General features: G+C 34.8%; 3 protein-coding genes across 4 annotated transcripts; 2 read left to right on the top strand and 1 right to left on the bottom strand.

The window, feature by feature from the left end:
* Positions 1-52,386: 52,386 nt before the first annotated feature.
* Positions 52,387-53,415, bottom strand: LOC141691424 (uncharacterized). The gene has a single exon (XM_074496164.1). The coding sequence runs from the start codon at positions 53,413-53,415 to the stop codon at positions 52,387-52,389; it is 1,029 nt and encodes a 342-aa protein (XP_074352265.1).
* Positions 53,416-54,328: 913 nt separating this feature from the next.
* LOC141692401 (putative acyl-[acyl-carrier-protein]--UDP-N-acetylglucosamine O-acyltransferase, mitochondrial) lies at positions 54,329-60,669 on the top strand. Of its 2 annotated transcripts, none has more exons than XM_074497223.1 (10): positions 54,329-54,529; positions 54,643-54,731; positions 55,963-56,061; positions 56,168-56,276; positions 57,066-57,158; positions 57,272-57,388; positions 57,491-57,574; positions 59,189-59,293; positions 59,947-60,024; positions 60,194-60,669. In XM_074497223.1, exons 2-10 carry the CDS (start codon positions 54,715-54,717, stop codon positions 60,320-60,322), a joined length of 831 nt encoding a protein of 276 aa, XP_074353324.1. In that variant the 5' UTR covers positions 54,329-54,529; positions 54,643-54,714; the 3' UTR covers positions 60,323-60,669. The 2 variants fall into 2 exon arrangements, with proteins under 2 accessions (XP_074353324.1, XP_074353323.1); XM_074497222.1 differs by having other exon boundaries at positions 55,937-56,061.
* Positions 60,670-63,869: 3,200 nt separating this feature from the next.
* On the top strand, positions 63,870-65,571 carry LOC141692431 (transcription factor MYBS3-like). Its single transcript, XM_074497273.1, has 3 exons — positions 63,870-64,370; positions 64,680-64,876; positions 65,039-65,571. Exons 1-3 carry the CDS (start codon positions 64,034-64,036, stop codon positions 65,384-65,386), a joined length of 882 nt encoding a protein of 293 aa, XP_074353374.1. The 5' UTR covers positions 63,870-64,033; the 3' UTR covers positions 65,387-65,571.
* The last annotated feature ends 3,913 nt before the right edge of the window (positions 65,572-69,484 follow it).

The following is a 69,484-nucleotide window of genomic DNA, read 5'->3' as shown; positions in this document are numbered from 1 at the left end:
TTGAGCAAAAGACAAGAATCGAAGGGGAACAACCAGGCAAGCCAAAGACAAGTTGGAGAAAACAGATTTCAGAGACCGAAATGCAAGCATTGTGGAAGAAGGCACCCCGGAGTGTGTAATAAGCTGAGCATGACATGCTTTAGGTGCAACCAGAAGGGACATTTGGAAAACGAGTGTAAGATGCCGAAGCCAGGAGTTACATGTTACAAGTGTGGAAAGACTGGACACATAGCTAGGGAGTGCAAGACAACTGGACCAGTCAAAGCTCTAATGAATGTGGCAAGTACCAGTGCAAGCATGCCAGCCGAGGTATTGGAATTACCTCCACCACCTACAACAACTCCGCAAGCAACAGCAAGGACATTCGATTTGAAAATGAAGGACGCTGTTCAGAACTCTGAGGTGATAGCAGGTACACTTTTACTAAATAATGTCAAAGCTAAAGTATTGATTGATTCGGGAGCAACGAGATCTTTCATATCAGAAACTTTTGTTGATAAACTTCAATGTGATAAAATGGTTATGAACGAGGTAGTAAATGTGGTAATTGCGAACCAAGAGAAGATTCCTGTGAATCAATTCTGTCCGAAGTGTGAGATTGATATTTCGGGGTATAAGTTTTCAGCCGACTTGATACTCTTCAAGTTAGGAGAGTTCGATATAATTTTAGGTATGGATTGGTTAGGGAAGAATAATGCCCAGATTAATTGTAAGACCAAGAAAGTGTATTTAAAGACGAAAAGTGGAGAGATGGTAGTATTTAAAGGACAGAGGCAAGAACAACTGTTTCTTACAATCATTCAGGCTAAGAAGTTACTTAGAAAAGGTTGTGAGTCATTCCTAGCTTATGTAGTAGATTCAGAAAAGGGCAACCCCAGCATAGAAGATATTCTCGTAGTTAACGAATTCCCAGATGTGTTTCCAGACGAACTACCAGGCTTACCGCCAGATCGACAAATCGAGTTCGAGATCAACCTTGCTCCGGGCACAGAACCAGTTTCAAAGGCCCCATATATGATGGCACCAGCATAAATGAAAGAGTTGGCGAGCCAGCTACAAGAATTGTTGGATAAAGGAGTGATACGGCCAAGTACGTCATCATGGGGAGCACCTGTTCTGTTTGTAAAGAAGAAAGATGGAAGTATGCGGCTATGTATAGATTATCGAGAGTTGAATAAGGTAACGATTAAGAACCGCTACCCGCTACCAAGAATAGATGACCTATTTGATCAGCTGAAAGGAGCAAAATATTTTTCAAAGATTGACTTGAGATCAAGATACCATCAATTAAAGATCAAAGAAGAAGATATTCCCAAGACAGCATTGTTGGGAACCACGGACTTAGGGTGTTACTACGTTTTACAATAAAGATTACGAAAAGAGGATTACCTTGTTAATGGTTGATTCCACGCTCTTCTATTGTATTCCCAAATTCCCTTGAGCGAAGTGTGGCCTCCGTCTTCTCAAGTTATCCTATCTTCTTGCTCCTTGGTGGCTACAATATGTTTTCACAATGTTCCAAGCAAGAAGAGAATAAGAATATATATAGGCTACAATAGGGATCATGGATAATTAGGTTGGGCCTTCTAATTACATCTTGATCCTAGCCCAATGTAATTAAATAGTAATTCAATCCACTAAAGAATTAATATTTGCACTACCTTTCCTAATACCGTAATTTAATTAATTCGGTTCCAATATTATTTGCTTATTAAATTCCCCATGTTTAAAATATCATATGTCCATTAATTAAATAAATTACTGATAATTTATTTAATTAATATCTTTTATCCTTGATCATCCACTCAACCTTTATTTAATTATGCCAGAATAATTCCAGCTGCAGGGTTTCACATAATTAAATCTTTTTGAGCTTTCAAGGGGACATCATTAACCTGAATATTATCAGGACATGGATTCCTTCAATAAATAATATCCACCATGTATATAATTCCATCACCCAAAATATAATGATATAATTCAAAAGAATTATTTCATATATAAATCAAAGCATGTAAATAATATACACGTGTCAATTACTATTTCCGGATTAAGAACCTAAGCATTAATAATAACATAGAATCTTAGTTCTCCTTCTTAATCAGTATTAAGGGAACAATTCTAAATTTGATCTTCTTCAATATACACAAAGTATACTAGTATTATTTATTAGTCAATATAAACTAATCTAAATAATACTACAGCCATACGAGTGGATTGTCCAACACCACCTGTGCTGTGAACCTTATTATATTATATAACCGTATTTAACAATCTAATATTCTGTATCCCATTTGATACTAGATTTTTCACAATATATAATATTAGACAACATGTAAACATTCAAATGATTCTCAAATAAACTGGCCAGAAATAAATGTACATACTTCAAATAAATATTTTCAGTATACACTAACAATCTCCCACTTATACTCAAAATATTCTATGTGTACATCAGTGTTTATTTAATCCACTATTACATAAAAATCTATGTTTCCATCCATCTGACTCCTATCGCTTCCACATGCTTGTCAAAAACCTTGGTTGGCAAGCTCTTTGTGAAAGGATCTGCTCGGTTGTCTTCTGATGATATGTGAGCCACAACTATATCCCCTCGCTTTACGATTCCTCGTATGAGATGATACTTACGTTCAATATGTTTAGCTGCTTTGTGGTCTCGCGGTTCCTTTAAATTTGCCACAGCACCAGTGTTATCACAATACACCGTCAAGCTCCTAGGCAAATTAGGTACCACATCTAAGTCCAAAAGGAAGTTCCTGAACCATACAGCCTCCTTGGCAGCCTCAGAGGCCGCCACGTACTTGGCCTCCATGGTGGAGTCTGCAATGCATTTCTGCTTTACACTCCTCCATATAACGGCTCCACCTCCCAAAGTAAAAACATATCCCGAGGTTGATTTCCTCTTATCCCTATCTGATTGGAAATCTGAATCAGTATATCCCAAAGGAAATAGATCTGAGGCCTTGTAAATTAACATATACTCCTTAGTCCTTCTCAGGTACTTGAGTATAGTTTTTACTGCACTCCAATGTTCCTGACCTGGGTTCGACTGATATCTACTAACCATGCCTACAGCATAGCAGATGCCAGGCCTCGTACATAATATAGCATACATTAAGCTTCCACATGCTGAAGCATAAGGAACTGCTTTCATGCTCTCTATATCCTTAGGTGTCGAAGGACACTGCTTCTTAGATAGAGCAACTCCATGCTTAAAAGGTAAAAAAACCTTTCTTGGAGTTCTGCATGTTAAAACGAGATAATACTTCATCAATGTAGGGCTCTTGAGATAAAGCCAATATCCTTTTCTTGCGATCCCTTATAACTTTGATCCCAAGGATGTATGCCGCTTCACCTAAGTCCTTCATGTCAAATTGTTTGAACAACCATGCCTTTACTGATGACAACATCTCAACATTGTTTCCAATGAGTAAAATATCATCTACATATAGTACTAGAAAAACCACTGCATTACCTTCACTTCTCTTATACACGCACGATTCGCTTGGACTTTGATCAAATCCATATGACTGGACTACCTGACCAAAACAAATATTCCAGTCTCTAGAAGCTTGTTTAAGTCCATAAATAGACCTCTTAAGCTTACATACCAGATGCTCTTGGCCTTCCTTAATGAATCCTTTTGGTTACTGCATATAGATGGTTTCTTCAAGACTTCCATTAAGAAAAGCTGTCTTGACATCCATTTGCCAAATCTCATAATCGAGATGAGCTGCTATAGATAAAAGAATACGGATTGACTTAAGCATGACTACCGGTGAAAAGGTTTCCTCATTATCGATACCTTCTTTCTGAGTATACCCTTTCGTAACAAGTCTTACTTTCCAGGCTTTCACCTTTTTATCTAATCCCCTCTTTTTCTTGTAGATCCACTTACATCTAATAGGTTTTATACCTTTGGGTGATTCCACGAGCTCCCAGACCTGATTAGAATACATTGATTCTATCTCAGATTCCATCGCCTTTTGCCAAAGATCTACATCTTTGTCTTGTACTGCCTCTTCGTATGTACGGGGATCATCATCATGTTCACTAGGGACCAAGTCTGAAGACTCTCCCAAAAACATGAATCTATCAGGCTATTGAACAACCCTCCCACTACGACAAGGCACTGGTGCGGTATTAGTGACAGGTTGTACATTATGTTGTGGTTGTTCTACTTGTACTACATCTTCATGGGTATTATTTGTCCCTCCCACTAGTTCCTCTAAAACGACACTACTCATGGGTTTGTGATTCATTATATAGTCCTCCTCCAAGAATCTTGCATTGGTGCTAACAATGACATCCCGATTCTTCGGACTATAAAATAAATATCCTTTCGTTCCCATGGGGTAGCCTACAAATAACTTTACTTCTGTACGAGATTCTAACTTAGTCGCGTTCTTGTTCAGCACATGTGCTGGACAACCCCATATTTGAATATGTCTTAGACTCGGTTTATCCCCGGTCCACAATTCTAAGGGGGTTTTAGGAACCGGCTTAGAAGGTACTAAGTTCAGAAGATAAGCTGCTGTCTCTAAGGCATGTCCCCAAAACGACTTGGGTAAATCCGAATAACTCATCATCGATCTAACACTCTTTAAAAGAGTCTGGTTCCTTCTCTCTGCTACACCGTTCTGCTGGGGTGTGCCTGGTGCAGTTAACTGGGATTCTATCCCATTTTCTGATAAATATTCCCTAAATTCTCCAAGCAAGTATTCGCCACCACGATCTGATCGTAGTGACTTGATACTTTTATTAAGTCGCTTCTCCATTTTAGCTTTGTACTCTTTGAACTTATCAAAGCACTCAGACTTACGGCGCAACAAATAAACGTACCCATATCTAGAATAATCATCAATGAAAGTGACGAAATATTCATAACCACCTCTTGCTTGGATATTCATGGGTCCACATAAATCAGAGTGAACCAATTCTAATACTTGTTTGGCTCTATTCCCCTTTGCCTTGAAAGGCTTATTAGTCATTTTACCTTCCAAGCAGGATTCACAAACTGGAAATGGCTCCACTGCCAATGAGCTTAAAGGCCCGTCTACTACCAGTCTTTGAATCCTCCTCAAGTTAATATGACCTAATCTCAAGTGCCAAAGATATGTTTAGTTCAAACTAGAAGGTTCCTTTCTTTTAGTAGAGTTAGAAGATGTGTTGTTCAATTCCCTAAATTACAGTTGCAGTGCAGGTTGACTAGGATTAATTATATACAAATTGTCTTGCAATGTACCAGAACATATAATTCGTTTATTCATCATAATAGAAACATTACGATCCAAACAAATATTATAACCATCCAAAGCAAGTTTAGAAACCGAAATTAAATTCCTTCTAAAAGAAGGTACATAAAGACAATTGTTCAAAACCAAAATCCTATCAGAACCAAAAGATAAATGAATAACTCCTACTGCAACTACTGCTACTTTCGTAGCATCTCCCATGAACACGTATATCTCACCATCTCTAAGCATTCTGGATAGCTGGAACCCCTGCATAGAATTACAAACATGATCAGTGGCTCCTGTATCTACACACCAAGTGCTCGTAGATATAGCCACTATAAATGTTTCTGTAACTAGAGAAAGAGACATACCAGTATTGTTTGTCTTCTTAGGAAGAGGACAATCCTATTTCCAGTGACCTGACTGTTTGCATCTGAAGCACTTTCCCTTAGGCTTTTTCACACCACCCTGAACTCCCACTGCCTTCACAGCTTTCTGTGTCTGAGCCTTTTTCTTCTTCTTAATACCTTTCGGCTTAGAGGAAGAACCTTTCTCAGCCACATACACTTGAACACTCTGCCGAAATAATCCTTCAGCTGCCTGAAGTTCTGTCAGCAGTTCCGCGAGACTATACTGCCTCTTGTTCATGTTGTAATTCAAGCAGAACTGCTCAAAACTCTTGGACAAGCTCATAAGGATAATGTCAATCTGGGTTTCCCCGTCAAGTTCAGCACCAAGGATCTCTATCTCATTCAGATGCGACATCATCTTGAGAACATGATCCCTTACAGGTGTGCCTTCAGCCATCTGAGTGTTCATTAAAGCCTTCATGGCTACTTGCCTAGCAGCCCTATTCTGATCTCTAAAAAGTTCCTTAAGATTAAAGAGCATATCCGAAGTAGTGGCCATAGACTGATGCTGATGCTGCAAAACACCCGACATTGCTGCCAGAATGTAACATTGCGACATCTCATCAGCCTTAATCCACTGTTTATAATACTCTGTCTCATCTTCAGGAGCATCAGCAGCAGGCTGTTCAGGCTTGGGTTCATAAGTGCAAAACTTGTACTCCTCAGCAGTCAACACAATGTCCAAATTTCATTTCCATTCAATATAGTTAGGTCCGGTGAGTTTGTTATCCTTAAGTATGGTGAATAGTGGATTAAAACCCATTTTATCATGAGAATCATGCATAAAAACATCACATAAATAAGGGTGCATTAATTATTAAGATCTAAATTATTAAAATTTAATGCACTAACATCTAAACACCATAAGCTTCTGGTACGTCACGATGTGTGACATGTATACCACCTAATTTTGTTTAAATGTTACTTCGGTCCTATTACTAAACAATATGCCACGTTGGGGTGGACTATATTATTTTTCATAGCTAAGTGTATACCATCATCAAATCTTAAATTATTCGAAATCTATGGAATTTGGTACGCCACGATGGGTGGCGTGTATACCTTCCAATATTCGTAATTTTGCCTTGAATAGAATACTTCAATTCAATATTCATCAATGGTTTGATTTCCAGGTAGTGGAGGAGTCACATCAGTCTCGCTTAAAACCCACAGCCTTACAAGTTCGATGAACCCATTTTTGACAAAATCGCCCCAAATCAGAAATAAAGAAAATCCGTATTTATTCCTTTCAAAATTTATTAATTTAAGAAGTTTGTTCTAGTAATTTCTATAACATTCTAGACACCATAAATTACATGCCACGATGGGTGACGTATATATAATTTATATTCGTCTTTATGTTAAATTACCTACAACCAATAATGGAGACCATGGGATTTAATTTCATATTAATTCCCTCTCCCACTTAAATTTTTTTTTATTAAAATTGAGGAATTTTAAAATTAAATGGGGCGCTATGTTGTTATAATTATGTTTAATCATGCATTCAAAATACACACATAATTTTAGCAACATATAACATTTAATTAAAGCAATAAATAAATTTTATGTCCATGTCGTCCTAATTAAGTTAAACATGCAATTTTAAAAGAATTACACACATAATTAACGACACACATAATCAATAAATTAAAGCAATAATTAAAATTTAATGGAAAAAATTAAAATAAATTTTCCACTATTATGGCCCTTGAAAAAAAATCCAGCTCTCAAAAAAAATCTGCCCCAAGCGCGCCCCGACGCCCCCAGCAGCCCCGACGCCCCAGCAGCCCCCGCAGTCCCAGCAGCCCCAGCAGCCCCAGCAGTCCCAGCTGCCAGCTGCCGCAGCGGCCGCAACGCGCGCGCCTGTTGCTTTTCTGTGAGTTTTGTTTTGATTTTGTTCGATCCAAACATCAACAGCAGCCCCTTGTAATCGCACAGCGGAACAAAAAACTACCGGAATTGATTTCCGATCGCACATAACTTGTTACAAAATATCCGGAACAATTACAAAAAAAATAGATCTAATACAAAACTAATTTTGTAAAATCTATTCTAACACGATCAACCCTCGTGTAAATTACAACCACGATTAAACCACGTGGAAACCAAAACAAAAATTAAACACGATTAAACCACGTGGGATCCAAACACATAATTAAAATATACATGGCCATAATAGTGGATTAACAACTTGCATCAAAAATAATACAAGCAAAACACTATATACACGCATATATAATTACGACATGGACATTATATCATAAAATGTAGAACCCATTACCAGGCTCTGATACCAATTGTTGGGAACCACGGACTTAGGGTGTTACTATGTTTTACGATAAAGATTACGAAAAGAGGATTACCTTGTTAATGGTTGATTCCACGCTCTTCTATTGTATTCCCAAATTCCCTTGAGCGAAGTGTGGCCTCCGTCTTCTCAAGTTATCCTCTCTTCTTGCTCCTTGGTGGCTACAATATGTTTTCACATCGTTCCAAGCAAGAAGAGAATAAGAATATATATAGGCTACAATAGGGACCATGGATAATTAGGTTGCGCCTTCTAATTACATCTTGAGCCTAGCCCAATGTAATTAAATATTAATTTAATCCACTAAAGAATTAATATTTGCACTACCTTTCCTAATACCGTAATTTAATTAATTCGGTTCCAATATTATTTGCTTATTAAATTCCCCATGTTTAAAATATCATATGTCCATTAATTAAATAAATTACTGATAATTTATTTAATTAATATCTTTTATCCTTGATCATCCACTCAACCTTTATTTAATTATGCCAGAATAAATTCCACCTGCAGGGTTTCACATAATTAATCTTTTTGAGCTTTCAAGGGGACATCATTAACCCGAATATTATCAGGATATGGATTCCTTCAATAAATAATATCCACCATGTATATAATTCCATCACCCAAAATATAATGATATAATTCAAAAGAATTATTTCATATATAAATCAAAGCATGTAAATAATATACACGTGTCAATTACTATTTCCGGATTAAGAACCTAAGCATTAATAATAACATAGAATCTTAGTTCTCCTTCTTAATCAGTATTAAGGGAACAATTCTAAATTTGATCTTGTTCAATATACACAAAGTATACTAGTATTATTTATTAGTCAATATAAACTAATCTAAATAATACTACAGCCATACCCGTGGATTGTCCAACACCACCTGTGCTGTGAACCTTATTATATTATATAACTGTATTTAACAATCTAATATTCTGTATCCCATTTGATACTAGATTGTTCACAATATATAATATTAGACAACATGTAAACATTCAAATGATTCTCAAATAAACTGGCCAGAAATAAATGTACATACTTCAAATAAATATTTTCAGTATACACTAACAAACATTCAGGACCAAATACGGACATTATGAATTCTTAGTAATGCCTTTTGGATTGACTAATGCCCCGACATCATTTATGGATCTGATGAATCGGGTATTTAAAAAGTATTTGGACAAGTTCCTAATGGTATTCATTGATGACATCCTTATTTATTCAAAATCGGAAGAAGAACATAAGCATCATCTATGGATAGCATTGGAGATACTCCGACAAGATAAGTTGTATGCCAAAATTTCTAAATGTGAGTTTTGGTTAAAGGAAGTTCAATTCTTGGGACACGTCATTGGAGATGGAGTTAAAGTAGATCCGTCAAAGATTGAGGCAATTATGAGTTGGGAGAGGCCAAAGACTCCTAAAAAAGTGCGAAGTTTTCTAGGATTGGCAAGGTATTATATAAGGTTTGTCAAGGATTTTTCAAAAATCGCCACGCCATTGACTAAGTTAACCAGGAAGAATCAGAAGTTCGAATGAAATGCAGAATGTGAGGATAGCTTTCAAGAGTTGAAACAGAGATTGGTAACAGCTCCGGTGTTAGTACTACCAGACGACCAAGGAAACTTTGTGATTTTCAGCGATGCTTAACATAAAGGATTGGGCTGTGTGCTAATGCAACATAGTAAGGTGATCGCGTATGCGTCAAGACAGTTAAAACTGCATGAGTTGAAGTACCCGACGCATGACTTGGAACTAGCCGCCATAGTGTTTGCACTTAAGATTTGGAGACATTACCTCTACGGGGAAAAGTGTGAAATCTACATGGATCACAAGAGTTTAAAGTACATTTTCACTCAGAAGAAGCTCAATATGAGGCAAAGGAGATGGTTGGAATTGATTAAGGACTATGATTGATCGATAAATTATCATCCTGGAAAGGCGAACGTTGTAGCCAATGCTTTGAGTAGGAAGGAAATATTGAATATGATAGCAACACCAAAAGAATTATCTGAAGAGATTAAGAAATTTGGATTGGAACTTTGTGATTGTGGAATAGTTGAAGAAGTTTGTCGTGCAATGACTTTTCAGCCAACACTGGTGGAAAAGATAAGGAAATGTCAGGAAGAAGTAATGGAGAAAGAGAAGAATCAGCTAACTGGAGAAGAGATTGGTACTCAAAGGGATGAGCAAGGTATACTAAGGTTTTCCTCAAGAATTTGGATTCCTCATGTACCTGAATTGAAGAATGAGATTTTGCAAGAAGCCCACAATTCAAGATTTTCAATCCATCCGGGAAGCACCAAGATGTATCGAGACTTGAAGCAGAACTTTTGGTGGCCAAACATGAAGCGATAGGTGACAGAATGGGTTGCAAAGTGTTATAGTTGTCAGAAAGTGAAGGCAAAACATCAACAACCAAGCGGATTAATTCAGCCCCTAAAGATTCCAGAATGGAAATGGGAAAATATTGATATGGACTTTATAGTGGGACTACCGCGAACGAAATCCAGACATGACGCTATATGGGTTATAGTTGATCGCCTTATGAAGTCGGCGCATTTCCTTCCAATTAATGAGAAGTCGTCATTGGACAAGTTGGTTCATCTGTATGTGCATGAAATCGTACTAAGGCATGGAGTACCCGTATCGATAGTTTCAGACAGAGATCCCCGATTTAACTCGAGATTCTGGAAGCAATTTCAAGAGAGTCTTGGCACAAAGTTGAACATGAGTACGGCATATCATCCACAGACTGATGGTCAGAGCGAAAGGATAATTCAAACAATCGAAGACATGTTGCGCCGTTGTGCAATCGATTTTACAGGAAGTTGGGATGACCACTTGCCATTAGTAGAATTCTCTTATAACAATAGCTATCACTCCAGTATTGGCATGCCACCATACGAAGCTTTGTACGGACGGAAATGTAGATCACCGACAAGTTGGGATGAAGTAGGAGAAGGAAAGATTCTAGGCTTGGAATTGGTACAACAGTTGCATGAGACAGTCAAGTTAATTCAGAAAAGGTTGCTTGCTGCTCAAGATAGACAGAGAAAGTATGCGGATCCAGCGCGTAAGGATGTTAGATTCAAAGTAGGCGAAGCCGTTTTGCTGAAGGTGTCACCAAGGAAAGGGTTGTCTAGATTTGGCAAGAAAGGGAAGTTAGCACCTAGATATATAGGTCCTTTTGAAATTTTGAGTCAAGTGGGGAAGGTGGCCTACGAGTTAGCCTTACCACCTCAGTATCAGCATGTACATAATGTGTTCCATGTGTTATTGCTTAAGAAGTACAATCATGATGCCAACCATGTGATAGAATATGAACCTGTAGAAATTCAGGCAGACCTGTCATTTGTGGAGCAACCTGACAAATTACTCGACTGGCAAGTAAAGAGTCTTAGGAATAAGTCGGTAAAGTTAGTGAAAGTACTTTGGAGGAACCCCAAGGTTAAAGAATCAACTTGGGAGTTAGAGTCTGATATGCGTTCCCGGTATCCTCATCTGTTCTCTTAGATTCTGGGGACAAAATCCCTTAAGGGGGAGAGGATGTTACGACCGGCATTTTATGTAATATTATTTGTGGACTTGGTATAATAATAGATCCGAATGTAAATATACTTAATGATTGTACGTTGTGTGAATGAAAATTTCTGCATTATAAATTGCTTTATGTAGAATATAATTTTTTTCAAAGCAAAAGTTTATTTATTTCCCTTATTTTTGATTTATAAGGAATATTCTAAACCTTGGAGAAATTTTCTTTTAAAAGTTATTTCGTTCATAAATTTCAAAAGTGATTTTATAAAATTTCTAAAAATCCAAGTTATTTAATGGTATAAATTTTATAATTTTTGAACTTGTATTTTATTTTATAAAAATAAATCTTTAAAAATTTTATTTGTTATAATTAGCAAATTACATGGAAGCTCTTGCATGCAAATCACTCTTCTATTCTCTTAAAGGGCAAAGGAGACCTTTCCAACCCCACTAACTCATTTGTTGATTACCAAATTAACACACTAACCTTGCATGCAAAATGGCCTAACTTTAGTTAGAGGTCATTTTTGTACATTCTCAATTTCACTCATTCTTTTTGCCAATAAAACCAAAAACAAAGTGGGAGAAGTCATTTTTCACTCACTCCACACTCCAACACACCTCATTTTTCTCTCCTCCCCTCCCTCCCTTTTGCTCTCGGCCGAAGCCCCCATTCCCCCACTCTCTTCCATTTTCCATTCCATTTCTCATCTTCCCTAGTGTAAATCTTCCACCTAAATTTATTTTATATACTTCCCAAGAGTTTTGTGACTTGGAAGATGAAGTTTCATGGTTGCATGTGTAGTTCTTGTGTGATCTCCAAAGAGAAACTCTTGATTCTTGTGAATTCAAGAGCTCTCTATGAGATACATTTTATATATGTGTTAACTAAGTGTTTTATGGAGAAACCATGCTTTAAAATCCTTTTCATGCTACTGAAATTTCATTATATATTCATGTTTAGCCATGCATGCTAGTTTTAAGATGTTAATATGATGATCAACCATGTTGTGTATGCTACTCTTCTCGAAATCATGTTTTCATGTTTAAAAATCTATATATTCGAATTATTTGTGCTTGAAATAGATTGTTTTCATGATATATTTCTTAATAATAGTTAAGAGAAGATATATTTCATGATTATTAAGATTTAGTAATAGGTACAAGTCGAATTTACAAGAATTTAAACTCTATGTTTTAGCTGAAATCTTGTTAAGTGTTTTCCATAAGTTGCATGTTATATTTTTATTTGCATGTTGGTGTTCTAGGGTATGGATGATCTCCACTCCTGTTGAGGAACTATTTTAGGATGTTGATGCACTAAGTTTGCTTTGGTAAAGGTTGGATGTTTGGTTAATAAGTGGGAGTCAAGGTGGAAAGGGATTAGTTAGTATTTGCATTTTTCCAGATTTGATGCACTAGTTATGAGGAAGTTTTGAGTGAGCACTTGTTGTACACTTTGAGGCCCAAGCCACCAGAAGCTAGCAATAGGAGTATATAAAAGGTTTTAGGTGTTTTTGGAGGTTTGTAAGTCATTTGGTTAGGTGCACGAGTGAAATAACAAAATCTGTCCAGCAGGGGACAATTTTGTTGCAACCTAGAAATAGGAAGTTTTGACCATGTCATGGGTAGGCCCTCATTAGGCCCTGTTGAGCCTTCGTTAAAGGTAGTGTCAGAGGAGTTTTTCCAGCCATATTTCATAGGATTTGAGTTAGAATCATGTGTCACAAGTTAGTTCATGTCAGGGCATTTTCTGCCCAGAAAAATAGGGGAACCATGGACTTTAAGCTTAGGCCCAAGGAGGCCCAAGCTAGGCCCTTGATCCACATCAAGTTTGGGAGATGCCTTATGATCAGAAGAGTCTATTGTAGAAGTTTTGGAGGTAAACTTGTAGTGTAAGAGTGTCTAATGTACTAAAGAAACCATAGATGTCATTCTGAAATTTACCTTAGTAAGCACTTTCACTTACCACATAGTTTTAGAGCACTTATGAGTGGGACATAGGTTGACCATTATAGTTACAAGATAGCATAAATCCATTAGAGTGAAAGGCCCAAGTGAGGGTCAATAGGTTTTGGATAGTTTAGTAAAGGCACATCGAGTTAGGAGACCAAAGTTGAAGACTTTGTCTAGTTTAGCGATCAAGTGACTTAGTTGGGGATCAAGATCATCCAAGCCTAGTGTTGCATTATGGTGTGTGTGATATTATTTGGTATTAAAATATGATATGTGAGTATATGTGGCTATGTATACTATTGTATTTATAAGGTGATTATAAATTGCGTGCATATAGGCCTAAGTGCCATTTGTGTTTAATTTTGGGTTGTAAATAGGTTGCATTGGTGAGAATATAATGAGGTTATTATTAATTGTGTAGGATCTCGAGACGAGGGTAAACTTTCCATAAAGGTCGAGTAAAGCTTACAATTGCTCCTACTTTCCAGTCCAGTCCAGCCTTTCTCAAGGCAAGTGATTCAACCTGTTTTTTTTTTCGTTTACACTGCAAATGTGTGATAACTAGTTCCTATATAAATATGATGCGATTATCCTGAGTTATCTTGTTATACTTGAACCAAGTGATTCTCAAATCTATCTTTGTATTATATAGAAATTCGATGAACCCTCAAGTACATATTGCAAGTAGATCAAAAGTCATACCATGCTAGTATACCAAAGTAATGGTGATGCCATGATAAAATAGAGATTTGTTATAATACTTTATTGATCCTTTTGATTATCATGCTATTGATTCCTGAGAAATCTTGATATTGCACCCTGATGCTTTGATTCAACTCTTGTAATAACCTCGATAGAAACTTTATCTTGATACCTAAAAGCCAATCATTTCTTAAAGTCATTCATGATTGTTTGATAACCCTATCCTTACCCTAAATCTTGATACGGTGTTATACCTTGAGCTGATGATCACTTTCTTTGTATTTTAACACCTCTATCATACTTGGAACCAGTAATGCTTATCTTCTTGATGTTCTAATACCTATACCTTATCTAAAATTATTGCTTTAAGCCTAGTTTGGCATTACTCTTTCATATTATACAATAGCCTTGCTAAATCTCCTTGTCAAAGTTCTTGTAAATGGAAACCTTTCAATTACCCTGAAAGAGTAAAGTCTAGTGGATCATGGCCCTGAGATTTTGTGACATATTTCCAGTATTTCAAAGTTGATTTATAATCCCTTGTTAAAGATGTTTACTGTTTAAGAAATTTATTATCAATCGACATCAATTTTTGAAATGATTAAAATGTGGATTTTCAGTCCCAAAGGGGGATAAATGCTTTCTTTGAATAGTGGATCTGGACTGAGACGCGAGTCCTTTCCACACTTATATTGTAGGCTTAAAAGTTGCCTAGGGATCCCATTAATATTTTAGAACCCAGCGAGGTTCGGGATTACTTCGCGGCTGATCACCGGCTGTAATCCGTAGCGTCATAAAATGATTTTTATTAAGATATGATTTTGAAAATGTTTTGATTCAAGCAAATGATGCCATCACCCAAAATTTCATCTCTTGTTATTATTAGTTATATCTTCGCATTGTCATTCTTCAATATATATACCTCGATTTATGTTTTGTATCGTATTGTTTAGCACTTGTTGAGCATTTGGCTCACTCCTTGCTTTAACCCTGATATTACAGCTAGCAGCTATGGTTAGATTCAAGCAGACAGCGTGTAAGACTTGTGACGCCGATGCGTATGTCCGAGCTCAGGTAGAATAAGGGATAGTTTTGTGTGAGGATACGGTGCTAAAACTAGTTGTAATAGTTAGTAGTGTTGGGCTATTCCATACCCTAAACTATAAGATCTTGGATTCAGATGTATTTACTTTCCTTTAAATATTGTAATAGTTATATATTATGTTTTGTTTAGTTGGGGGTGTAACAGTTCCTCCCAGGAACATTGCTGTCACCTGGTATAGAAATGTGTACTTTTCAACAGCATTGTATATTTCCAGTTACAGAGTATTCGACATGATTGTATATTCTATTTAATTTCTTTGAAGGTCTCAACTCGCATAACCCCACAGTACATGGACATATTGAAATAACTATCCAGCCTTGCCACATGTACAAATATAGTTATGGAGTGATAAAATTCGTTTTATATTTTTTTGTAGTTGTAGTTTTGCTATTATCCTGACTTTATCAAAATTGGTAACATAAAATAAGGTTCGTGCAATGTCTGTGTAAGATATAGCTACTGAATTCAATGGAATTACTAATTTCTAGAGGCATATCGACTACATCACTGTTTATGCAACTGGTAGTGCATGGAAGCTGCGGGTGAGGCATCGAAGGGGCAAGTGTCAGCGGACAGCGATTAAGGATGGGTGGATCCAGTTTAGAGATGATCTGGGCTTGGTGGAAGGCGGTGTGCTTGTCCTAGAGTGTTCAAACAGCTCTCTAGAACATTTTTGTGTTCAAGTCATCAAGAATCATGGTGAATAGACCCCAATTATGCCTTACTTCCCCCTGATTTAGTCTATGATGCCTAGTTCTTATCTTCTGCAATTATAGTCTCTATCTTAGTTACTGGTTATGTTGTTATTTTGGATATAATCTATAGTACTTCTAAGCTATCTGTTGAATCTCCTAATATGGTGTTGGTTCTATTTTGGAGATATTGTTTAGTTCATTCTATTGGTTACTAATTTCGGTGAGTCATTAGTGGACAACATGTTGGATTAAATGTAGGGAGCAAAAATAAAATAAGCAGTCTTGATTTGAAGAAAAGTTAATAGGTTCATGGGACAAATATTGGCATACACACATAATTAACATTACATGCCTCATTAAGGTCTTCAGCGGGGAGAATTCTTGACTTGAATAACATAAAAAATGGTTCTGGAACTCTGTATTTAAGTCATCAATATGTTATCCAGATGCACACTGGTGCCGGAACTCTGTTGATACATAAAATTGAAATTAGTCTCAATGAATCACTCCAATACCATAGATATGTTTGAATTATGATAGGTCTAATGATATGTATATTATATTTGTGGGACTGAAGCCTCTGTTGGTTGCTGGACAGAACATGTAGGCACCCTGATAGTAGTATGCATCTCAAATCCTCTGTACATGTCACTTCCAATATAAACTTCCTCCTTTTCTTTGATATTAAATTCTCTTATCTCAAGCTTAATTGTGTAGTCACCTTGTTCCATAGTCTTCAATACCGCGGGGAACTTACCCTTCTCCTTCATACAGAAACATATAGTGTATTGATTCCGAGAAGTATTTTAAAATAATTTAATTCTCTGTGTATTTTTAAATACCTCTTCCTCCATGTCAAAAACAGTCTTTCCAAAGAGTTTACGAACTGGTCGGTCCATCAATAGGATATCAATCTCCCCAGTTATGTTTGTGTCCACGATTTGGATTCCCAACCTGTAGTACGTATAGTTGTTACATACTTGGTAAGTTGTTTAGAAAATACAAAGTCATTGGAATAAAGACTCACTTCTTATCAGGATAGGGTACTTTTCTGTTGCATTTCTTGCATAGAAACTTGCCTTCTACTTCATCAATTTTCTTCTAACATGTTGTACATTGCAAATAGAACCAAAGGTGTGATTCGTGAACAGTGTTAATACGAACCTGACATATAACTTCTTCCTGCGAAATTTGGATTAATATAATTTTTAATTAATATGTTTGTAGATTTAAATGTTTATATGCGCACAAAAAAGTGGTTAAAGAACAACATTACTACCTCGATATAATCTTCCCCCAACTGCTTGATTTCCTGGATGGTCATCAACTTGGGTTCCTTTTTCGTCTGTGTAATTCTTATGTGTTCTTTCTTAAACTGTGGTTCACCACTCCTATAAATCATAAATAGTTTCTTAGGTTCTAAAATAATATATGATTCTTACATACTCTGTAGATATTATATCTTATATTTAACATATCTTACATTTTGCGTAACTGGGCAACACTGTGGTGGTTATAGTTGATGTAGTAAGCTGTGGGTGAGAAGTTGCACAGATCATATTCATCTAGAGCAAAGTCATATATAGATAAGCATAGACAGGATTGTGCACAATACAAATTTCTAATACATGGTACATTATCAGTGATGTATACCTTGAAATACACCAACTTTCCCAGATACGATAATGACAATCGGAAGTTCTTCAAATTTAGTCAAACAAACCTCCTGATGGAAACACTCAGCAAACTCTCCCCATAGAGTGACATTTAAATAATTGCTATAATATAAAAGTGCATGGTTTTTATTAATCCTTCAGATATTAGTTATTGACACCAATAGTTTAAATCTTACCTTCCATCCGTGATTGTCATTCTTATTTGATGTTTGTCTACTCTCTGTTTGGTGTGAATCAACTTCAAATCATCTCTTCTAGTTACACCTCCGACAACATCTAAAATATGGAAAAAAATAAATGGACACCGTAAATAGAGAAATACCATGGACTTTAAAATTTATGTTTACATACCAGCAAGATAAGTAGTTTGGTTTGCGAAGGTCTTCATATCTCCAAGGTCGCAGAACTCGAAACAGTTTGCTGGAATGAAATATTCCTTGTCGTCCATCTCCTTTCCACGTGTTTGGTTTGTAAACTGGATTTGTTTGTCAATGGTCACACATCTTCATTTGTCCAATTCAGTGTAGCTCTTCACTTGAAAATTTGTGATTGTATACATCTTGCCAACAATAAACATTTTCTGAAGCTTTTCCATGAGGAAAAGCGGTACAAATGCTTGCATCCTAACATTCTATGGTTGGTGAACAGAGGGATGTTAACACTGTACTGAGTTAGAATAAATGTATGTAGTTTCTTAAAGAAACAAGAGTATACCTTCGCATCAAGTAGTAGGAAATTGTAACCCTTATACGGTTCTCCACGTATAGTTTTCCCTCTCCACTCTCTAATAACTCAGACCTTCACCCTCCAGTCAGTTCTTCCGCTATGAACATTAGTGAGATATTCGTAGTTCATTTTTTCCCTAACAAATGTTATGTTGCTGCAATTTTCAAATGCTTTGTAATTTCACTCGTTCTCATGTATATGATGATTTTAGTGATGTTGTGATTTGATTTATAATCATATCATTCAATACACTTACATACTTGTACAACTGAAATTAGTTGGCCACTATTAATTCAGATGGATAAAAGCTTAAAATGCATATTTTAGAAATGTACTACAATAAAGGGTTTAGTAACACTTCCTAGTGTTAACAAAAGAGTTGATAACAGTCTAAAATTCAAATGTAGCTAGGCCAATATTGTACAACACAGTCAATTGCTGAAAAAGCTAGCTGGTGGGAGGATTACAGAGATTCAGCCAATTTGTCCACATGTCACATCCGGTCAAACAAAAAAAAATCAACACATATAAAATGATCAAGCAAGGGAAATAAGTATAAAATATATGTTGTAGACATACTTTCTCCAATTTTGGATTCCTCAACTTTGGCTTTGGAGTATTCTGTGCTACATCATAGCCAACTACAACAGTAACCTTCCCAGCTCTTGCCTTGTTACTTGACTGTCTGATTGGAGGTGTATTCGTTTCCACCATTGTGGTCTGATGTCATACAGAATTAATGGTTAATACATTAAGCAACCAAATGTATATGATTTATTCTTTATTGAGATTTATAACTTACGTGCGATATCTCAGTTGGTTTAATTGGAAGAGAAATGTTCTCCTCTGGAGGGGTATTAGTTTTGTCCGTTGGGGTCCCCTGAAAAACAAAATTAATGATTAATACATTAAGCTACAAAACGGATAGAGTATACTCTTTAGTGAAATTTAGAACTTACTTGAGAGTTATCAGTTGGTTTAATTGCAAGACAAATATTTCCCTCTGGATCATGGGTGGCTGATATTTCCTCGGGATGGGACACTTTTTCAGCTGTGTAGACATTTGAACCTTCAAGCACATTTTCCTTACTTACAGGAACCGTAAAAGTATAACATTTCTTCTCAAATTGTTGCAGTATTGGTGGGAATTTATCCCCATCACCAACCTGATGAAACATGTCTTATTAAGTTGTTGGACTACAATGGACTGCAGTACATTATTTATGTAATGTAATGGTGTCGTAATACCTGACTTTCATCACCAAGAATATCATATACTGACTTCCCAGTAAAACGGGTCAATTCATCATCAGTCCACATAATTGGAATAGTCCCAGTTTCATCAGAGCACAACATAGAAAACTCATACCTGTAATTAATCACACTTATGAAACCAGCAATGTGATTAATATTATGTAATCTCTCTATAAATTTGACCATGGTTAATACCTTCGATCAGGATAAAGGTTCATCCTACCACATTTCGGACATTTGAATATATTGTTTTCCAGCTTTAGATCAACATTACAAGGTATATAATAATTACAATACCAGCTCATTGTCTTGTCAATCTTTTTCACATATAATTAACACAGCCGGTTCTCTGCTTTATAAAATCATAACAAATTAAATCATATACTGTTGTAACAATATAAAAAGGAAAGAATAACATTTTAGGTGATAATTGCTTAATAAGATGACCTGAATATAATTAGCCTTAAAACCAAACAACTGTTTGACAGTTACTTTTTGAACCTCCTTTTCAATTTCTTCAATCTCGGTGCTTACATAAAAAGTGGATTCCGCAATAATGTACAAATTTATTTAAAATTTAAGCAGAACTTCACAATGACAATTGTGAAAGGTGGTAAAACTCATACCTTCGGCGTATAGTGTTTACACTATAGTGTGTGTAGTTTAGGTAGAATTATGTTGCTGGGTAATTAGTCAAATTCACTTCGTCTACAGAAGAATTTAACAGATTTGAACAAATCAAATATCATAGATGACCAAATTTGTTTCGGTGCAAAAAATTTTAATCAGTTACCATTCCATTGATCGATATTTGAACTTGCTATTATGATTATGACAGGCTCTTTTAATTTTAGTTTTAGTGTTTAAGAAGAGAATCTTCAAATTCGTTAAAGAAAGTAACATTAACATAAGAGCTACCATCAGTTAGAGTAAACTTGACATTGAACTTGTCCACACCATCCATCTTATACTCGGACTTTGTTGGTTTTCCATCAATCACTCCTACAACATCTATAGAAGAAAAAAAAAGTACTTAATCATAATTTAATATTCTCAAACATATATAATTAGGCTTACAATCAATGAACTCACCAATTAGGAAGCGATTGTCATTCTTTAAAATTTCCAAATCATCAAAACAATGCAAATCCAAACTTAGAGGCTAAATTTTAAGACCAGTGTCAACCTATTTTATGCAGACAGTGTCATTGTTAAAGTACATATGTTTGGTACTCCTAATTGCTCGATATGTTTCATCCCCATTGTAAACTTTTACAGAAAAATTAGATATTTCGTAAATTTCGCCTTCCACCAGGTCTGTCTTAAACTTGTCACACACTGTAGCAGCAATAAAAGCATGGATCCTATGGTTCCAAAGGTCCAAATATATATGTTAATAATATGGAATAAATTAGCAGTACACCGCTATAAATATATATTTGAAAGGAGTGTACTGTAACTTACAACATCATCAATGAAGATGATATTGAGACCGCAGAAGACTTTGGTTTGCACATTAATTCCTTGCCAAATAGCTTGTGCCCTAACACAAATTGTCCAATTGTATCTTGATTCATTGAGATCAGACAGAGCAGAGAACCGAAAGAAAGTCATGATGTCTGTGAAAGATTCCTGTAAATGAGAAAATGAATGGCATTAACTTCAACTGTATCTGTTAGAAATAATAAATACAAACTGTAATATGTATCCCTATACCTTGATAATTTGTAAAGATGTTTGCAGCTGGGAGGCTTTATGAGAACCACACAGAGTGAAGATAAGGTTGCAAGAAGGCAATACAAAATATAGGTACCTGGCAGGGTAGGTATATTTTATAACATATTTTTTAAAGATAATATATGCACAAAGCCTACTCTACAGTTGTAAAGCATGAACTATTGAAAATAAGAATACATATATCAAGTAAGTGACATTGATACCACATATATTTATACATATCTGAAATTAACAATCATGTTCATTTGTCTAACTTGAATATGAGTCAATCCAGTGTTTAATTTCAGATTAATATAATTGTAGTGAATAATATGATTGGTCATGACATTTAGTCCATTTTGTTTTATGGCCCCTATGTCAAAAAAACACAACCACGTTAGAAAATATGGGGATAAACCTTGACATGAAAAGTAATAAAAGCATAATACTGATCATTTGAATTAGCAAAAGGGAACCACACTGTCATCAGGTTGTGGATCATACATAAATACATTACAAAATATGAATACAAGACAACCTAAATGCAGGGTAAATTGTTGAATACTTCTTTGTATACTACATTCTGAGTAATATTGGTAGTGAGACCCATCTCTGATTTAATATATATTCTAAGGCCTTTGGGATAAGTCATACGGCTTATGGCAACGTACAGCTGCCCATGAGTGAATACGGGTTTAGGTAAATACAAACCAACATTTTTAAGGGATTATTCTTGCAATTTATTGATGTTAGGTCACACACATTGTAGAAGGGGGGTTGAATACAGTGTATAATACAATCAAATCGAATTAAGAACACAAGTATGAAACACAAAATAATCTTATTAATAAAACAGTATTGCAATGGAACCGTTCTCTCTCAGTGATGAACAAATATCACGAGAGCTGCTAGGGTTACAATGAATAATATTCTCGATTAAGATAACACATATTGTGTAAACCCTATGTTGTGTTCATATAGACACACAGTTACAAGATAATCTTCTAACTGATATCGAATATGATTTTGTATCCTAAAATATATCAATTAGTTATCTTTTCCTCCAAGTATCCTATTCTTCATAGAATTCATCTACATACATATCTCTTCTTATTTTAGTCTTAATCTTCTTTCCTTTCAATCAGTCGCCTTCCTTATCTGAATGTCTTCTTAAGTCCCGATATTATCTTCTGATAAATATCTTCTGATATCTTAAGTTTTGATAACTTAAGTTCTGATATCTTAAGCTCTGACTTCAGTATAAGTACTGATTTCCAGTTAAGTCCTGATTTGTCCTGTTAGTCAAGATCTGAAAACTAAACACAAATCATTATTAGACATGACATCACAAATATATCTAACAATCTCCCCCAACTTGTAAATTAGCATAATATACAAGTTCAATAGATATTTGATGATGTCAAAAACATTAAGTACAAATGCATATAAGAATTTGACTAGATAACTACAACTCACAGTCCTTGTAGCTTTTACCATCCTTAAAGTCTGATATCAGCTTTAGCCTGTATATCCTTCAGAATTTAACAGTTGTAGTTCTTGACTTGGCTTCAGTATGTGATCTCTTTAATGTCAGGAGTTGTTCTGAGATAGTTCTTCAACAGAGTTCTCTCAGCATATTCAAGTTCATTCTGCATCCTCCTTTTTGCATCTTTAAGTTCAACTATATCTTCTCCTGTATGAAAGATAGCAGCCCTGAGATCATTTATTTTTGCTTTCCTTATCTCCTGATACAGTCTGATGACATAGGCTTTATCAGACTCTAGATTGAATTCGAGACCCTAATACCAAGAAATGTAGTGAATTTGGCGGTATTAGGCTTCATCTCAACTATATCACCATTGTGAGCTCTGTACTTAGGATAGTATGGCATGTCAGACTTTACAGAGTATAATTTCTTCTGTCTTTCAATATTAGACCTTATGTATCTGGCAGCACCATATGTTGATATGTTCTTCACTTGAAGTAGAAATAGCAAATGTTGCAATTCTTCAAAGTACTTCAAACGAATAGCATTCTTTCTAATATGGAATACCCTCCCATCTGTCATGAAATATAGCATGATATCTTCTTTCAATACAGAGTGGTAGACCATTTGTACAGACTTCAGTTGATTCAATCTTTCAGGAGTTGTTCCCACTCCTGGTTCACTCAAAGAGGTTGGATCAGAGATAGTATTATTTACTCTCTTTTCTTCAGAACTACCCAATCCTAATTTGTCTCTAGCTTCCTTCTCTCGAATAACTCTTGCTTCAAAACCACTTGATGTAGTCTTCAAAGGTTGAGTAGATTATTGAGCTTTAGTAAACCCAGGTAGTAGAATTTTTGAAGGTTTAACATGAGCAATGTCAAAGGATTCCTTTTCTTTATCTTCTGATATCAAGACAACTTGAGCTCTGTCAGAGGTTGCTTGCTTCCTTTGAGTATCAGAAGTTACGAAGTCCTGATCTTGAACAATATGAGCTCTGTCAGAGGTTGTTTGAATATTCTTCTTCTTCTTCATAATCAGACCAGTATCTTCATCAGAATTTACTTGTTCATCCATGGTTGGCAGATAGATTTTTACAGAATCATCAACTTTTGCTTTGCCCTTGAACCTTGGATCTACCTCTATTTATGATTTGGCTTTGGATTCAAATTTGGTTGCCTCGGAGTTTGTCTTCTCTTTAATCACAATGCCCTTAGGCTTTGGAGGTTTTTTTGCAGTAATAGAAGCTTTAGACTTGAATTTGTCATTTTCTGCTTTAAGTCTGGCTTCTTCTTTCTTCATACTTTTAAAGTTCATTCCTGGATTATCTTTGAGAAATAGTCTTTCTGAAATTTCTTCATCCAGCTTCTGTAACTTGGGGTCTTGATAGTAGACTGTTGTTTCCTTCCCCTTAAGCTTCAGTGTCTGCATAAACTTCTGTGATTCTTAACTCTCACCCTGTATCAGAACATCAGGCTTAGTCAGAACTTGCTTATCAGAACTTTTTCTTCTATCAGCATCAGAGCTTGATCTCTGTGTAGAAGTTCCTACTTTCTTAGATGAAGAGCCTTTGCCTTGACCATGACCTCTACCCTTTTCAGAGTTTCCCTGGTCATCATTTCCATCATCCTTACCCTTCAGTGGTTGATCAGTTTTGTATTTGGACTTAATCACTTTCTCCCCCTTTTTGGCATCATCTGGTAGAAGGAGAGAGACAAGCAATTCCACGGAGTTTTGGATTTCATTGAGTTGAACTTGTTGAGCAGCTTGATTCTTTAAAATATCAGATATTTGAGCTTGCTGCTTTTATTGAGTCTTTTCTATATACCCAATGCGGTCAAAGGCTGGCTTAAAAACCTGTTCTTTTCCAATTTGACATTCATGTCTTGCTGAATCGGTGTTTCTTGAATTTTGTTCACCTTGGCTTGAGTTATTGAGTGTTGACCTTGAAGGTTACTTGTACTCAATGCAGTAACTCTGAGATGTGCTTTGAAGTCATCATTCACCAGCATCTCAACAGCTTTAGCCAGGTACTCAGCAAGAATATTTGCAGTAGGAACAAAATCAACTATGTTCCACTCCTTGATCCATTCTTTTCCTCTTGGAGTTTCACTTCAAGGTACTGGTGCATCCTCTATAACAAAGTTCTTGATTAGATCAGCTTTTCCTAGAACTTGTTGAGGTGCATGTCCTGAAGGACCAGCTGTATCAGCATATAGATTTGTAGCAGCTTCACCAGTATTGTCAATATTTGCAGCATCAGAACTTACAGAGCCTGCAGAATCAGCTTCTTCTGATAAAATGATAGTGTGTGAGGCTATAGAGGTTTCAAAATCATCCTCTAAGTTCTGATCAACATCCAAATTCTGATGCTCACCTAATATCTAATCTTCATCATCTAGATTCAGAAGAGGTGTTGTTGGAATTTCTGCATTGAAATCAACATCTAAAATTGGTGTTGTTGGTGGAGTATGTTAAAGAATGGTTGGAGCTTCCAAATACAGAACCTTAGGCACAACCAAGTTGTGAATATCTATTTCAGCACTTGTACCTGGGTCTTCAGCATGTACTTGTTCAATGATAGGAGACAGGGGAGGTGTAGGCACTCTGTCTTGAGCAGTTTCTTCAACTTAAATTGGCGATAGTGGAGGTATAGATGCAGTGGCTTCAGCAAATTCTTGTTGTGTAGATGGAAGTGATTCAATCACAATTGGCTCATTTGGGATCAGAGATTCCTGACCCCCTTCCTTAGCTGCTGCTTCCACATCCTCTAAATCTGACTCAGCTATGTCCTTGTTAGCTCCTTTTTTTCAATCTCTTCAAGGGTGGAGAGACTTTGGGAGCTTTGTCATCATAATTTATCTTTCTAAGCCTTTTGAGGGGCTTAGAACTCCCAGTTTCCTTTGTTTTCTGAGGAGACACTTCCTCAGCTGCTTTAACAACAGGTTCTGATGGTTGAACCTGTGCCTCATCATCAGATTCATCTCTCAGAATCATCTTCCTTCTCTTTTGTTGTGTCTGAGGTACAGTCTTTGTCCTCTTTGCTCTAGAAGAAGAAGGCTTCACAGGAGTATATGATGATGGTTGATTGGCATGTTCTGATGTGAGTGGTTGTTGAGTGACAGGAGTAGGTGCTGATGGTTGTTGTGTGTTGGTGGGTTGGACATCGGGATATAAAGTTTTATAGGTTTCTGGATCAGCATTACCAAGACTTGTTTAACTGATTGAGGGATTTGTAAAGGTCTCAAAACTCTCTTCTTGATATCAGAGTTTAACAGGTCATTAAAGGCCTTTTTTACAAGCTTAAAAGGTGAAATTGAGTCACTGGCTAGTTGGGGTTCATCAACACAACATAAACTATATATAAGCTGAAAGAATCTAGAAAAATATACTATATTCCTATCTTCTGTCATCCTATCCCCTATAAAACCTAGCACAACACTTGCATAATCAAAATGAGTTTGATTTATAAGAGCATACCCGATTTGCTGACTCAGAATGGGAATAACATCAAAGTTGGAGCATTTATTTGTGAATGCCTCGGTGATGCAGTCAAAGAAATAACCCCATTCCTTTCTGTTATGTGATCTTTTCAATTGACCCAGCTTTCCCAAGCTTTGCTCATAGCCCAAATTGGCCATAAGCTGCTGTAAAACAGGCTCCTCCACTGTTGAGAATGTACAGTCTTCAGGTATATGGAGAGCTTTACAAATAGTCGATTTAGTAACAACATACTCGACATCTCCTGATGTGAAAATTATGCTTGGAGAACCAGCAACACCACCATAATCATATAACCCAGTTCGCCAGAACGTCAACACTTGTTTGCCAGAAATAGATTGAGGTTGAGTCAGAGCATACCTAATCTCACTATGAGTTAAGAAATCTTGTACAAAATGAAGTTTTGAAGGAGCTTCACTCTTAGTGAGAATGGCAACATAGTTGTTGGGGACGAACTTTGCTCCATTAAAGATTATATCCTTGGGTGCCATTGAAAAATAAGTGAGAAAGAAGAGTGCCTGAAAAGTGTTGGATAAAATGTCTGTATAGAAAACCGTCAGAGAGAGATTAAGAGAAAAGAGAGAGAGGATAAAGAAATGTAAATAAAAGATTTTAAATTCTTTTATCTTTTTTACTTATACACTCCACTTGACAGCAGTTATTGAGAAGTGGAACAGACGTTACACCTGTTAGCCATGCAGCAGTTAAGATAAAAGTTAATGGGCACGGGAAATAAGTAATGATTACTATGCACATGCAGTTTTTCAAAAAAAAACTGTTCCCACTAAACAAATGATTATTACTGTCTTTATCTCGCTTAAACCAATATTCTGATAAAATATAACCGTTGTAGTAGTGACCAAAAATAAATCAAGGAAATAAATACTGCCACGTAAGCATCAGAACTTGATTATTATCAGAATTTAAAGGTCATCAGAATATGGCTCCTTAACTCAAAAAGTGAATATTTATTTCTGTAATTCTTCACACAAATACTGATATGGTTTCCTCAGAACTTAATCATCAGAACTTGTCCTCAGAATTTATGCAACTGACACTTAAACTGTTCATCTAAAATAACATTGATCACCGCAATAATTTTCATCATTCATATGGAGTGTAAGTGTGTGCTTTAAGCTAAATATCAGACAAAGAGTAAAGTCTGATTCACTTCAGTACATCTTAGAAATAAGGCATAACTAAGAACTTTACTTAAAATCTATCATTAGCCTGAAGTCTACTATAGAATGAGTTTATGCATGAGTCCACCTCAACTATTTTGTGCTCATTTTATGCATCTTTTGAAATTCCTTTTTACAGTGGCTTCTCAGTGTAAGTGAGTCACGACTGCTTATCAGAATTTATGCTGTTATCAGAGTATTTCTCCAGTAATCAGAGAATGTGAAAAGTCACCAAGAAAATTTTATTTTGCTTTTCTAATGCATATTACTTAATACCAGGATTACACTTGGGTCTTCCCTTCCACATATATATTTCTCTATATCTGAAAGGAGTACCTGATATTTATTTCTTTTTCTTTTCTTTTTCTTTTGATAAATGAGGCTTATCAGCACTTAGTACATCCATAAGATTTACCAAGATCAGAACTTAACAGATAAGAAGCACTATTCTAGTTTTTGACTTAGTAATAAGATACACAAAGTAAACCTAACCAAGCTCAATATCAGAATTTGCTTGTGTTAAAAGATTTCCACATAAACAATTACTTCAAACATGGGATCTTTAGTATATTAAAGACTACTAGGTCAGCATCTAGCACAGTTATCCTCATTGGATTGAATAGTCACAAAAACATTCATATCACTATCAGAGTTTAGAAATTCACATCAGACAACAATCAGCACTTAAGTAAATTTTAATTTAAGCACATATTACATAAAGATAGTAATACCTGTAAATACTGATCATAAAGTCTGATGTATCAGAACATAAACTAAGCAGATTTAGAGAAAGAACCTGAAACCATTCCAAGTTCATTTACCAATTTTATAAAAGTAGCTTCACATAGTGGTTTTGTGAAGATATCTGCTAGTTGTAGATCTGTTGGAACAAAATGCAATTCCACTGTACCTTCCATCACATGTTCCCTTATGAAGTGGTACCTAATGCTGATGTGCTTTGTTATTGAGTGTTGAACTGGATTACCTGTCATAGCAATAGCACTTTGATTATCACAATAAATAGGGATTATAGAATATTATAACCCATAATCCAGTAACTAATTCTTCATCCAAAGAATCTGTGCACAACAGCTTCCTGCAGCAATGTACTCTGCCTCTGCAGTTGATGTGGAAATTGACTTTTGTTTCTTGCTAAACCAAGAAACTAATCTGCCTCCAAGAAATTGGCAGCTTCCACTTGTGTTTTTCCTATAAATTTTGCACCCTGCAAAATCTGCATCTGAGTAACCTATTAGCTTAAAGACTAATTCCCCAGGATACCACAATCCCAGATCAGCTGTACCCTTAAGGTACTTAAAAATTCTTTTCACGGCTGTTAAGTGAGGCTCTCTTGGATCTGCTTGAAATCTTGCACAAAGACCGGTAGCATACATGATATCAGGTCTACTTGCAGTTAGATAGAGTAGTGAGCCAATCATACCTCTGTAATCAGTAATATCTACTGATGTACCAGTATCCTTATCCAATTTTGTTGCAGTGGCCATAGGAGTGGATGCACTTGAACAGTCTTGTATTCCAAATTTCTTCAACAACTTTCTGGTGTACTTAGATTGACAAATAAAAGTTCCTTCTTCATTCTGCTTGACTTGAAGGCCCAGAAAATAACTAAGTTCTCCCATCATACTCATTTGATATCTTAACTGCATTAGCTTGGCAAACCTTTTACAAAGTCTGTCATTTATGAAACCAAAAATGATATCATCAACATATATCTGCACCAAAAGTAAGTCCTTTCCATGGTTGAGATAGAATAAAATTTTGTCAATTGTCCATCTGTTAAATCCACTTTCTAGAAGAAACTGAGCTAATGTCTCATACCATGCTCTTGGAGCTTTCTTAAGGCCATAAAATGCTTTATCAAGTCTGTAGACATGATTATGAAATTTTAAATCTACAAAACTTGGAGGTTGTTCAACATACACTTCTTCTTCCAATTCTCCATTAAGAAAAGCACTTTTTACATCCATTTGAAAGACTGTAAACTTTTTGTGAGCAGCATAAGCCAGAAATATCCTTATGGATTCCAATCTAGCAGCTGGTGCACATATTTCATCATAATCAATTCCCTCATGTTGAGAATATCCTTTAGCAACCAGCCTTGCTTTATTCCTTGTAAATATGCCATCACTGTCAGTTTTGTTTCTGAACACCCATTTTGTACCAACAACTGATCTGTTCTTTGGTCTTGGCACTAGGGTCCAGACTTTATTTCTTTCAAATTCATTTAACTCTTCTTGCATTGCTTGCACCCAATCAACATCTTGAAGAGCTTCTTCCACTTTCTTTGGTTCAGCCTGAGAAAGAAAAGAATGATAGACACATTCATTTGATGTTGTTGTTCTAGTTCTAATACATGCTTCAGGATCTCCAATAATCAAGTCAGGTGTATGTGCTTTAGTCCACTTCCTTACAGATGGAAGGTTATCTCTAGAACTGGATGCTCCCCTATGATTCATGATGTCTCTATCAACATTTTCTGATACTCTCCCTGAATTTATGCTCTCTGAGTTAGATCCTTCAGAATTTGAGTTTCCAGAATTATCAGAACTTGGCCCATCAGAACTTGATAAATCAGAATTTGAGTTTTCAGAATTATCAGAACTTGGCCCATCAGAACTTGACGAATCAGAACTTGAAGAGCCTGTCTAGGTTCTGATGCTTCTTGAGATGTAGTTGGATCTTTAGTATGTTCCCCCTGCACAGGTGCATTTTCCTTTGGCGTAGTCACCACAGTTTCAATAACATCAGAGTTTAACCCATCAGAATTGGCAGTATCAGGATTTAGACTATCATAATTTACAGAATCAGAATTTAAAACTTCATTCTCAAATCTCAGCTGATCATGATCATTGAAATCTTCAAGTCCAGTAATCTTCTTATCATCAAAAGAGACATTGATAGATTCCATGACAACCATTGTTCTTAAATTGTAGACTCTGAAGGCTTTTGTGGAAAGTGGATATCCAACAAAAATTCCTTCATCAGCTTTTAGATCAAACTAGCTCTATAGCCCGTGCAAAGCACGGGCATGTTTTATATTTATAGTGTGTGAATTGATGTTATTTTGATTGTAGTTATCGACGATATATTCATGTTGTTTCATGATGGATCGATTAACTAAATATCTCTCTTTATGAAATTGAGATCGATGTCTTACTTAACGTATTTTTTCTCAAAATGAATTGAATATGTGGAAATGAAATCGAAATATATGATCAAAATATAATACAAAGCCTCAAATCGCGTGTTTGATTCGTCAAATTTTGACCGGAAAATTGCCGATTTTGATCAAAAATGGCAAAAATGTTGTATGCTCCGATTTTGCTCAATTGATTGTTTGGTTGTCTTGTAGCAATTTATCGATGAAATTTTTGATTTCATACCACTGCAGTAATCTTATAACTCTTTTACTTATACCTCTAAAAAACTTTAAATTGGTTAATGTAAGAAAAATGATTCACCTTACTATTGTAAAATATTAATGTAACTGTAATGAACTTGATATTTTAATATTTTATTATATATATTCAAAATCTTCAAACCAGTCTTAGTTTATATTCGATTTGGTCATATAATAAGAATCTCAACTTTATTATAAACTCCCCTCAAAACCCACTTTTTTATTCATATACAAAGAGAATATCTATTATATTTCTTGAATTTAATACTTGATACACTAATATTGTCATTTTCAGATTAGCTAACATATATAATTTATTTGCTGAAAATAAATTTATTATATATAAAGTCTTCAAAAAAAATTAGAATTTAGTATATATACAGGCAAATATTATTAAATTTTAGATATCTAATTATAGGTTGTTAATATTCAATGATAAATGGTAACATATGTAAAATTATTAATACTAATGAGTTAGGTGTAATTAATATATATTATTAAATATGACAATTATTTATATTTATTAATAAGGAGTAATAATGACTTAAGTGTAATTAATACATGTTAGTAAATTTGACAATTATTTGTATTTATTATTGAGGGGTAAATTAGTAATTTAGAATAAATTGTTTCACCCAACCCCCTATTTGCTCTATTATATATATAATAGATTTGGATAGCTGTTCAGGATGAGTTTTAAGAACAAAACACTTGCATCCAAATACATGAAAGTACTTCAGATTTGGCTTCTTTTTCTTCACCATCTCATATGGTGTCTTTTCATGCTTGTTGGTAAGTGTTGCATTCTGAGTAAAACAAGCAGTCTGCACAACTTCAGCCCAAAAGTAGGTTGGTAACTTTGCTTCATCAAGCATACTTCGTGCAACTTCAATAAGAGTTCTATTCTTTCTTTCAACAACTCCATTTTGCTGTGGAGTTCCAGGAGCAGAGAATTCCTGCTTTATTCCATGGTCTTTGATATTCTTGAACTCAGTGCCATTATCACTTCTTATAATTTTCACAGAATCTTTGACCAACTTATCCAGTTGTTTGACATGATCAATCAAGATAGATGCAGTTTCATTTTTTGTGTGCAAGAAATACACCCACGTGTATCTGGTAAACTCATATACTATGACCATAGCATATTTCTTCTTTGCAATATACATGACATTCACTGGACCAAATAGATCAACATGTAGTAGGTGATAAGGCTCAAGAATTGAAGATTCAGTCTTGCTCTTGAATGAAGATTTTCTTTGTTTTGCCTTTTGACATGAATCACAAAGGCCATCAGGGGCAAATATTGATTTTGGCAGTCCTCTCACAAGATCTTTCTTGACTAGTTCGTTTATATTGTTGAAATTTAAATGAGAGAGTTTCTTGTGCCAATCCCAGCTTTCTTCAATTGATGCTCTGCTTAACAGACAGATTGCAGAACCATTAGAACTTGTTGAAAACTTGGCTTCATAAATGTTACCATGCATGTATCCCTTCAGAACAACTTTGAATGTAGATTTGCTTACAACTTCACAGTGTTCTTCAAAGAAATCCACATGATAACCTCTGTCACAGATTTGACTAACACTCGGTAGATTGTGTTTAAGTCCTGAGACTAGAGCTACTTTTTCAATGATGACATTCCCAAGATTGATATTGCCATATCCCAGAGTTTTTCCCATGTTGCCATCTCCATAAGAAACTCCTGGGCCAGCTTTCTCCATAAAGTCTGATAGCAGGGCTTTATTTCCAGTCATATGTCCTGAACATCCACTGTCCAAAACTAGGATGTTTTTCCTGTTGCCCTACAGTCACAAAGACCACTAATGATTAGTTTTAAGGACCCAGACTTGCTTGAATCATTTGGCCTTATTAAGTTTGTTAACATTTGCAGCGGATTTAACATCAGAGTTTATGTTAACATTTTTCTTATCAGAATTTACAGTATCAGACTTTACATCAGAACTTACACTAGAAAGAACAATGCTAACTTTCTTTAAAGAAGTTTTTATTTGATAATAATCATAGTACAAACTATGACATTCCTTACAAGTATAAATGGAATGTCATACACTACCACAATAAAAATAAAGATTTTGTGGCTTAAACCTAACAGACTGACTCTTAACTCCTGACTTAGAAGGTAAGGAGTTTATATTTTTATTCTTCCTGCAAAAAGAAGCCAGATGGTTATAATTTCCACAGTTATAGCATTTCTTTCTAGGAGTATTAGGAACAGGCATATAATTATTGCTTTTATTCACACTTTCCTTTCCATTCCTATTTTTCCTAGGCGGCTTTACCTTGTTTACATTCTTAATCTCTTTCAGCTTATACTTAAGCTGCTTCTTTGTCATTAAGCCTATGTTAACTTCAATTGGCTTATCCCGTTTCAATTTATCAGAAGTTGACTCTGCCTTAACTTTTGTCTCAATATCTTTCATCTTTTCAGAATCAGACTTTACAGTTTTAGCTACAAACTTAACAGGATTTACCTTTGGCTTATTAGTCTGTTTAACAATAATTGGCTTAATTTGTTCAGTTCCTGTTTCACTTTTATCATCTCTATAACCTAAGTCCTCTTTCCTGTTTCCACTACTTAGTAAATTCTGAGTTGTTCTTCCAGAGTTAGTCCAAGTCCTGATAATCTCTCTTTCCTTTTCTAACTCGGTTTTTAAATATTGATTTAATTTTAACACTTCATCTCTAACATAAAAAGCATCATCTCTTTCTTTCTGAGTTTGATGGAACAATACTAACTCCTTTTCTAAATAGTCATTCCTTTTCTTAAAAGCCAGATTTTCAGAAGTTAACCTATCACAAGTTAAATTCTGATCTCTACAGCTAATGAATATGGTTTTTAGATAAGATCTCAACTCAGTAATATCATCAGTATGAAAAGCATAAGTTGTTTGAGATACTTTTAACTCAGCAGCTTCAGAACTGCTATCAACATTTGCCATCAAGGCATAGTTCACCTCATTTTCAGAATCTGAAGTGTATGTCCAGCTTTTCTTCTCTGTGACAAGTGCCTTGCCTTTGTCACTTTTTCCTTTCTTGCACTCAGGAGATATGTGGCCTTTCTCACCACAGTTGTAGCATTTGACATTTGAGTAATCTCCTTTGTCAGAATTTCCTCCTTTGCCTTCAGATTTTCTGAATCCCTTCTTATCAAAACTTCCACTTTTCCTGGAAAACTTCTTCCCCCGTCTGAATTTCCCGTAGGCTATCTTTGTGATACCCTTAACCATAAGAGCACCCAATCTCATCATCTCTTCATCAGCATCCATCTCAGATAGACTTTCAGTTTCTGAATCCTCATCATTATCAAAACTTGATGACTCAGTATCAGACTTTGTGATGAGAGCCATTCCTTTTCCTTTCTTTGAGACAACCACTTTGGGGGATTCCTCCTCAGCCTTAAGAGCAATTGTTCTTGACTTTCTCCCATGCCTCTTGCTTCTTTGATCCATCTCAAGTTCATGAGTTTTGAGCATACCATAAATTTCATCAAGAGTAGTTTCATCAAGAGCATAGTTGTCTCTTATTGTAGTTGCCTTCAAATCCCAACTTCCAGGAAGAGTTAAAAGGAATTTAAGATTAATATCTTCAAGATCATATTCCTTATCCACCAGTGACAGATCATTCAAGAGTTTGACAAATCTGTCATATAAACCGGTAAATGACTCATCAGGTTTTGAGTCAAAGTACTCATACTCTTGAGTGAGTATAGTCCTCCTGTTCTTTTTAATTGCATCAGTTCCCTGACATCTTGTCTCCAAGGCATCCCATATCTCCTTTGCAGTCTTGCAGTTAATTACCATATTTGACATTACATTATCAATGACACTATGCAGCAAATGTCTTACATTTGCATCCTTTGAAATGGATGAGATATCTTCAGCTGTATACTCACTTTTCTCCTGTGGTACAGTTTTTGCTGGCTGATCTGCAACTACAACAGAGAGCTTGGTTGGCTTATATTGTCCTTCTTTAATTATGTCAAGGTATTCTGGATCTGTAGCTTCCAAAAACATAGTCATCCTCACTTTCCATATGGGATACTCAGAAGGTCTCAATATGGGAACCCTAATAGTCTCATGTCGATTATGGATTTGAGTCTTTGGATTTTTTTCAGTTTTGGTGGGCTTGGTTGGAGTTTGTTCTTCTTCAGACATGATTATTTTGGATCTTTACCGTATATGTGTTAACAGATTAGCTTTGATACCACTTGTTAGGTCACACACACACTGTAGAAGGGGGTTAAATAGAGTGTATACTACAATCAAATCGAATTAAGAACACAAGTATGAAACACAGAATAATCTTATTAATAAAACAGTATTGCAATGGAACCATTCTCTCTCAGTGATGAACAAATATCACGAGAGCTGCTAGGGTTACAATGAATAATATTCTCGATTAAGATAACACATATAGTGTAAACCATATGATGTGTTCATATAGACACATAGTTACAAGATAATCTTCTAATTGATATCGAATATGATTATGTATCCTAAAATATATCAACTAGTTATCTTTTCCTCCAAGTATTCTATTTTTCATAGAATTCTTCTCCATGCATATCTCTTCTTGTTTTAGTCTTGATCTTCTTTCCTTTCAATCAGCTGCCTTCCTTATCTGAATGTCTTCTTAAGTCCTGATATTATCTTCTGATAAATATCTTCTGATATCTTAAGTTCTGATAACTTAAGTTCTGATATCTTAAGCTCTGACTTCAGTATAAGCACTGATTTCCAGTTAAGTCATGATTTATCCTATTAGTCAAGATCTGAAAACTAAACACAAATCATTATTAGACATGACATCACAAATATATCTAACAATTGATTTTCATGGCGTAGCAGATTTGCAAAGGCATTTGCTTCCTCATCAACTTGTATGGTAGCTTCAAATTTGTCGGAAAAAGTTCCATTCGAGGAATAAAATGCCTAGTGCCAACAAAATTTCCAGAGATTACTTCGCACTCGACACAGTTGGGAAGTAACTTAGTCACCATCATCCTTGTTCCATTGCATAAGCCCAACGTCTGGTTTAAGTTATGCATTAGCATAACAACGACCCCTATCTTCAGTTTAAGTTCGTGGCTAGGCATTCCGGGAACACTGAAGGAGTCAAATATTCTGGGGGAAACTATTGTTCAACTCAGTCTCAGTTCCAGGATAATCCTCCGCATGATCAACGCTGTAATAAGATGTGATTCCCCAGGGATTCTTTCCACAATTAAGGCATTTACATGAGCTACTGTGTTGTTGGTGGGAGTTAATATAGCTCTTTCACTCAAGTAAGTTGGCTCACTGAAATGCTGTGCAAATTCAGGGAATGTGTTATCTATCATATCATCGATGCAGTTTTCATTGCCTACATTGCAAAATTCAGCGGGGGTGCATATATCGTCCTCAAAGGCTCCATCAGCAGCTCTTTCAATCTCACCATCCCCTATATCAAGAACCCATTGTGCAAACTTCTTCATACGTTCTTGATCGGCTGGATTTGTACCTCTATTGATACGCATGTTTTATACCAAGGTATGGAGCTCAACACTATTCCACAACTTTGATCGAATAACGGAAGCTGACACAACTTCACTCCGAGATGATCCAGGTATGACTGGTAAGATCTGGTGAAAATCACCAGCGAGAACTACGTTTATTCCACCAAAAGGGATATGAAACTGTCTCGGCTCAACAGACTTCATAATATCACACAGAGAGCGATCAAGACACTCAAATGCATATCGATGCTGCATAGGTGCCTCATCCCATATTATAAGACTGGTCTTTTGTAGATGCTGTAAAATATCAGACTGCTGTGCTATATTACATATAGAACAATCAACCAAAATAATAGGTATTTTAAACCTCGAATGAGCTGTCCGGCCACCTGGCAAGAGGGTGGCAACAATACTGGATGAGGCCACAGGAAGAACTATCATACTCTTAGATCTCGATTTTGATATCAACGTCTTCCACAGGAAAGTCTTCCCACAACCACCGCTACCGTAAATAAAAAAAACCACCATCGGTCATCTACAGTGATTTCATTATTGAGTTGTATACTCGTAATTGTTCTTCATTTAGTTCAGAGATGAGAGCTCTGTGTTGTTTTTCCATCTCTTGGATATCATAACTTGTTTCTTAGATAATGAGATTATTCAAACCACAATCCAAATAAATGCTGGGTGGTTGAGGCATCTAATTGAAATCCTTCAATGATTTACCAATGGACTTGAGCAACTTATGAATTTATGTGAATAAAAAGGGTGATCTCAGTTAAAATATAAAACCTATTATAATTAGACATATATACATAAATTCTATAAAGGAAGATGTTAAATTCATACCTGCAAGAGCATAATACTCTAACTGTTTATCATTAAGCACCAAATATGGATTCCCACTAAGCTTCCTACGAATTAACAATATATCATCCATCATATATGCACAATGATCATTCTACAATTTCTTCAAATTAGTCACGCGGCAGTTGACCATTATGTGTACGAACAATTGACGTATTTGTGTTGCCGATCCACTCATCGAACACTGATGCATAACTTGGTGCCATTCATTATCATCATCAAAGAGGCCATATTCTCTGCATACATCCTGAAATGATAGACAGACTTTACCATTCACTGTGCATAAGTGTTTAGATGAAGTAGGCCCTCGGACCTTGGTGAGAAGGAGACACAAGTACCATAGCTCTCTGGTACTATGATGAGTGTAAAACAATCTTCCAATCTGTAGACCTCGCTTCCTTACATTCCAAACCATATCAAGCTCCCATACATAATGTCTAGGTATCTCATCATAAGTGAATTTCCGAGCTTCAGGATCGGTAGAATTTAGTTGGAAAAAAAAGCTTCTAGCTGACTTAACTTGTTCCTCTCTCTGGCAACTACTTTTGGTAATGGTTCAGTCTCCTTAAATGTGCAATTTCTTTCCCCTGGGAGATGAAAAGATAAACGCTAAACAGAGTGTGTCCGGTAGTGTATATTAAACCCAAAGATTCTCCATGCTGCCTCACATGCACATATATATCTACCATTAAAATATAGCTTAATCTCATCTACAAGGAGATCATTGCTCGAAGATGATTGGTCTTTCTTACGGCTTTTAATCTCAACAGTAGCTCGATCATGACCCTTCGGACAATACTTAAAGAGATATTTATACTTCTTGCGTGACAACATATTTCCACATTTATATGACATTGGTATTTCACCAATAAGTCCCGGTTATATGGAAAAACCCACTTATTGTCCATCTATTTTTCTTTTCCACTTGCAGCTTTAGGCAACTCTTTCTTTCGACGTCTATATATTGGAAATCCAGAATTATCAAATGTGGTGGTTGCAGAATATCTAATTCAAAAACAATTATATATGGTCAATGAACTGTGGAACTGAATATTTCAATCAAATTTAAAATGCTCAATACATCACAAATGAATTTAAAGTGCTTACTTTTTGGGATAGTGCCTAATACACTTGAAGTCTTTCATTCATGGGGATTTTGGATTTTCAGAACCACATGGCCCATGAATCATGAAGGACTGAACAACAACATACCCAGCAGGATCTTCGTTTGGATCAGGAACTTCTGCGTATACAAACTTGTCTACGTTTGATTGTAGATTTTTCTTTGCATCAGGACTTAACCATATCAACATATGCACGTGAGGCAGCCCTCACTTCTGGAATTTGACAATATACATCACTGCAAATTTAATATACATCAGACCATATGATAAGCAATCAGAATGTCATCAGTAAGGACATGAAGCACAAATTTTATTATACATAACAAATTTAAGGTACCTCCAACACATTTGCCAAAAAATGATTTATTATTTATGTCATCAACTAACTGGTCGAGTTTAAGTTTAAAAACTCGTGCAATGATATTTGGAGAATTCTGAGAAAGACAGTGAGGTAGTAATTTCATCATCTCGTTAATCTCATCCCAAAGTGGGTTCGTTGTCATTGTCAAAAAAATATCTGGGTGGCCAATATAACGACACACGGTAAGAGCATCTTGAAAGTTTTGCTGCATGTACATTCTAGAACCAATGAAACCAGTAGGAAGGATGATACCTTTGCCAATAGTTGATGTATCTGTATTTCCACTGCGTAAAGAATCATATATCTGTCTATAAAGATCATTACGTAATTTGGTCTAATGAGTACGAATGTACCATAACCGAGCTTGTTCAATGATAGTGAACGCATCAACTACGTACTGCTGAAATAGATGGCCACCCAACCGTGGTGTCATGCCTGCACATGTAGTAGGAACTGGTGTTAAACTATTTAGATTATTACATGAATTAAACAAATGACACATGGATCAGTAAAGCCTGGAAAAATGAAAACATGATGTTGTTGATTAGTCTACCTTCATTCAGACGGACTTGCAACTCGTATGAGTAGTACTCCTTTTGCGTAAGTAATACTCTTTTCCTTCTTTTCTTATTATCACCGCTACCATACGGCAGATGAATGTGAAAACCATCATCACCATGAGGAAATAATAGAGGATATTGGAGCGCCATGATTTTAGGATGAATGTCAGTTACTCTCTGTACATGATCTTCTTTTGAATGAATTATAATGTCACGATATTGAGAATTGTCATCAAGGTCCCCGGCCATTATTCTAGCAACATCATTTGTGGGAATTATGTGGTTTTCCCTTCCACTTTCAGCTCGAGACACCTTGAGTGTTATTTCTAGATCAACAACTTTGTCTTGTTCAAAATGATCATGGTGTCATCTGAATTTCCTTACCAGCTCATTGGTTTCATCCAGCATTCTAATTAAACCCTCAATAATTTCAGCGTGAATAACCTGACCATCATTCAACTAATCCATTTCATCATGTTTGCAACTTCATTGCTGGTATCGTAAATATAGAGCTGGCAAAATTTAGGATCATTACCATCATCAGGAATCAGTGAACCAAACATATGACGGTTTTGACCATTTAATCTATAAATATAAGGGGCTCCACCACAGTTTATGGAATGGTCAACCCTTTCACCAGTAGAGGTAAAAGAAAACATGTTGTTATATATACGGATGTCGTCTTTAAATTTAGGACCTTTCTGCTTATCATTGTATAACTGCCATAAATAAGAGGGGGTAGGCTTTTTCTTTGGAAGTCGTATCTCACCGTTGGCACAACATAATGAAAATTTATGGGTTCCTTTCATTACGTTCTTGTTAGTACACTCCTCTTTCCACATCATTGCATGACATTTACTACACTGGACATTAGGAGGTCCTAGGCTTGAATACTCAGTTGGAACTACAAAAACTTAAGCACATGGCCAACATTTCAAATCGAAACCAAATGAAATCTGTACTATTAAAAATTTAACACATACCCCCTTGTAACTTGTATTTGTACTACAAAAAATTTAAGGAGTAGTTCACAGAGAATCAATACGACTCACCTTTCCCAGCTCTTTCCAATCTGTCTTTAGATCAAGACTCGGTCCCATCCAAAAACTCTACAAAAAGGAAATTAACATCTGGTCATAAAATATTAGCTCAACTGGAAATATAGGCTAGAGTATAAAAGCACCCAGTAATACACTACTGTCAACCAAGCACAGACAACAAAACTATCTTACTATCATGTTCATACAGATCAGAAGGGTCATCTACGTGGTCATGTGTTCGCGAAAACTCTGTAATTTTAAACATGGCCAATTTATTGCATCAATTCTACATCCATAAGCTTAAAGATATAGAAAAAATCATGCACGTACCAGCTTCATCCATAGTATGTGGATTCTCCTCATTGCTGGAACCTATGTCAAAGTTTAAAGTTTGAGGGGTACTTTCAAAACATTTCTTATTCACTGTTTTTTGCACAAAGGTTGATGACCCACCACTGGAATTCATTAAAAGGAGAAGATGCAAAATATTATGACAGTCGTGTGACAAAGGCAAAATATAAATATGGGAGAAACAAATGGTTCACATTTCCTCTGCATAGTTTACTTACAAATATCACACATAATTGATCTGGAAGTATTCTCTGAAAAACAATCCACATCTACCTTCTTCAATCGACGGTTTAGCAACTCTGGTCATGGAAAAAAAGATATAATAAGTTATATCTTGGAATCCTTTCAATAGAAATTGGAAGACTGATTGTTTTAGAGAATTCTGACCATTGTGAGCAATAGAATTTTGAGACGGCGACACGGATGTAAACTTCCTCTTTCCATGCTCCAAAAACTCTGAATGATGAACATGTTGCATATGAACATTCTCTTTGAGTTATGAGGTTTTGTTTTGCCGTAACCTTGCACGTGTGGCTTCTTCATGCCAATACTGTTATTCGAAACCTCATGTAATACATTTCCTTTTAATAATATGAAGACTACAAAGTTATAATATATATTCAGAGTATGCACAAAACAAAGATGGGTGATAGATGACAATTACCATTTAAAATTAACAACGCGCTCCATTTTTTTGAAAAATTCATTGCTCTGTTCGAACATCCTGTTGTACAACCCGATTTCATTTCTACAAAATGTTTCGGATTATGCTTCTCTTTATTTTCCAACAAAACTGAAACATGATAATGGACTAATCAATAAGCAAACAACTATTAAATAAAATGGATAGTGTCAACTTAATATTAACAGCAGTAATTAAAGTACTTACTGTTTGGGGTGAGGGAAGCTTGGTTTTCCTTGTCAGTGTGATCATACTCCTTCATCATTGTAGTCTCATAGTTAACTAATTTTGAGAAAATGTACAAATCACTACCAACATAGATAATGTCATGTTTTCACATACACTACTGTTTTGAAAAAAGTTTAATACTCACAAACATCAAATAAAAATGGAGGCCTCATTTTAGATCTCAGAAGGTCCTCGACTGCTTTCTTCTTCTTGAAATGCAAGTCTGTCATTTCGTCTAAAGTGGAAAAATGAAATAAATATATGTATGGACAGTCTATAAACATTTTGACTATCTAAAAATATTATAAGCAAATCAAAACTCACAAACATTATGGCATCGAGGAGGAGACTCCCTATGACTCTTTCCAACATTGTTATCTTCATTACTCTCAGTAGACGGACCTAAACACAATCCCAACACATTGTATTACTTGAGAAAATAACCTCAATATCTCAAATAACATACATCAAAAAACCCCCAAAATCTCACATTACATATATGAAAACAACCTCAATATCTAACATTACATACATCAAAAAACAATTTTTAGATTTCATATTAACAACCAGATTTCATCTCTATAAAATATTTCGGATCATGCTTCTCTTTGTTTTCCAACAAAACTGAAACATGATAATGGACTAATTAATAAGCAAACAACTATTAAATAAAATGGAAAGTGTCAACTTGTTAGGTCCCGAATTATCGTAGAAGGGGGGGTTGAATACGATAATCACTAAATTAAAAATTCTTTCGAATCTTTAGCGGATAAAATATTTAGTGCTCAGTTAGTGGTTTCGTGTTCTTGACAGGAATAGTGTTTTGAACGATAAAAATGAGGAACACAAGATATTCGGGAAAATATATATTCGTATATAAATCCTCGAGGATGTTGCTACACTCCGGTAAATAAATTAACCGGCTACAATCTAAGAACAATAAAGTTCCTAGCTACTACAATGATTTACAAATCAAATCCTATACAATAATCTAGCTTTTGTTTGTACAAGGTTTTAATTACCGGGTAACGATTATAATGCCCCTAAGAATATACAAGAATTAAATCGGGCATTATAACGTTACTCCGTTGAGAAGTTAAACGGATATTCAAGTAGCTTGAACTCCTCTGTAAATCTCCGCTTCTTGTTTTATCAGCTCTCTTTTTGTTGGAGAAGAAGATAAACAGTACTATTTCTAGATCTGCTGCAAAGTGTAGACTTTATACACAATAAAATTGTGTGGCTGAGAATTCTTTGGAGACCAGCTTTTTGTAGCGACAAGGAGTGCAAGAGGTGATTTGTGTGGCGACAGGGTGTGTGTGGCGACTGGTGAGGGGGAGCCTGTGGCGACAGGTTTTGTTCAAGTACATGTAAATGTACTTAACAATCAAAACAACTAAAATCAACATGTACATTCATGTACACATTTTTTGTTATTAGTTTTTTCTTTTTCTTTTATTTTTTCTTTTCTTTTTATTTTTCTTTTTCTTTTCTTTTTGTTTTCTATTTTTCTTTTCTTTTTCTTTTTAAGTTTAAATTGTAATTAAATTAATTTATAAAATAAACTTAAATATAACTTATATAAATAAACTAATTTAGATTTATAAAATAAACTTATTTAAAGTTTATAAGATAAATCAATTTAAGTTTATTAAATAAATTATATTAAAGTCCATTAAATAATTTATTTAATTTAACAATTAAACTTTGAGCTTCGCCAATCCCCTGAGCTGTTTAGTTGTATACCCTGCGCACCTCTTCTCGTACTTTAACAGATAACTTTCAATCCAAATACGTTCCTCAACTTAACAATTCTTCTATAAATAATAACCAGATTCCTTTCACGAGTTGTTGACGCCTAGTGCAACTGGTCTGGTTCACAGATGACTAACCCCGATTCAGGTCTTCGTATTATAGCCTTGATTACATTGTTAAGCTTGCCTCAACTTTATTGATTTGAACACTGACTGTCAATAAACAACTGTACTTTTACTGGAATCCTTTCCGGTACTTTAGACAACATCTTCATTAACCTATGTCTATACCCTGTCTTCAATTCTTCAGATTCCTATGCTTCGAACACTGTCTATCTTCAATCAATCCCAATACACTGAAATCTTCCAGTAGCACTTGTATATTGAATCTTCAACATTTCTGAAACCCTGAGAGTCTTTAACCTTTGTTCTTCACTGAGGCATGATCATATTAATGAACTTATTTCAGTGACCTGTAGGCAGAATTTAGGCTTTCTTCTAATCTTCTGATTCTTTGTATTTGCCTTGTCTTCATTCTTCCTGATTTCTTGTGTAGATGTAGTATTATTAACCTGTCATGTTCTAGCTAGTGTTGTTATTATGTTGAGTTATCACGTAACTGTTCATACAGCTACGCAGTCTCACCAACAATCTCCCCCGATTTGATTGTTAAACCTAACAAACAAATTAAATAGAGAGGATAACTCAACTAACAACTAGAAAAAGTAATGTACCAGGACTTGTAAATAATGCTACTGGTTTTCTGGATCAAATATTGCATTTCCGGATTTTTTGAGTAACTGAAATGAAAGATGCTTGTTCCTCTAGCACTGAACTGATCTTCAAGTAGTTTCATCTTCATTTCCTTGGTTCTTCAAATCTCTGCCAGATAATACTTCTCAGTCTTGAAATAATTATCAACAGCTTCTTTTATACAACCACATTTCCTGTTGAGAAGCGCATATCTCTCTTGCTTCTCCCCTTATGAGAATCAACTGCTTAAAGGAGATCACCTTCGTTTACCACCTCTCCCGTACAATAGGATCCGCAGATAAGAATTGATGGTACTTCCCTTTTGGAAAACATCTTCTCCTCTTATAAAAAATAGTGATGAACCAAACCACTTCTTCTGATTACTAGGAAATTACCTTGTGTTTTACCACCTCTCCCGTACAATAGGATCCGTAGTTACAAACAACAATTAACAGCAGTAATTAAAGTAATGTCATGTTTTCACATATACTACTGTTATAAAAAATTTTAATACTCACAAACATCAAATAAAAATGGAGGCCTCATTTTAGATCTCAGAAGGTCCTCGACGGCTTTCTTCTTCTTGAAATGCAAGTCTGTCATTTCGTTCAAAGTGGAAAAATAAAATAAATATATGTATGGACAGTCTATAAACATTTTGAATAAATAAAAATATTATAAGCAAATCAACACTCACAAACATTATGGCATCGAGGAGGAGACTCCCTATGACTCTTTCCCGCATTGTTATCTTCATTACTCTCAGTAGACGGACCTAAACACAATCCCATCACATTGTATTAATTGACAAACCAACCTTAATTTCTCACATTAAATACATTAAAAAACAACTTTCAGATTTCATATTATTATTTGAACTGTGTTCAATTGAAAAAACAATTAAAAAAATGCACGTCATCCAAATGCAATTAATTTTTCTGAGAATACATTAAAGAGGGGGATACACATTAAACACTTACAGACATTAAACATCAATGATTCCTTCGACCAAAATTAATTTGTCTGAGAATACATTAAAGAGGGGGAGACACATTAAACACTTACAGACATTAAACATCAATGATTCCTTCGACCGAGATTCCCTACGAACACAGTGCTGCAGAGAGAAATAAAAGCAACCTCATTAAAAATGAAAACAACGAAAGTAGGTGAAACAACGAAAGTAGCTAGAAATGATATACATAAATATAGAGGAATAGGGTGAGAGAGATTGAAAAATATGAATCACCTTCTCCATGGATGAAAAGTAAATGGCAGAGAGGAAGAAGCTGCGCATAGCTTCGCTTTGTCGAGCAAGCCCTAATTTTTTTTTGAAATTAAAGGAAGTGTGTTGTGTTTTTGTTCTGTAATGGAAAGAGTTAAGCATGCTGAAGAGGATGTGGTGTGGAGTGAATCACGTGTAGTTGAATGGCCGTATAGTGTAATAAGAAAAATTGTAGATGGACAAAGCGATCATTTTAATATGAAATAGGCAACAAGATTTATATAATAGAGAGAAGTTTGGTCGATCTCTTTTGGTTTATTACCAGGTTAGGTATCAGATGAGCAAAAATCAGTTTTCCAAAAATTGCCAGGCGTCCCAGGGCGTTGAGGCTACCTTCGAGAGATTAATCGGCAAGTCGAAGATTAATCAGACCAATTAATCGGAATAATATAAATATTATTTTTAATTTTTATAATTATATAATGATCAATATGTCAAATTTTTGTTTGACAAAAGAAATTAGAATGATATTAAACAATATCTACACATTTGACATTCGTTATGTACTAATAATTGAGTTTACAATATTAACTATATTTTAATTCACAATTCTAAACTAATTACAATATGTCATTTTTATCTTTTAAGTGAGAAAATAAATATATTAGATTACTTGTTACTTCTTACCGGTACTATAAATTAGAAATCAGTATGATATTGTGTGAAATTATGAAATTAATGAATTAAAATCATAAAAATGTAAAAGAATATTTTTTTAATTATTTTCTGCCTAGACCACCTAGGACCAATTTTTGACCGCCTAGGACCGATTTTGACCCGATTTTTAAAAAAAAGTCTAAATTACCGCCTAGGTCCGAGTTGGGGTGTTTTACCACCGCTTAGAGCCTAGGGACCGCCTAAACCGATTTTTAGAACACCAGCAAAAATACATGTTCACTATCAAACTGAAAATTTTGAAAACTTGGCCATTCAGGTATGAAAATGTACAATTTAATCCTAAATCAGGTTCAAATATTTGAACCAACTCCTACTTCCAGCTCATGCACATTTATTTAGTAATCATTAATCAATCATAAAATCGGGTTAACCTCGGGAACATAATTCTTAATTATTTTTTTGACAAATATAATTTATAGTCTTACAAATCAATATTTATTCTCATAAATTTTCGGGATGAGCGAGAATCGAATCCAGAACTTGGGACAAAAGAAGATAAACTCTTAGTCACTTGATTTATCCAAACTTACTCTAATTCTTAATTATTTAGTGACTTTAGACCAAGTCCAACAGTTTTCTTAAATAAGCTCTTATGTTCAATTATAAGGAATTTGGGATAAAATAACACTCCGACAATGTTTTTTTACAAAAGAGTAGAAATTTTATTCATCAACTAACTCCGACAAAATACAATCTCTTAACTCGATAGGAACATCACTCCTATCAAAGATACAATATGAGAATTTATATGCAGACAACACACAAACCGATGAACTACAATTTTTGCAGACCGTTTGATAAAATACAAACAGACTTTGTTTAAACCCCTAATCTCTCTACAACATGTCTAATCTAATGTGATCAAAATATGATAACATTGCAACTTTATTTCGAACCGCCTGCCCAACAACTAAGCAATCAAATTTTAGCTCCATTCGTAGCCCGTTTTTCTGGTTGATCCAAGACAAAACCTTCTTTATAGCCATCGTCTCTACAAATTCAGCTGTAACAACCCTCGAGCAACACTTCGTTCTAGTTTCAATCAACTATCATGTCGAGTTCCTAACAACTAGACTGAAAACATATTCTGTTCTTTCTGAGAATAATCTTGCATCTATTGTTACCTTTATAGTATTTTTTACGATTTAACCCATTTTAAAACTCCAACAGTATCTTAGGATTCCTTAAGTCACTAATCAATGACCTTTATTTCATTATATCACTTTCATCAATAAAAAAATTATGTATTTCTATTATTTTTACTTTTTGCTCTTCCTTCTCACTTTTTGTTTGTATTTTTTTAAATTTATTAATATAATACTTATAAGTTACGAGAATAGAGATACAAAATCATATTTTAAATTAGTAAAAGTTAATATTTTATACTTCCTCTGTCCCTTTCAATTGTTTACATTTTTTAGAGAGTGTTCAATACGCATTTTAAGGTGCATATAAAGTATAGTTCTGTAATTTTTTTTTTACAATTTTGTTTTTCTAAATAAAAATTAGAACATTCAACTTTTATTCAGAAAAAGAAAATTGTAAAAATAAATTATATAACTATACTTTTTATGCACCTTAAAATGCATGCCAGACACTTCCTCAGAAATGTAAACTATTCAAAGGGACTGTACTATTTATAAGAAAATGACTAACACATTGTTGTATTTGCTCTTATTTGATACTTTTTAAGGGCTCAAGGTTAAGGTTAAGGTTAAGGTTTTTAATGTTAAAAAATTAAATTACTTTTCATATAAAATCAAGAATGTGTAAATGCACTGACTTAATTTTATTAAACAAAATTGTTATTGAATTCTTAAATACAAAATTTTAATCATTTTAGATGATTTGTCAAATTTAATTTTATGAACCTGTTTTCTTTATATAATTCAATTTTTTGGTAAATCATTATAATAATATTTTATGAGTTAAATATAAAGTTGTTCTTAATTTTTCTAATGAAGTAATGAATGATCAGATTAAATAAATGATTAAGTTTGACTTGTTTTTGAAATAAATTATTTACAAAATAATTCGCTTTATAATATTTGTATGTTTGGTCCTAAAATATGGTGTTTGTTATAAACCTTGACTGGAAATATTAGTTATGTTTAATGTAGAGGAAGTATAGAAGAATAGAAGATGGAGAGAAAGTTGTGTTGTATTTCATTAGCTAAATGAGCTATTTATAGTAGTTGGTTTACAAGGCTTACTAAGTAAGCTATTCAAATCTTCTTCATTAAGTATTACAAAACTTCCTCGATAAGCTTTACAAGTCTTCCTCGATAAGTTTTACAAGTCTTCCTTGGTAAGATTTGAGAGACTTCCTCGATACCCTTTGATAATCACTTTATTTTGTATTTAAATATTTTAACACTCCCCCTTGATTGTCAAATGCGAGTTATTGCAAAGATTGACTGCCTCGTTAAAACCTTGCAAGGAAAAACCCAGTGGGATAAAAACCTTGACGAAGGAAAAAGAGTACAGCCTCCCCCTGAATAAAATGTCTCACATTTTGACATTTTGATGTAGCAAACTTTTTAACCTCCGCATACCCATATTATTTCTTAGCTTCTCAAATGTTGATGTAGGTAGTGACTTTGTAAGTATATCCGCTAGATTATCGCATGAGCGAACTTGTTGAATATCAATATCACCATTTTCTTGAAGTTCATGAGTGTAGAAGAATTTTGGCAATATGTGTTTTATTCGATCCCCTTTAATATATCCTTCCTTAAGTTGTTTGATGCAGGCCGAGTTATCCTCGAATAAAACTGTAGGACTGTCTGAAATACTTGATAATCCACATGATTCTCGAATATGTTGAATGACCGACCTTAGCCAAATACATTCTCTGCTTGCTTCATGAATTGCTAGTAACTCTGCGTGGTTTGATGAAACCATAGTCTGTTTTGTAGACTTCCAAGAGATATCAGTATCACAATATGTAAATAGGTAACCTGTTTGTGATCGCCCAAAATGAGGATCTGACATGTATCCAGCATCTGCATATCCAACTAACCGTGATCTTGAATTGTTTGAGAAGAATAGTCCAAGATCGATTGTCCCTCGAAGATATCTGAATATATGTTTTATTCCATCCCAATGCCTTTTAGTAGGGTCAGAACTAAATCTTGCCAATAAGTTCACTGCAAATGCAATATCAGGCCGTGTGTTGTTTGCAAGATACATGAGAGCGCCAATTGCACTGAGATATGGAACTTCAGGTCCAAGAGTCTCTTCATCTTGTTTTTTAGGACGGAAAGGATCTTTTTCAACCTCGAGTGATCGAACAACCATTGGTGTGGTTAGTGGATGAGCTTTGTCCATGTAGAACCGATCAAGAATCTTTTCAGTGTAGTTTAATTGATGAACAAATATTCCTGAAAATAAGTGCTCCACCTGTATACCTAAACAAAATCTTGTCCTTCCAAGATCTTTCATTTCAAACTCATTTTTCAAATAGTTAGCAGCATTAGTAATATCTTCAGTAGTACCGATAATATTCAAATCATCCACATATACAGCAATAATAACAAAAGCAGTTGATGATTGTTTAATAAAAATGCAAGGACATACTTTATTATTAACATATCCATCATTCAATAAGTACTCACTAAGCCTGTTGTACCACATACGACCAGATTGTTTCAAACCATACAATGATCGTTGTAATTTAACAGAATATAAATGTCGAGGCTTAGTGTCCTCAATATTTAACCCTTCAGGAATTTTCATATAAATATCATTATCAAGTGATCCATATAGGTATGCTGTCACAACGTCCATCAAACGTGTTTCCAGTTTTTCCATACAAGCCATACCCATTAGAAAACGAAAAGTAACTCCATCCATCACATGAGAGTATGTTTCCTGGTAATCAAAACCAGGTCTTTGAGAGAATCCCTGGGCTACTAGCCGGGCCTTATATCTCACAATTTCATTCCTTTCATTTCATTTTCGTATAAACACCCATCTATTCCCGACAGGGACTACACCAGCTGGTGTTTGCAGTGCAGGTCCAAATACATTTCTCTTGCGTAATGATTGCAATTCTTCTTGAATCGCAATTTTCCATTTTGGCCAATCATCTCGGTGTCGACACTCTTCCACACTTTGTGGTTCAGGATCGGAGTTCATAATAATATCAGATGCCACGGAAAAAGCATATACATCATCAACCTCAATACTACCACGATCCAGTAATTTCGCGTTATGGACATAATTCATTGAGATCTCATAATTTTCAGGTACCTTTGCTTCCGTGGAAGCATTTGCCACTTCTGGGGCATGTGCCACTTCTGGGGCAACATTCTCTTCTGGAGGCAATCCCACGTCTGGGAGTTTTGTTACAGCCACTTCAGGGGCTTGAACCTCTTCAGGAGGAAATACCACTTCTGGGGTATTTTCTTAAACTTTTGCCACTTCTGGGGCAATTCCAATCAATTTTCGTTTTCGTGGTACAATATCTTTTGCACCAATAGGTCTACCACGCTTCTGGCATGGCTTTGAATCACTAATCAATTCTCCAGGAATTGATTTTTTAGTAGGGATTTCAACTCGTGCCGGAGCATTAACAGCAGGTATATGTGACCTTATAATATGTCTAGAGTCACTAAAGGCATCCGACATTTGATTAACAATATTTTGTATATGAATAATTCTTTGAACTTCAGATTCACATTGATTAGTACGTGAATCAATAGAATTTAATCCTGATGCATTCCATGATATTTCAGAATTTAATTTATGCAAATCATTATCTCCCCCTAATTTAGGGAACATGGTTTCATCAAAATGACAATCAGCATAGCGAGCAGTAAAAACATCACCAGTTAATGGTTCCAGATATCTTATAATAGATGGAGAATCAAAACCAACATATATACCAATTCTTCTTTGAGGTCCCATTTTATTTCTTTGTGGTGGTGATATAGGAACATACACAGCACAACCAAATACTTTTAAATGAGATATATTAGGTACTTGACCAAGAACTAATTCTTGAGGGGATTGTTTGTGGTAAGCAGAAGGCCTTATTCTAATTATATTTGCAGCATGAAGTATTGCATGACCCCAAACATATATAGGTAACTTTGCCCTTAAGAGTAAGGGACGGGCAATAAGTTGAAGTCTTTTAATTAAGGATTCTGCTAAACCATTTTGTGTATGTACGTGAGCCACCGGGTGTTCGACTGAGATTCCTACTGACATACAATATTCATTAAAAGTTGCAGATGTAAATTTAGCAGCATTATCTAGTCGGATTGATTTAATAGGATGGTCAAGAAATTGAGCTCGGAGTTTAATTATTTGGGCAAGTAATTTGGCAAAGGCTGTATTTCGGGTTGTAAGTAGACATACATGAGACCATCGAGTTGACGCATCAATTAAAACCATAAAGTACCTAAATGGGCCAGAAGATGGATGTATAGGACCACAAATGTCACCTTGAATTCTTTCTAAGAATTTCGGGGACTCGGTTTGAAGCTTAACTGGAGATGGTCGGACAATAAGTTTTCCTAAGGAACATGCTGAACAATGAAGTTCATCTTGGGATATTATCTTTTGATTTTTAAGAGGATGTCCCATAGAATTTTCAATGATACGACGCATCATAGATACTCCTGGATGACCGAGTCTTTCGTGCCAAAGGGAAAATAGTTTTGGGTCTATGACTTTGGGGATGTTGACACTATGAGATTCAAGAACTCGTATACTTGTAACATATAATCCTGAAGAAACCGAGTGAAATTTTTCTAGGACCCTTTTATTGTCAACGGTGTTTGAGGTGATGAGAAGGTATTCTTTTTCATTCTTATTAATAGTTTCAATGTGAAACCTGTTAAGACAGATATCTTTAAAACTCAGTAGGTTTCTAGTTGACTTGCTAGAGTATAGAGCCTCTTGTATGTGTATGTGTGTCTTATTTGGTAGAAGAAAACTAGTTTTCCCAAAACCTTCTATTATATTTGATGTACCCGATACCGTCCAGACATGTGAGTTGGTTTTAGTCAACTGTGAGAAGTATTTATGACTCTGTAAAATAGTGTATGTGGTTGCGCAGTCAACAATGCATATATCTTCCATCTCTATACATATATAAACGAAAAATATCTTTATTAAAAATAAACCGAGTACATAGAACAACAACATGAAACAAGTACATAAAATGAGTACATAAGTAAAACACAAAGAAAATAAGTAAAGCATGACAATACATATGAAGTCTAGTCGTCTAAACCATAATAAAGATTAGCACCAGTGTCTATTTCATTTGAGGCCTTATTGACTGGTTCATTAACTAGATTATAATTAGCGAAGTTGGTTTCTACTCTCTTTCCATTATTTCTTTTGGATGACTCGTAGAGATCAACAAGATGTTTGGGTGTGCGACAAGTACGTTGCCAGTGCCCCTCAGATCCGCACCTATGACAGATGCCTCGGTTCTCTCCTTCTTGGGGCGCCTTTCTTTTATTTGGCACTTCACGTTGCCATTTCTGGTGGCCAGAGTTGTAACCATCACGTTGCCACTTCAGGTGACCAGAATGATATTGATTGTGAAACCGACCACAAAAATTTCCACGTCCACGGTTTCGTCCATAACCCCGTCCTCCTCTATGCCCTTTCCCACGTTCATTCTTCAGGAATGACGTGTTATGTACTTCAGGTAACTGGGCAGAGCCCGTGGGACGTATCTGATGATTTTTCAGTAGCAACTCATTATTCTTTTCAGCCACAAGAAGGAGAGATATCAGCTCGCCATATTTCTGAAAATTACGCTCCCTATATTGTTGAGCCAGGATCATAGTGTTGGGGTGAAAGGTTGAGAGGGTCTTTTCAATCATTTCAGTATCAGTAATATTTTCACCACATAAAATTAATTTTGAGCTTATCTTGAAAAGAGCAGAATTATATTCAGCTACAAATTTGAAATCTTGTAACCTCAAATTAATCCAGTCATATCGGGCAGATGGCAAGTGAACAAGTTTTTGGTGATCAAATCTATCCTTGAGATTATTCCAAAGGGTGAGTGAATTTTTGATAGTGAGGTATTCAAATTTTAGATCTTCGTGGATGTGATGCCTAAGAAAGATAATCGCTTTTGCATTTTGTTCAACAGTTGGGATCTTTTCCGGGTCAATAGTATCTTTTAGGCCATTAGCACTAAGGTGTAATTCCGCATCAAGGACCCATGACAAATAATTATTTCCGAAAACATCCATGGCAACAAACTCTAATTTTGCAAGATTCGCCATTCTGAATAGATTTTAAATAAGATATAATATGTCACATAATATTTAAACAGGCAAATTGAAATAATAACTTTATACAAAAGTTACGACGGCATAGCCGGCCATAAAACTTTTGATTATTACTTGACGGCAGCGCCATCTTTATAGTAGTATTACTTGACGGCATAGCCATCTTTATAGATTTCAATCACTAACATAAATATGTAATAATATTTAGAAGAAAATGAGGAAAAGAAAACGTATCTCTTTTATGAAATAGTTTTAGTTGATAGGGACTCGTGGGTCAGAATAAGTCGTAACTCTTTCGAAAATAAAGTTTCAGTTGGCAGAGACTCGTGCTGATAACGTGTTATAAACCTTGACTGAAAATATTAGTTATGTTTAATGTAGAGGAAGTATGGGAGAATAGAAGATGGAGAGAAAGTTGTGTTGTATTTCATTAGCTAAATGAACTATTTATAGTAATTGGTTTACAAGGCTTACTAAATAAGCTATTCAAATCTTTTTCATTAAGTATTACAAAACTTCCTCGATAAGCTTTACAAGTCTTCCTTGGTAAGATTTACGCTTTGACAATCACTTTATTTTTTATTCAAATATTTTAAAAGTGTTCGCTCGACTCTCTTATTTATTACTCCCTCCGTCCCTCCCAAATGTTTACATTTGGGTGGGGCGCGGAGTTTAAGAAAAATGATAAAATAGTGGAAGAAAGTTAAAAAAATGAGTAAAGTAGTGAGACCGATTAATATTATATGTATAAAGTGGGTATAGTGGAGAGAAGTAGTGAATATAGTTATTTTAAAAATTATAAAAATTTTGGAAAGTTTCGAAATGTAAACAATTGGAAGGGACAAAGAAAAGCGTAAACAAATGGGTAAACAAATGGGAGGGACAGAGAGAACATTTCATTATCTTTTTTTCTCCTCCTCTTTCGCAAAACAAACACAGGTGTTTTTCAACTCTGTCAAGCTTTTCCGCTGTATTTTGATGCCCATGTCTTGTTCTTTACTCACCCGAGTCATAAAAAACCATACACAACACCACAAACTATCTGTATCTATTATATCTACATCTCTCAACAGCATCACACTCAATCGCTTCACTTCCACACTCTCATGTATCTACCTTATTTTTAAACCCCCTTTAAAACCCTAACTTATTGTATTTTTCACTGTTATTCATCACTTTAACTAATTAGATTTAATTTGTTTTGTTGAATTTATACAACAGGTGATACATTGGAGCAAAACCCATGTGAGAAAAGGCCTGCTTTTGTTCATCCTGCTGCCATTGTTCATCCTAATGCTGTTTTGGGTCAGGTATATAAATATTATTACTACTTTCTTGGCTCAATTTTTTTTTTAATTTTTTGTATTGGATAAATGGGGTTCCTTGGATTGAATAAAGATTGGATCTTGTACTAAGTGAATGAAATTTCGACAAGTTGAATATGTTTTAGTAGTTTGTTTGAATTATTAATGATTCCTGGGTATTTGTTTTGGATAAATTGGGTTTCTTGGATTGAATTAAGACTGGAACTTGTACTATGTGAATGTAGTTTCGAGAAGCTGGATATGTTGTTTTAGTAGTTTGAGTTGAATTATTATTGATTCTTGGGTATTTGTACTGGATAAATGGGGTTTACTGGATTGAATAAAGATGGGAACTTGTACTAAGTGAATGTAGTTTCGAGAAGTTGGATATGTTGTTTTAGTAGTTTGGTTTGAATTATTAATGATTCTTGGCTTTTTTATTTGATAAGGTTTAGTTATGTTGTGTGATGAGTTTTATCATTTGCATTTGGATACTTCATGTTTTAAGAGGTAATTGGTGCTGTTGGGAAAACTTATGTAATACGGAATGCTCCAGTACTACTTTTTGAGGCAGTTAGTTTGGTTCTATTTTGTCTTTTCGTAGAATTTATTGGATGCAAATAGGATTTACTAGAGTAGAATTGAAGTCGAATAGAATGCTGTGTGTGGCGGAGAGTTATTCAATGTAGAAGAATGCATGAGATGGTAGTGTGTATGAAGGAGATGCTGAAATTTGTGAATTTTTGAGTAGGACGATGAAATAATATTAGTGCATAGCGGTTAATCAATGGCCTAATAATTTTTTTATCGCCTCCACTTTAAAGCAACTGTGACTCAACACGACACACTGATTAGTGAGGAACTCAAGGTGGAATTCTCCAATACATTTTTCACCATTATATATGAGACGGATCCATGAAACTGGTGAATCAGTAATGCTATAAAGAGCAAGTCATGTATGAGTCTAAAATTCCTCCACTCGACAATATATAGGTAGTAGGATGTTCAAATTCACTTTTATTAGAAACAGTTTTCTTAAGGATGAATAAGTATTCTTTTCCGGAAGAAGTTTAGTGAAAAAAAAAGAATTAACGCATATATTGCTGGGATCAGTATTTTCACATTTAGATGCTTCTACTTGTCTGCTTCTTTGGGGTCCTAAAATTTTCCTTGAATGATTGTGGATGTCTTGAAATTTCATTGATGTGCAGGGTGTTTCAATTGGTCCGTTTTGCAGTGTTGGGTCTTCTGTGAAGTTGGGAAATGCATGCCAACTTTATCCTGGTAGCCATGTTTTTGGTAAGTCCGAATTGGGGGATAACTGCATCTTGATGACGTAAGTTGACATTTTCATTTCCAGATTCAGTGCACTCCCTTGTGTGCATGATGTATAAATTTATGTTTTCCTCTGGATATAACGATGTTGGTAAATTTCTAACTAGTGGCGCCGTGGTCGGAGATGAACTACCTGGGAGCACAGTCATCGGGTGCAACAATATAATAGGACATCATGCTGTGGTCGGAATCAGATGCCAAGACTTAAAGTACAAGGTTATGTTTCAACTCTGGATAATGATAAATTCGTACATGTTTTATTTGTTCGATGGATTTTTTTGGTTATATGCTCGCTTACGAACTAGCTTAGTTGCTGATAAAAATGTGGCCTGTTTGATGTTTAGTGGCTAGATGATGTTTTGTTGTAAAGAAACCAATGTGTTGCTCTCCTAGCTATAATGGGCTAAGGTTACAGGTCTTTTGATTTCCTCCAAAAGTTTAAATTTACTAATTTAAGAGAATAAAGAGATAAACTGCTTTGACTTGTGTAGAACTTAAAGTGCACTGAAAATGGACATTAGGTATTGTATGCTATCTTTATTTGATAATATATTATTTTGTATCTATGAATAATTATTAAATGATGCTTGTGTGTGTGTGTGTGAAGCATTTCCTATATGTGAATGGCAGGAAGTTTCAAAATAAAAAACAAGAATAACAGGAAATGCATTTAAATATTGTCATATAACCTTACATTTGAAGCTTTTGAAGCATTAGTATCCTTTAAATATCATTGTTCCCCATATGTTTGCTATTAAAACACTGTTCTCATAAATCAAGCTTTGTTTTTTTTTTAGTATTGAAGTGATTACGCTTCTTACATGACCGTTCTAAATAATAGTTGTAGGTTATGAACAATTGTATTCAAGCGTCGGTATATGTCATTTTAGATGACATAAATGAATATCAACTGAAAACCATGTCTTACTTTTTTCTCCCTGTGGTACTAGTTTCTTCTTGGCAACCCTTTAGATATGCACCAACAGTATGTTTCTATGGTTTTAGCCAGGAACTGAATGCTTCTTAGAGGTGGGGAACAACAATGATATTAGAGAACATACGTCTATCCACCGATCTTCGAGGTCATGTGAAAAAACAGTATGTCAATATTAGCTATATTCTTAAGTTGACTTTTGAAATTTAAACTTAAGATAATATGCTCTCCGGTTTGGGTAATTTTTCTTCAAAAATTAATTGCATAACATAAACAGATTATAGGCGACGACAATCTTATTATGGGGTCTTGCCACATAGCCCATGACTGCAAAGTGGGCAACAAGAACATATTTGCAAACAACAGCCTTCTAGCAGGTCACGTTGTGGTAGAGGTGGGTCTGTTTTGTTTTTTCTAAGCAAAGCTAAGTAATCATTATTTCAAAGAGTTTACAATACAGTTACAATTTTTTAATGTGATTCAAGTTTTACTATAGGACCATGTTCACACAGCAGGAGCAAGTGTTGTCCATCAATTTTGCCGCATTGGTTCTTTTTCATTTATTGGTGGTGGCTCTGTGGTAAAATCATTTCTCTTAGTTTACAGTTGTAACATTGAATAGCCCTTGTTATTGAGTTGCCTCCGATAGCCGCTTGGTCTATAGACTACAACAGGAAAATCTTTGAGAATATTACCTAATTGAGATGCCTAAATAATTACTTGGAAGCAATGTTGTCAAAAGCTATGCGCACCGAGGTGCACAACCCTTGGAGCTTTGGTGTGAGGTGCATATTTTATTAATGCGAGGCACATGTTACAAAAAATTAATATCAGAAAATATATATGATATTGTCAAAAAATTTATTAGTTTACATATATAATTACTTCGTTAAATCACAATTTTTTATTTATTTCATTATATATAAAATCACACTTCTATAGCAAAAATAGCACAATTCATACTACATATATATCAAATCGCAATTGTAGGGCAATACTAATCCTAAAATAAAACATCAAGATTCGAATTTAAACTGCATAGCTAAGTTCCGGCTTCCAATATTTTAACTGGTAAAAATTTCGTTCATCATCTTCATGTTGAAAATCCTCATCTAAATTGACTTATCATCTTAAAGTTAGAACCATAGCTTAGGAATATGCTTGTCGGTGTTTGTTGTGTGGCATGCGTTCTTTATCAAACTTGAGGTCCTTGGCTAAATTTCATTAAAAGACTTTACTGTTTGAAACCATAGGTATAAGTAAAATAAAGTACATGCTAAGAGCCTGGGATGCACGGCGCTTTCTGAGAATATCTCCCCTACCCATGTCAATCAATGTGTGCTGCTTCCTAAGTAATAAAGTAAGATCGTAAATAATATAGGTAAATATAAATGCTAAACTATATCGTACCATATACTAATATTGTGTATATGTTAGTTTTTATATTAAATTTACTTTTAGATATTACAATTTTAATTCTATATATATAATTATTATCTGAAACTACTTATAATATTCTATATTTCTATTTATGTCAATTTTTTGTAAAGTTTATTTTCATCATAATATTTTATATACCTGAATTCAGATTTAAGATTTATGTTCAATTCTTTTACAGTTTTAATTTTAAATCTGCTAATTTATATATAATATTACTTAAAATATACTATACACTTTAATTTTTATTCATGATTCACCCGTAGTATAATAATGTATGTATGTTGAATCTTATTCGAGATTTTTTTTAAAATTTTATATATGTTAATTTTTATTTGAAATCTATGTATATTATATTAATATACAGATTCGTGCTTAGCGTGGACTTTCGGCGACAGTTGTATATATTTGTAAAAGTAGGGGCCCAAATCCCTAGCATTGTGGCCTAGCGTATCCCCCTTTTCTTTTAGTGTAAGAAGTTGAGGCCGCATATTTAAGTATTAAATTTTTCATGACTGACCATCAGTAAAAAAGTATGGAGAGCTGTCTTAGGTCTCTGAAATTGCCAAAATAAGGTTCTTAAATGTGCACTACTTTTAAATGGATTCATATAAGCAAAACTTGTCTTGAGTTGGAATATGTTTGTTTACCAGTTCTGATTCTTATACTTTTAGATGAAGTTTCACATGTGTAAGATTATGCTACACTAGTTGAAGCATGCAATGGAAAACCTAAAATGCAATTTATATGCTTAAAGGTGTCACAAGATGTACCAAAGTATGTAACGGTGGCCGGAGAAAGGGCGGAGCTTCGTGGATTAAATTTAGAAGGCCTTAGACGGCATGGGTTCTCATCGGCTGAGGTTCATTCTTCTTAACCATAAATTTCTCACTGCAGTTTTATTTTGAAGCAAGATAGAGTTCTCTTGCTCTGTTAAGAAACAGTGCTTTCCTTTATCATCTTGGATAGTTGAATTTGGGTAGGGGGAGTATCTATTGTTCAAGGAGTTAATTCATTTAAATTCAGAGGTCGGTAATTTATCATTTTAGATACAGTTGGAGACTTGGAAATATAATTGACATTTGTTCGTAACTTTACTGACCTGCTTTACTATATTTCGATTAAGTTTTGTTGAAGCTGTTGTTTTTTATATTTTTTTCGTATTCCTTCACCTTCCTGGCTTTATATAAATGTATAATATTATGGGGTTTGGCAGATTCCTTTTTGGTAATTTTGTTTCTAATGCAACATGGTTGATACGTTAAACAGGATAATTTTACTTATGTAGTCTGTTTATCACATTTCATTCAGTTAGATGGCATAGAGCCTTCTTTTTGTGTTTTACATTATGTGTACCGGCCTGAAAGTTACCATATTCTTCAACACTGGAGTCAGGCTTCCAATTTGTTTTGTCATTATAGTCTTTTTCTTCTGAGGTCTACTGATGCTAGTATTTTTTAACTTTAATTTGTATTTGTAAAAATTTATTCCTGCTTTGCTTTGATGAGGAACTAGATGAAGAGCCTAAAAGCTGCTTACAGAAAGATATTCATGGCTACTGATGGTAGCTTTGAAGACCGACTTGCTCTAGTGGTATATGTTTGTTTCTTCTCTATCTTTTTCAAATAAGTTATCAACCGATAAACAAACCCTCCTCTCGATTGTTGCTCATTTACAAGATAATGATGAAAAAGCCCCATCTCTCTTTGTTGAATTGCTTACCTCTGTGTGTGTGTATATATATATAAATATAATATTGTAGGAGCAACATAAGGAGTGGGCTCTTGTTCCTGCTGTGTGCTTCATGGTCCAATCCATCCGTGATTCTTTGAAAGAAGATCGTCGAGGAATCTGCAAATATAGATCTCGGAGTGGTACAGGATCTGCATGAAGTTCGTCAGGTTACTGATTTTGATTTGTGACTGGGCAGACACAGTTTTGTTTTGGTATGACCATGTGTCATTGGTCCATTAGTAGTTAAACAAGGCAACCTCGAGTTTTCACTGATCCGGATATTTTCAAATATATGCCATATATAATTCACATGTAATTTTTGATATTGCTACTCTTAAATATAATTATTTCTACACTTTTCTTGCACTTTATAGGCAAATGTATTCTTTTTAAACATCTGTAAATATGCACAGTTTTGCTCTATCTCGGGATGTTTGTCTTTGTCAGAAAGATAGAGTTCTGACTCTTGTGAATTTTGGCGATGTAATTATTTACGGAGAAACACTGAAACTGTAAGAACATTTTTATTTTTTTTTGGAAGTAACGATAATATAACTTATCATTGAAAGATGAGAATTTGTAAGCAGTTGCTGAAAAGTCATGCATTATCTCTGAAGTACAGTTTCTCACAAGGTTTTAGCTTATTTCTAGTAAAGCACTGGTAATTTTTTGTCAATACCAGATTTTTTTTACCAGCTTTACCAAGAAGTCTATCAAAAATACATGCCCAATGAAGTACTCTGAGTTCCTTCATTCCAGGTTCACCTTTGAGGATTATCTCGGGCAGTCTTGTAGTAATAGCTGGTCTGGATCAGTGGTAAAGCTAGAGGGGGCAGTGGATTTACAGGGACCTTGTGCATTTATCATTAGGTACTATGTTCATTACTCATTTTGCTTCAATACTTCTTCGTTTCCCCTACTTTAGAAACTCTTCTTGTTGTTTTCCCCATCTTAGAACTCCTTTTGTACCCTAGTTACACTTACAAACAGTTTACTGAGAACTAACAAATTTGTTCTGCATTATATTTACGGAGAATTAAGTTCCGCCACTGATCCTCTCTCAAGAATTTCTAGGGGTGCTTGTGTCATGGTTAACGTGTCTGGTTAACGTAAACCGGAATCTTAAATCCAAGTGATAATGGTTGGACTTGCAACTTATTAGCGTGCAATGAGAACCTCACTCCCTTTAGGTGGGTAAATCAAACCCATTGTAATTCTTGAATTCCCGTTAATCCCCATTTTCATATCCTTTATACAACCATCTCCCTAGTTTTGCCTCTGATCTACAACCGTATTGGATAAAAATTCATTAAACAATGTTTAGCTTCTGTTAATATAGTCAGTATAAATTAATCAATGCATCTATTATTGACATGTTGTCCACCTCAAAATAGTATCTTGTCTGTCTTAGGATATCTCAATATCTTTACCGTCATCTATAGATATTATATTGGAGTTTGAGAACAAGTTGATTGAAATAGAAGAAATACAATAACAAGCCAACTTGTACTCATCATGTTGGCATAAAGATTCTAAAATATAGCCAGACAAGATTTTATTTTTATCAACGGTCGGCCCCTGCAACATCTTCTCACATGAGCTTCCTTATAAAGGAGATAAAAAATAAATTATAAAATAAACATAGGTACATTATAATATCATAGTAATTTTTAATTAAATATAGGAGATGGTGGATTATTTTATTAGCGTTTGAAATGTCATTTCAGTGGAGGTGTTATTTATATTTTAGATTGAGAAATTATTCGCTAATTATACACATAATTTTAAAAAGTTGAAAGAAATTCCGAATCAAAAAAATGTAAAAAATAAATAAATTAATATAACAAAAATTTAAGCACCAACAACAACCAATAATGATTGGTGCAATGGTCGATGTCTTCATTTTTCTAAGAAAGATTAATATTTGGTTCCCAAAATGTGCGCGCGTTTAACTATCTCCGATTCTCCGTTATAATTGTTAAGTATTAGTTATGGGAGCAAGTAGCTGAATTTGGTTATGATTTTGAAGGGAAGTAGGCACCTTTGTTTGAATATTCCCAACTCTATGCAATTGGATTCATAAAGTAAAACTACTAGTAACTTATTTACAAGCAAATAGCCATAACTATTTATCCTTTTAGAAGCTGGTCTATCAGCCTACTCATATATATATAAAAAAATTAATCATAGATGAGATGGGACAAATGCAACTTGCTAAAATATGTTCCTAGAATCATTGTGTTGTTATTCATATCCCACTCCACGTCTTTAATTTTATCTAAATCCCAAACCTCTTATTACTATTTACAACTTACAGATATCATCTATTTACTATCACTATTGTGCAAAAGCGAACACTGTATCCTGTTACAAGTATCTCTGTCACGCACACTGGCCAAAACAACAGGAGACTATTCACTTTTCAAGTCTTTTGTTTGATTAACTTTAGAATGCATCCATGAGAAGTTGAGAAATCTTGTACATTCTTAAAGATCAAAAGCATATAGCAAGCTTTGGGTCTTTGGCATGGCAACCAAAAACTAGCTGCAACATGCCTTTTTACCATGCGAATATATGCTGCAATATACGTCTGTCACAATTTGAACTTACATCAAAATGTTTAATCACTCATTCTTATCTAATTTGTGATTAGGTTCTTTCTTCTTGTAGTTTATCAATGGTGGGGGGTTATTAAATTTTTTAGAATATCCATGACATACTCTTTTGCCTAAAGTTTTTCTCAACCAATTATTGGTCATTAAAGTCAAAAACTAACCAAATTGACAGTCACAATTTTAGAGACGAAATAAATTTAAAAAGAATCAATTCAAGAGGGAAACAAATATTCCAAGAACTTGGTGGAAGTAACAAAAAAATATCCAATCTATACTCAAACACCAGACTTAACCAATCAAAGTTGAAACCTAGAAAGAGGAGCATATTCAGATATTATAATTGAATCTCCTTTTGCTAGTGGGTCTTGTTTATTCAATGAGATATTTCAAGTCCTTGTCTTCTTTACATTTCTTCTTCTAGCTTCTTCCAAGTATCAGTATCTCCCTAATTATCTACTCCCTTCAACCAACTTGACTACCTCTCACTTTCAAGTCAGAAATTCAATAAATTTTCAGTACTTGCGTTAACTAAACCAAACATATTCAGTAATAAACTATGATAACTTCAATCTTATTATGCAGAATCGATTTTCATAAAATTTACGATATTAACAAAATATACTTAAAACTTGTAAAACTTTTTATAATATAATTGTTACAAATATCTCTTACTCTAGTGATATTTCTCTCGCTTCTTTTATCACAAGGAGGGTGAAACTTTTTATTAGAAAGGCAATAGGAAGTGAAAATAAGGAAAACAATTCAGAGAAACTTATTGGATGATAAGAAGGTTATTTAGTAGTAGTTAATAGTTGGGCCAAGCTGTTGACTGGCATGTTTAACATTCCAAAGAAAGTGGTAAACAAACATTTTTTTTCAACAAATTCACAACTGAAATAAATTATTTTAAGTAAAAAAATTCTTGTAAAATGAGATAAATCTTAAGAGTGAAACTCACTTGATTTGATTATGTCCAAATATCTAAGAGGCTAACCTTAAAAAATGGACAAATGCATATTTAGAACACCCCTTTCATAAAACAAAGGTGCATTTGCTATATATAACAGGCGTGTCTATAAATATGCACACAAACATTTACACATACTACTCACACCTCACACTATCAATCTATCATCCTCTTTCCATTATAACTTCCTTGTCTTAAAATCAACACAACAATACTTTTCTTTTCTTGAGTTCTTTCTCTCTATCTCTCTTTTAATGCTTGTGCATTGTGAGTGTTGCTATTGAAAATGGGAAGAAAATGTTCACATTGTGGTAACATAGGCCATAATTCAAGAACTTGTATAAGCTACAAGGGTAATATTAGTATGGCTAGTACTGGTAATATTGGTGGACTAAGGCTCTTTGGGGTGCAACTTGTTGATATGACTTCTTCTTGTTCTTCTTCATCTGCAATTTCTCAAGCTTTTGACATAAAGAAAAGTTTTAGCATGGATTGTCTGATGTCATCACCTAACTCACCATCGTCTTCTTCATCTCTAGTTTCGATCAATGAAATTTCCGATCAGAATTGTATTGGTTATTTATCCGATGGCCTATTAGCCCGAGCTCAGGAACGAAAGAAAGGTATGCATTACTGAACCTTTTTGATATTGTTTCTATGAATAAGTTTGTCATAAAATTGTGTATGTCCCCTGCATTTAACTTTACAGAAGAAGGGTCTGCAGTAGATGAAAAAACATTCACATAAATGTCATTTCGTTTTAATTCAATGTTTATGTGTTTTCCCTTTAAAAATTGAATTGTTACATGTTCATGCTTGGGTGCTTTGTATTCCTTAGTCTTCATCACAAATTTCTTGGTTTCCATTTATTAGACTAATTTTATAGCCACTGATGATGAAAATTTCTAATTTTGATTGACGAAACTTTGAAGGAGTTCCATGGACGGAAGAGGAACACCGGGCATTTCTAGCCGGACTACAAAAACTAGGAAAGGGTGATTGGAGAGGAATCTCAAGAAAGTTTGTTACCACAAGAACTCCAACCCAAGTTGCAAGTCATGCCCAAAAGCACTTTCTCAGGCAGGCTACTCTCGACAAGAAAAAGCGCCGTTCCAGCCTCTTTGACATGGTATTCTTACGAAACCTCCTGTTTAGATACCGAGATTTCTATTATTTCTCTAGCACTCCTGAGTACTAATTTTCATTCTTGATTACACAACATTGTTTTACTTGTTAATTCTCTGCACATTGAATATGTCAACTAATAAGATTATTTTGATTTTAATGACAGAGTAATAGTTCAAATGGTAGGCAACGTGGCTTAAGTGCAGCTCAGTACTTTGGTTCATCAAGCTCATTTGATGTTGTTCCTGAAGATACCAACCTGCCTATGATTGACCTCAATTTATCCGAACAGAATCATCATATCGAGACCAGGAACCAAGAAACCGACAACTCTCAACCTGCAGCATCTCATCATCATTCCATATCCATATGGCCATACGGATCAAAAAATTCACAGACAAACTCTACATCTTCAAATCCAGATCTCGAGCTTAAACTAGCTGCACCAAAGGCCAACGACGAAAATAAAGCATCTGACAGTCTCCAACTAACCGGAGCTATTAGTGTAACCTGACTCAACCATATCTTACAAAGATCAGATTGCATTATCATCACCACATTTTTTTATCTTTCGGATAAATGGGGTACAGTAATCTGACTGAACACCTATAATTATTGATGTAATATGTTCCAAATTATATGCAAACACACAATTTTTTATGGACTTAACAATACACTAATCAAGTCTTTGCTCTCTTCTGTTTTATCTTAGTGATGTTAATTTATGCAATATATCTGTGATCTGTCAAAGGCAAATCCTCGTCACAAACACATTATAATACAAAAAATCAACCATATCTATACCTAACTACTTTCTGGATTGTGCACTTAGGCAAGTGTACAATAATTATTCATATGAAATGTATACACACACACTCGATATCAACACAAGATTAATCTAGGCTGAAATCCCGACGAATAAGAGAAATTAGTGCGTTTTTCAGTTTTAAGACTTGTTTCGTCGTTAAAAATCAGTAAAAATTTCAGCCCCACCTAATGTTAAATGCGGAGTGTCTATACATATCTCTTTATGTCTCATAACAAGATACTGATCCATAAAGTAGCAACTAATTATTCAAATAACCAAAACTTTAATACAAAAAGGTAGCTACACATATATATTGTTGATAACAAATGTAAGGTCATCAAGATGCAGGGGTTTAAATTCTTCTGTTAGGAGAATCATAGTAGTATCCATGCAAAGCTGCTAAAGTATATGCCAACAACAACAATAACAATGTATATGCAATTATTAAAGAACCTGATAATGTACAGACAACAATTGCCATAGTGCACCCTGTCATGGTACCACAGTCCCATAACAACAATATAAATACAGTCCATATTATATCTCTTTTTCGTAAATTTTGATGTTTTCGTGCATTAGTTTGAAAATATTGTACTAACAAAATCGACAAAAACATGCCAAGGATCGAGAGTTTGTGTTTATTACCCATCTCGAGTAGCTTAGCTGGTTGAGTCCAAGACTTCAACTCAGCTAATCTTAAATTGATATTTAAAAATTTGGTTTGCATGGCGGCATGGGAGATTCTTTAGCAGTGAAGAAATTTTACCAGTCAAGATGGTAAAGTATTTATCCAGCTTCTGGCTAGTTCTAAAACTGTTGTTCTCTTCTGCCACTTTGTCACTTAATGACATATGTTTATTAATGTTTTTTTGTCACATTCCTTTCATCATTTATAAGAAATAGTGACTTGTGAAACAATAAGACAAGTCTCCTGCACCCTTGAATATTTGCTTCCTACGTATGTACATTCTTCTTCACATCTTCTTGTGTGGAGGATACAATTCTGTATTAGCACACCCTTTTTTGCTTAAATCTGATGCATATATCTATAATGTTGCGGAGTTAGGCTGAGGCTGATCTCGCTCGAGTCCCGACTAATTAATGAAAACAAATAAAATTTTATATTTCTGTTCTGCAATTCTTTTTAAAAGCATTTAACATTAGCCGGGGTTCATTTTAAATCCTGATTCCGCCTCTATTCCTATATCTCTTTGAGGGGTGGACCACTGAAGTAGGATATGAAAGTTCAAAATTTTAAGGATTGCATGGTAGAGAGTAGAAGAAGAGTTGATAACCAAAATGTGAAATATGTGCTTGATAAACCAACACATAACTTTCCTTTTCATGTCCAACAAAATGTAAGTGTGAAGATATCACAATAGATTTACCAGCTAGTATTATCCAAAAAATGAGCCCACAAATTGTGAAGAAAGATGCACTTTTTGCCTTTTGTCAAAACTTGACCCACTTTCATGCCATGCAGTCACTCTCTGTGTTGGATTTTTTGAAGAAACTTTGCTGGAGTAGAGACATTGAAGGACCACAGAGGACAGAGCTATTTGTAGACACTTTTTCTAATTTCAATACTCTATATCCTATCTTCCTATCTGTGCACATAGATAAGATACACCTAGAGGCAAAGCGTGTCTCGTGTTCTACATTAATCTTGATCGGTTTTAGTCTGCGTTTACTCTAAGACTATGCTCGATAATACCACATTACAACATTGTGCCTGCAAATTCAGGAAAAATGACCAAAAATAACCCATAAGAAACGGAGATAAGGCGCAAGTGTCTAAAATGATGCAACTCGAAAAATTGAGGCCTTTCTGGGACCTGCAATTCCACATTGTTTTATACATTTTGAAGAAATGACACACCTCTATGCTTTTTCAACTTGTGCTGTTGCCATCACAAGGATAATGGAAATCACTACATGCTAAAACCTTCTACGGTCTTCCTCGTGTCTACTTGTACCTCATTAATTTCATTAGTAATACCTTGTCCATTAACTACACACCAGATAATGTAGGGACACCTCGAAACAAACAGGCACCGCTCCCCTCCCCGGGAACTAATCCTTGAAATCTTGTTCAAAATATTGAGATAGTTAATTAGCCTCATAAAAGCAGCCCATTCAGAAATTTGGCTAGCCAAGTCAAGTGAATTAATCCAGTCTTAATATTCAAATACAGATAGAAATTTTAGTATTGCAAATACCTAGTTATATGGAATAGAGTTTCAATTATTATGGTAGCAGATGATTGGCTAACACAATTTCATGTATTCAAATGCATTTCCTGTTAGAGCAACAAAGTAAAAATTGGAAATTCAATTAACAAAAGGGCAGGAAGAACGACGACAGAAAGTTAAGTTAAGGTTCGCAAAATTATAAGATAATATATTGGTGTGTAAAATCGCAATGCTGACATATATTACCAATCCTTGGTGTAGTTGCAGTTAATTTATCAGTCCACATACATGTGTACGCAAGAGGGAGGGAGGTTTATGTCGTCTGAAGGAAGTGCTCAACGCTCAGCTGACCTCCCAGACACATCTTGGCACTACCTGCCCCAAAGCGCAGAGGAAAATCCATTTTTTTTTATATCCTCAATTATGTCACCTTAGATCATCAAACTAAAAGCTTCGCAATGTCAGTTTGCAACATAACCGACATAAGTCCTTCATGTCCAATCTAGGAAGAGTAATAGTTGCCCCAAGATAGTTACAATTACAGCAGCAACTAAACTAGTAAGAAAATGCAATACAAATTCTGGTGATATCCTGATGGTTTTTGGTCTTGTTTGTTACTTTATATTCAGAGTCAATTGATCCCTCGATCAAGCGGTGCTGTCAAAACTATCTCATTTGTTTTTTTATTCTAACTAACCTGGTAATATACAACTACATGTAATAAGAGCATTAAAGTGCGTGTCGAGCCCTCATCCCCCAATGTAAAGAATTGAGGGGAACGGAGGGAATAATTGGCTTCTAAGCTGAAGCAATAAATGTGACCATATAACTAAAATATGCTAATCTCTCCCGAGCATTAACATTCTCGAAATATGCTTACACATTAACAACTTTTGGTAATTCAATTAATCTGGCAATTAAAGCAATGTTAATCTCTCTCGAGTATTAACGCTCTCAGAAATCCAACTATACTCTCCTCTCACTTTCAATTCTGCTAATCGTATGTGTGCCTCTAGTGAGTAAAATCTCCCGATCTATTATTCCTATTGCATAGAATTAATTCATGATATCGGCCGATTACACAAATTAATAATAAAATATAATCAATTAGAATTAGCCATAATAAATCAAACAACTGTGAAAATCATGCTCGTATTATCATGCAAACATGGCTTCCCCTTTTATTCCCTAGAAAACGACTACTCACTAATGATTAAACAAGTAAAACAACTAAGATAATAAAGAAGCATAAATAAACTAATAAGAATACGTAAGAAAATCAGATAAAAAACCCTATAATATTCAATCTTGTCACGAGACCAAAATCCATGAGTTTTTTCTCTGTATAAAAAACCCTAACTCCTTCTACTCTACAATAATACGTGTCTAATAAAATATGTCTAAACTCATAATAAAACATGTTCTTATTCTAATAATAGAAGTGTTTTATTATTCTAATCAAATAACAAGTGATAGTTCTAGATCGAATAGGATTCTGTAATAAAAATGTGTAGCTGTCTGTTCACTACAGTTTTTGGGCTGCTCTCGTTGTATTCTCCTTACTGGGCCATCCCTGAATTAAAGATAATTCCATAAGTTTTGTGTGGGTTGT

This window comes from Apium graveolens, chromosome 10, assembly GCF_009905375.1.
Source record: "Apium graveolens cultivar Ventura chromosome 10, ASM990537v1, whole genome shotgun sequence".
NCBI lineage: Eukaryota > Viridiplantae > Streptophyta > Magnoliopsida > Apiales > Apiaceae > Apium > Apium graveolens.
Note: the sequence above shows the minus strand (reverse complement) of the source record. Positions and strands in the feature narration are given on the sequence as shown.

Bases quoted from the DNA above. Each gene is read 5' to 3' on its own strand.
- LOC141691424 (XM_074496164.1), bottom strand. From the start codon at position 53,415: ATGGCGAATCTTGCAAAATTAGAGTTTGTTGCCATGGATGTTTTCGGA.
- LOC141692401 (XM_074497222.1), top strand. From the start codon at position 54,400: ATGCCCATGTCTTGTTCTTTACTCACCCGAGTCATAAAAAACCATACA. The intron at 54,530-54,642 runs GTATCTACCTTA...TTTATACAACAG, and splicing joins CTTCACTTCCACACTCTCAT to GTGATACATTGGAGCAAAAC. The intron at 59,294-59,946 runs GTTCATTCTTCT...ATGAGGAACTAG, and splicing joins ATGGGTTCTCATCGGCTGAG to ATGAAGAGCCTAAAAGCTGC.
- LOC141692431 (XM_074497273.1), top strand. From the start codon at position 64,034: ATGGGAAGAAAATGTTCACATTGTGGTAACATAGGCCATAATTCAAGA. The intron at 64,371-64,679 runs GTATGCATTACT...GAAACTTTGAAG, and splicing joins AGCTCAGGAACGAAAGAAAG to GAGTTCCATGGACGGAAGAG. The intron at 64,877-65,038 runs GTATTCTTACGA...TTTTAATGACAG, and splicing joins GTTCCAGCCTCTTTGACATG to AGTAATAGTTCAAATGGTAG.